At 42.0% G+C, this 71,026-nt stretch overlaps 2 protein-coding genes across 10 annotated transcripts in view; both read left to right on the top strand.

Moving 5' to 3' along the window:
* NLE1 (notchless homolog 1) overlaps positions 1-9,469 on the top strand; it is a 14,624-nt gene extending 5,155 nt beyond the window's left edge. For 4 of the 6 annotated variants that reach the window (XM_050928803.1, XM_050928804.1, XM_050928798.1 and 1 more), the window contains exons 6-14: positions 245-342; positions 1,633-1,825; positions 2,703-2,838; positions 3,221-3,267; positions 3,477-3,679; positions 3,999-4,158; positions 4,354-4,424; positions 5,336-6,418; positions 9,041-9,469. In XM_050928803.1, coding sequence (XP_050784760.1) covers positions 245-342; positions 1,633-1,825; positions 2,703-2,838; positions 3,221-3,267; positions 3,477-3,679; positions 3,999-4,158; positions 4,354-4,424; positions 5,336-5,348 — 921 coding nt within the window. In that variant the 3' untranslated portion in view covers positions 5,349-6,418; positions 9,041-9,469. Of the gene's footprint in view, positions 1-244; positions 343-1,632; positions 1,826-2,702; positions 2,839-3,220; positions 3,268-3,476; positions 3,680-3,998; positions 4,159-4,353; positions 4,425-5,335; positions 6,419-6,706; positions 6,963-8,433; positions 8,714-9,040 lie in introns of those variants that run through there. The other 2 variants (XM_050928800.1, XM_050928799.1) reach the window with 2 other exon arrangements.
* A 5,307-nt stretch (positions 9,470-14,776) lies between these two features.
* ULK2 (unc-51 like autophagy activating kinase 2) lies at positions 14,777-68,124 on the top strand. Of its 4 annotated transcripts, XM_050928777.1 has the most exons (29): positions 15,307-15,487; positions 16,447-16,539; positions 17,694-17,735; positions 18,510-18,660; positions 31,143-31,175; positions 31,607-31,643; positions 34,687-34,860; positions 36,045-36,118; positions 37,263-37,364; positions 37,756-37,814; positions 39,245-39,327; positions 42,955-43,005; positions 43,362-43,447; positions 44,238-44,409; positions 45,805-45,865; positions 46,342-46,434; positions 53,345-53,482; positions 54,668-54,813; positions 55,278-55,358; positions 58,033-58,319; positions 58,436-58,629; positions 59,167-59,276; positions 60,132-60,284; positions 61,078-61,286; positions 62,161-62,339; positions 63,369-63,487; positions 63,970-64,127; positions 65,167-65,302; positions 66,232-68,124. In XM_050928777.1, exons 5-29 carry the CDS (start codon positions 31,146-31,148, stop codon positions 66,297-66,299), a joined length of 3,000 nt encoding a protein of 999 aa, XP_050784734.1. In that variant the 5' UTR covers positions 15,307-15,487; positions 16,447-16,539; positions 17,694-17,735; positions 18,510-18,660; positions 31,143-31,145; the 3' UTR covers positions 66,300-68,124. The 4 variants fall into 4 exon arrangements, with proteins under 4 accessions (XP_050784732.1, XP_050784730.1, XP_050784734.1 ...); XM_050928773.1 differs by lacking the exons at positions 15,307-15,487; positions 18,510-18,660 and adding an exon at positions 14,778-15,025; XM_050928776.1 differs by lacking the exon at positions 18,510-18,660.
* Positions 68,125-71,026: the final 2,902 nt, after the last annotated feature.

Here is a 71,026-nt window from a genome sequence, read left to right as displayed (position 1 = left end):
GAAAAGAGCTGGATAATTTGATGGTTGGTGGTTTTGCAGCAGTGTGGGCTAAGATGGGGGTGAACAATATCTCCTGCCTCAGGGTGTCGCCTGGTGGCTGCCGAGATCAGGAAAGGAATCTATTCTTCATCCCCCTGCCCGTGCCAAAGCACTGGACTGGAAGGGCAAATGGAGCTGGACTTTCCCTGGGATGCACGTTGGGTAGTTTCTGTGATCTAGCTGCCTCGCTTGCTCTGTTGTACAGATATTTCTCTGGGACCCAGACACAGGGAATCAGATTGGCAGGGTACTCGTCGGACACTCCAGATGGATCACGTGGCTGTGTTGGGAACCACTCCACATGTAAGTGACCTTCTGGCCAGCCTCCTTGCTTTGCCAGCAAGGAGAGGCCTGCCCCTTGCCTTGGTGGGGGCAGAGTAAGTGTGTACAGAGTGAGACTGAGGGAATTGGGATCCAGGAGACCCAGGCTCTAGTCCCAGCTCTGCCCCCAACCTGTGATGCAACCTTGGGCTTGGCATGGCTCTCTTGTGCTTCAGTTTCCCCTGCTGTATAATGGGGATAGTGAAGCCAGCTCTCCTTTCTAATGAGCTTTGAGATGGATGGATAAAAGGCTAGGGTAAGTTTCAGTAGCCTTTGCTTTATGTTATCAAAGGACTGTGCAAATGTTACCCCAGCCTCCTGGGGGGTGAGGTTGTGCTACCTCCATCTTACACGGAGGAGAGTGCAGGGAGCTGGGAGTGGCTTACCCAGTGCTGCGCAGAGAGTTGTAGTTAGAGCTGGGATTAGCACCTGGGTGTTCCTGGCTCCGAGTCCTGTGTGCCAGTCACTAGCCCAGTGGAAGAGGCCCCTAGGGAAAGGTGGCTGAGGGGTGGCTAAGACTGCGAGCGTCTCCCTGTGTCGATTCCCCGGAGTGTAACAAGCAGCCAGATGTGCTGTTCCCCAGCACACCTCAGCAGGAGCGCAAAGGGGGAAAAGCTGCAGTCCGCACGGTGTCTGTGCCTCAGGCACCCAGCCCACGCTAACTGCTCTGCCTGCAGCCCCAGCCGCCTCTGCCATCTGGTTAATTTCTCCTGCAGGCTGATTAACTGCACAAGCTCTCCATCCCCTCCATCTGATAAAGCTCCACCTCAGAGAGAGGTCGGGGGGGAGCTGTAGACGATGATCCAAGAGGTTATCAACATTAAAAATAACTCCATGGAGCAGAGCCCTGCAAATTGAATTCCACAGTAGGAAATCCCAGTGATTTGGAAACAATTAACTGGATTAACAAAAACTGGTTATAAAGGGGGGGGGGATGGGGAGGAGGTCGAGGATCCTGCCTATGCTCTGAAGAACTCAGGATCTCTGTCTCCAGCCAGCCAGGCTCCTTGCCCCATTCCTGCAGAGAGGGATGAGCAGCATTTCCACTGCCTTGCACTCCAGGCTCTGCCAGTCCTCTCCTTGATTGGCGCATGCTTGGTGCCAGCTGTTAACCGGCCTGCCCCTTCTTAGCATGAGAGTGGAGGGTTGCCTTTCTGTAAGGGTGCCCTTAACTGATGCAAACTCGAGCTGATGCAGACTCGATCGATGCGTGGGAAGAGGCGGCCAGATTCGCTGTCCTGCGCCTTCACTGGCTTCCAATTTTCCTTCTAGAAATCCCGAGTGCCGCTACTTGGCCAGTGCCTCCAAGGACTGCAGCATCCGCATCTGGGACACCGTCACGGGCCGGTGCGATAAGATCCTCACCGGGCACACACAGTCAGTCACGTGCGTGAAGTGGGGCGGAGACGGCCTGCTCTTCTCCTCCTCCCAGGACAGAACCATCAAGGTCTGGAGAGGCCAGGATGTAAGTACGGCAGTCTGGCGTGGGTCAGCTTCGACGCCAGGGGCCTGGGCAGGGAGGTAGCGCAAATAAAATGATGCATCAAACCTTAATTCTTCCTAAATGCTGGAAATAACCATGTTGTCGCCCATCCTGGCCCTGCATTGTCTCGTGGCTTTAGCTGCATGTGCTTGCTTGCTTTCTGGGCAGAGGCAGCATGTGCTGCCCATGGCTCAGCAGCACCCCCCTCTGGCGGATTTAAGGAACTGTGATGATTGTTTCCAATTGGAATCTTGTCTGCTCCTGGGCCAAAGGAATTGGGTGGTTGTGTAGGGTGGAGATCCTCGGAGCTGCTGTAGAAATGGGAACTCCTCTGGATAAATGACAGCTTGGCAGCAATGGGTTTGGCACCGCTTGCTGGCAGGAGGGGGAGTGTGTTTTCCCCATGGGTTGTGGTGCTTGGTAACGTAAACTGGAGCCATCAGCAAGGAGAATGCAGAACTAGCCACTCTTGACTTCATGTCTTGGGCCCTGTCCGTCAGGAATGACGTTGAGAGGCAGCACGGCCTTGACTGAAGGTAGGGCTGAGAGCCAAGAGTTCCTTTGTTCTGATCTTGGTGCTACCCATGGCTGGCTGAAGGTGGGGCTGGGACATCCCATGGCCTGACCCCAGCACTACCCATAACTGATTGAAAGTGGGGCTGGGAGCTGGAACATCCCATGGTCTGACCCTCATGCTACCTGTAGATTGAAAGTGAAAGCTGGAATGTCCCATGGTCTGACACCGGCACCTCCCATAGCTGATTGAAGGTGTAGCCAGGAGGTCCTGTGGCCTAATCCTTGCACTGCTGCTATCTCCCTGTGAGTCCCTTTCTAAGCAGGTAGTTTTTTTTGCTTTCAGGGAATTCTCTGCCGTACCTTGCAGGGCCACGGGCACTGGGTGAACACCATGGCTCTGAGCACCGACTACGTTCTCCGCACAGGGGCCTTTGAACCCGCCGAAGCCTCTGTCAACCCACAAGACATGAGTGGCACTCGTAAGAGCATTAAGTACTTTGCAGGCTGGAGAGGAACCGGGGGAGGAGGTAGCATGGCCAGGTGGTTAGGGCACAGTGCTAAGAGTCAGAAGACCTGGCTTCTATTCTAAGGTCACATGGGGCAGCTGGGTTCCCCCCCGTTTCTCTTGTCTAGAAAATAAAACCATGATCGCAGATTGGGGATGCTATGCAAGCGCTGCATTTCATTGTTAAAAGTGTGATCCTCTGAAGAGGACGTGTTAAACCCCGCAAAATGTCCCTTTCAAAATCCTTCTTGAGTCACAAATCTGGAGGGAGAAGACGTCTTAGACCCTGGCTTTAGAGATGTTACACGTTTCCGTTAACCTGCCGATCGCTAATCTCCCTTCTCTCCTGCACACAGTGGCAGAACTTAAAGAGAAGGCGCAGCACAGGTACGACCAAGTCAGGGTAAGTCTCCGTGAAGAAATCCCTCCTCCCCACCCCAATGCCAGGCTTCCTATCATTGTTGCTGACAAAACAATGAATAAATAAATCTACGTGACTGGCTAAAGATTTCCTCCAGTTTATGTCTGCATCAGGTTTGTGTCTGAACTTTGAAAGGCTTGGTCTGTGTGAGCCAGGGCTCAGTGCTGGTACTGATTGATTGTTTATCGCAGGGGCAGGGACCGGAAAGGCTAGTGTCTGGATCGGATGACTTCACACTGTTCCTGTGGGCCCCAGCAGAGGACAAGAAGGCACTGGAGAGAATGACTGGCCACCAGGCATTGATCAACCAAGTGCTCTTCTCCCCAGACACGCGAATAATAGCCAGTGCTTCCTTTGACAAGTCCATCAAGCTCTGGGATGGCAGGACGGGAAAGTAGGTTCTCTCATTCTATTACAGATGCGAAGTCTGCAGTTCACTCCATGCAGTAACACAGAAGGAAATGCGCCTGTCTCACTGCCATGGCTGAGCCAGGACCTTCCCCTCTGCAGCCTTGCACACGCACACACAGTCATTAGCTTTTGCTTTTGAGGTTGTGCACCTAGTGATTAGACCAGGGCATTCGGACTCTGAGCTCCTGGTTCCCTGCTGTGCCACTGACTAACTGTGACCTTGGGCATGTCCCTTATATCTCTGATACAGAGCATGCATGTGTGTCTAATAGCCCATCTCCACCCCTTCCCCTCTCTGTCAGATACCTCACCTCCCTGAGAGGGCACGTCTCTGCAGTTTACCAGATTGCCTGGTCTGCGGACAGCCGCCTCCTGGTGAGCGGGAGCAGTGACAGCACGCTGAAGGTGTGGGACGCCAAGACGAGGAAGCTGGCCATTGATCTCCCCGGCCATGCAGACGAGGTAGGATGCCGTTCACCAAGGGGCTCACACTAACCTGCCTAGAGAGGGCAGAGGGCTCTCAAACGCTGTGGCCACCACCAGTGTCTCTGAACAGCTGGGGAGTGTCTTCTGCCAGGGGCCTGAGGTTCTTCCCTGCCACCGGGGCTGTGTGGCCCTAAAGGAGTTACAGGAGCACCTCTCTCTTTTTGTTGGTAGGTGTTTGCAGTGGATTGGAGCCCAGATGGACAGCGAGTAGCCAGCGGAGGGAAAGATAAGTGTTTAAGGATGTAAGTATCTCCTGGGGCCTGTCCCCCAAGAAGCAGAGCGTGGTGTCTGTGCACTCTGTGTATATTAACACAGCCTGCAAAGAAATGCACTGAGGGGCACATTCTGTATACAGAGCCACTGGGCCCACGGTCACCGTCTCACCTCACCCAACAAGTTAGGCTTTTGTTATGATTAGTCTTATAGGAGCACCCAGGAGCCTCAGCTGAGTTTGGGGCACCATCATGTGAGGTGCTGCACAAACCCAGTAACGGACAGCCTCTTCCCCAAGAGGCTCCAGTCTGAATACAGTCAGGTCTTCGGGTTCTCGGTTAATTCTGCACAGTGAAACCATTTGGTTCTGCTCCTGCCTTTTTGCTGAGCTTGCATTCCATTCAGCTCTGATACACCCGCTCGCTGGTGCCTGGGGGCCCTCACTTGCTGAGCCTTTCACGGCACAGGGAAAGCTGACCTGAGCAGAACACCTAGAACACCTTTTTCCCCCTTTGAAAGAGATTGTCCCTTGCAGAAACTGGGCTGCTGGGCCGTATTCCAGATTGATAGGCACCCTGTGCCTCACTACCCCAGTGAGAAGCCCTTTTGCACTCCCCAAGGGGGAGGTCTAGACATGCATGGAAGTCAATATGACGGCAGAATTTAGCCCCGTTCTCTGTACCAGCTGTCACTGTTGTGCTAGCAGTTGGCCAGCGTTGGGGAAGGGACACCAGAGCAATCAGTCTCGGATCGTCTCTTTCCAGCCTTATTCTCCCCCACAGACCTGTGCATACAGGGATTCTCCAGTGGCCAGTTAACTGCGCTCACCGTATGAATCTAGTGCAAAGTGCCTCGCTGTGTCGCTCTGCTGTCTGTGGTGGATGGTGTGAAAACGAGCTGGTGCTGTGCTGATGACGCCCAATGTCCCTTTCATTTACAGATGGAGACGATAGGAGTAGTGAAGAAAACCTGCCGGTTCTAACTGGCCCTGTCAGTATCGCCGGGCCTGGCAGCTAACCCGCTCAGCGTGGACTGTGGTGTTCTGCCTCTTAAGCACCGTACTAGCTCTCCCTAATTAATTTCTGTGATGGGAGATTAATTCAGATTTAATGCAAACCAAAGAACTTGCCCTTCTGCACCCAGATGACTTTGTCTGCAACCATCAGTACACTTGGACCTCTGCTAGCTCCGATTCAGCCTGGTTTCAGTAGAAACTACTGCAGCCTGTTCTCTCTGGAGGGGAGAGTGGAGAGGGGGCGGGGGTCCGGTCATGCTGTTTCCTTTCCTCCCAAATGGAGCCTGCAGGGGCTAAAGCTTTTAGTGGGGACGGAAAAGTACGTCCTTTCCTGACCCCCGGAGAGAGAATGGGGAAAACCATCACACTGTTACCTTGCAAAATTCTACTCACGCAGTTTGCCTGGGGCAAAGAACTGTTTAACGAGTAAGGAAGAGAGCCTTGGCCGCTTTCATTATTAGGGTGAGGGGAGCAAGGTGGCTTTGCCCCTGGGCTGGGAAACTCTCCACTTACGTATCGTTCACTCTGTTGGCAATAGCCCAACCGCCTTAGTCTAAGGAGCCCCCTTCTGCTTGGCTGTTTGTCCTGAACCAGGGCAGGAGGGAGCAGGCGTGAAATGAAAACTGGTGCAGACGCTGTGTCGAGTTTCCAGATCTCAGTTGTTCTCTGAATTGTGGAAAAGTGGGTGCGCGTGCCTGAGTGAATCCGTGATCCCTCCCTGTTCCATACACGTTGCCTAGCTCAGGTGCACTATGCACTGGGAAGGATGGCGTATGAGGCTGCTATTGTGTCTCTTGTATCCTGTTGGAGGTTGGCTGTAGGGTTGAGATTGTTTCTAAAGGCTGCTCCTGTGCCTTTGAAGTCAATGACAAAACTCCCCTTGACTTCCGTGGTGCAGAATTGGCCCTTACTGAGTTTATCTAGTGCCTTTCCTCTGTCAGATGGGTGCAGGGAGCTGTGTCACATGTCCTGTTTCGAAATCCAGTGTTGTTAATGTTTTAAGCCAACGTGTAGCGGGTTTTAAGTTAATGCAGCCCAACACTCTGGGAAGCAGGTCAGCCTGGATTTAACTTTCACTTCCAATGAGGTTTGAGAAGAGTGCAAGTCCAAATATGATTAATAAGGAACAGATAGAATAATGTCGAGTTCTCTGTCACAAGTGCAATAAATTTACATTAAAGACCAAAGCACTCGCTCTCTCTCTGGCGCGCCTTTGTTGTGGTTGGTGCTGGATGTTCAGCAAACAGTTGTTTGGGTTCGTTTGGTTTTTTTTTTTTTTTTTTTCAATCGCTGTAGTAAACTTTAGAGTTGTTCCTGGCATGGGGATTGGTGTGCAAGCCTAACACGGTGTGGAGAATGCCAACAACGGGCTTGGAAAGGAAGAGGAAGACAGTCCAGTGATTAGGGCTGTAGCCTCAGCCTTAGGAGACGTGAGTTCAAATCCCTGATCTGCCACAGGCTTTCCCTCTGATGTTGGGCAAGTCATTTAGGGCTTGTCTGCGCTGTCACTTATGGTGCTGAAACTTTCCTCACTCAGATGTGTGAACACCCCTCCCCCCGAACGATGCAAGTTTCAGCGCTGTAAAGTGGCAGTGTAGATAGTGCTACAGCGCTGGGAGCCGTGCTGGGAGCTATTCCCCTCACAGAGGTGGGTTTTTTACAGCTTTGAGAGAGCGCTGCTGCCTCTGCCCCCCCCTGCCCTCCGAAGCACAAATGCCAGAGGTGAGTTCCCCACCTCCCCAGGGGTAGTGGAGCTCAGACTCCCAGCCACAGAGCAGCGGGCTCTGGCCATGGGTTCTGGCCGCGTGGCGGCAGATTCCAGCCGCAGACTCTATCCCCCAGTCGCAGTCCCACACCATCCACCCTATCACCCCGGGCCTGTGCTGCCTCCCTACCCACTTCCCCATCCGACCAAGGCTTAATCTGGCTTGCCAGGCCTAAGTAAGTCTGCTGTGAAAAGTGATATTTGTATGTTTGTTAATATCACTTTTCACTGCCTCCCAGCTACCTAGCAAGTCTGCTGCTATGAAAAGTGTTAACAAACACACAAATATCATTTTTCACAGAAGCAGACTTACTAGCTGGCAAATCTTAAAAAACAAAAAACAAACAAAAAACAAAAAGGAAAAGAAACAACAAAAGACAAGAACATGCAAAGCATTTTATTTGTGTTTCTATTCTGTATAGGTCCAGTAAAGAATAGACACAACTTTCTGTGACTTGTATTATTGAATCTGCCAAAAAAAACAAAACAAAAAAACCCTACATACATAATAAATTACTGTGATTTGGACATGTGCATATTTATTTGTTTTTCCTAAAATAAATTAAGTATTTTAGGAACAATTGTCTGGTGGCCGCATGCTGAGGCCACCAAAAAATTTGTTGAGAGAACCCATGAAATAACCAACCTATATCTATAGGTAAAGGGGTAATAAGGCCAATATTGCTGAGCTGGGAAGGACTCTGCTGTAGTACATCAGGAGACCCAGAAACGGATGGATCCTGAGGCATTCTGTGACAGATGCCTGAACAACAGCTATTCCCTACACACCTTGTCCCCAGCCTCCATTCAATGCTGCCTTGCACCTACCTAGGTGAAATATCTACGTCCAAGGAGGCTTTTCTGTACAGGTTGTTTCCACCTGTCATAGCGTGTCTCTCATTGGTTACTGACAGAACCCAAGTCACCAGCGGTGTGGAGAGTGAAGATGCCACAAAGCTGGCTTAGCTAGAACCGTGGGGCTTCGTAATGGTGCTTATTGGTCCCGCTCAGACTCACGAAGTGTTGGCATTTGCTTCTCGTGGCTTGCTCCATCCCAGGGTGGTGGGCCTGCATTTGTGAACAGCAAGTCCAACGCAGAACATTCAGTCATTGCTTGTCATGAGTAGATTCTCTCATTGCCTATTTATTCTTTTACTGATGCCACTCAGAATGTTGTAGTTGTATAGACTCCCCGAGCAGGATACGTCTCATCCCTGCATGCTGCACTGTCAGAATGGTCTGGGTAATCTAATTTCAGCTGTAGAATGGAAGATAGAGACCAGGATTCATTGTTCCAGAAATTACACAGCCTGTCAGCTCTTCAGAAATGGTAAGCACAACACAAGGTTGGAACAGAAAGTTACTGCTCTCAAATCACTTCCTCTTTTAATGTCTCCCACTTTGCAAACCAGCTCATCTGGCACATCTTCACCAGATCTTTAGGTAAGAACGCAATATCGTGTACACACACTGCTTTATTAATACACTTCCTCTGCTTGCCTCTTCCTGAATTTTAAGGCTGTGCATCCATCTGCACAAGGGAAGCAACCCACACTTTGTTGATGTGAAGGTTGTGGTACAAGGCAGGACGGTTCTAAGTTGCAGCTAAGAATACTGTCCTTCAGTCGCTCTCCTTAGGAGAAAAACAGCACAAAGGTGAATGAAAAAGAAACTTCCACCAGGCGTATCTATAGCCTTTTAAGATAACTGCTCAGGATGGAGGAGGAAAAACCCAGAGACTTAGCTGTTGGTTAAGGCTTTGTGTGTTCAAAGAAGCTAATCCACCCTCCAATTTTTCCAAGGTAGGTTTGTCTCTGGAAAGTACTCAGACAGCCCGTCCTGACTGGCTAGCAGCTGTGTAATAGGGTTGCCAATTTTGCTTGGACGTATTCCTGGAGGTTTCATCGAATCACATAATCTGTAATTAAAGATTAATTCCTCGGGACTCCAAGACAATCCTGGAGGGTTGGCAACGCTACAGAACTGCATGTACTGAACTATTTAGGTTTTCAAAAGCCAGTGTTTGTGTAAATGTCAGTATATGTTCCTGTGTTTTCATTCCAGTTTCAGATGAATTCTTAATGAAATGTGCCACAAAGGTATGCCTATTGCACAGGTATTTGTGTTCCTTGTCTAACACAAGAATGCTTGTAAGTGTATCCAGCTAACACAGCCCTGCTATTACAAGGATCTCTCGTCACGCTTTCTGGTATGTAATTATATGCTGCCTCTGTTTACACCACCATTAAGCTCCTTACAACTCCCTCATTAAAGCAATGCCTTTTAGCACTGTCCCTGGTTCGTGAGGACTTTGTGATGGGGATGAGGAGGTGCGCCGCTCCTTGGAGGAAAGTTTTGGGGCTACAAGTGAAAGGTCAGGAGTAATTAAGAAGGGGGAAGTGATGTGCAATCACTTCTCCCAACCCTGACTCAAACAGAACCTGTACTGCGGGAATTCACAAGCCAGCTGTGTGATGACCTCATCATGACCCTTTAGATCACATTTAAATGACTCCCTGCTGACATACAGCATCAATGCTCTGGCCTCTTCTCACCAATGCAGAAGGCTCATTTAGTGGTTTATCCGTAATCTTTGCAAAACTGCAAAATCCCAATTCCAGGAGCTCAGCTTGTTGCTCATTTTTTCCCAGGTGGATAATTTGACTCCCCTGGGGCTGGGGGGATGTAGAAGTCTTTCAGTGGAGACATTAAAAGCCTAGTGTCTTACCTGCTCTGTGTGGAAGTTAAAGGTCTCCGGATGCTTTTTGTAACAGAGTTTGGGGGTCCTTGGCCCTCTGCTCTTTGTGTGGGGTACTGTTTGCAGGTTGGGTGGTGGCTGGGTGTCAGTGGCACTATAGGGACATGTTTGTAAAGTTCTCAGGTGTCCTTCAGAATGGGAAGTTGCTATGGAAACACAGTACTAACATCTTCATTCCAGGCAGATGGAAGCAGGATGAAATCGTGCCGTACAAACACCAAAGGGTACTAAAACCTCCCCCCCTCCGAAAGGTCCCGGAATTATTAGCCTCATATTACAGCTGGAGAATCTCTGAGGCAGAGAGAGGAACTGACTTGCCCAAGGACATGCACCATGCCCGTTGCAGAGCCAAGAATAAAACAGTTCTCCTCACTCCCAGTTGCCTTCTCTAACCCAGTAGATCACACTCCTTGACATGCTGCATGACTTCAGCACCCAGGGAATTTCTAGGAGCGCTGTATGTTTTTGGTGTTTCTCAGGTTACGTGGCTCAGGCCTGCAGAGATGTTTATTCCCTATGCCCTTCTGGTCCCTGCCCGTGCCATATGACTTATACCTGCTATCTTGGGAGTCCTGGCTGGGGAATGAGTGGATCCTCTTATTGTACATTTTCCTATTGCTTCCTGTCCTCCCTCCTGGGCTATGAATGGAGCTGGATTTCTCCCTTTTCTAAAGACCAATTTTCAAAATGTCACTTTGGTACAAAATGCCGTACCAAGCTAGAGATTGTACCCCTTTATTTATCTCCACTGTGTGGGGAGCAGTGGCGATAGCAGAAGTGTAGTCTGCCCTTTTGTACCTCTCCTTGTTTTCCTGGCAGTATGCCTCACCCCTGTGATCTGCAGGGCCCACCTCCTAAGGGTGAGAAGGGGAATACAGTTACTTATGCTTTGGTCTTGCTCTGCCAAGAGTACAAATAAAGGTGACACTTGTGGACACCTGGAACTGGACTGACACGCAGAAACTCATCTCAGAGAGGCCAGCCAAGACCCCAGTTCCAACTAGTGGCCTAGGCCTACTCCTCAAAGATATTTAGTCTCCAAATTTCAATGGGAGTTAGGAGCATAAATTCATTTGAGGGATCTGGACCGTAAAGCCAAACTCCAGTTCTTTCACTGAGCCACATTTCCATTTATTTTCTGACTTCATCACTAGAGTTCAAATCCTCTGTAGCCGGTTACAAATCCCCATGCAATGAGCAGTAAATGTTGTTACGCTGATCAAATTTCCCAAGTTCTCCCGGTCGGTGTTTCATTCTGGACCACCAACTTCCTGTACAGCTCTCTTCTGAAATTAACCCATTCCAAGGCCAGCAGCCAAGGAAAGCAAGACAAACAGCTAACAAAGCAGTGTGATCACTTGGTGCTGTCAAGGGAAATGAATATTTTTCGACCCAGGTGGGATAATTTCTGGCTTAGAAATTCCTAATGTGTCTGTCTCAACAAATACGACATATGGCCCATTTGTGTTGTCTTTCTTCAAAGCAGGCTGCGTGAAGTAGAGTTTTTGGGTGTAGGGAATATGCCAGCATGGAGAGACAGACTCATGCCGGAATGGGAGAACAGAGTCACTTTTCAAGAAAATGGGTTTCTGAATGTCTAGCTTGTTAAGACTGGTTTTGTTTTTCTCCTGGCTTGATTTTTAAATCAGTATTAAAACCCAAAGCCTTTGGGTTACTATCAACACCTTAGATTATGATGAAACTGGATTTTTTATCTCATTTATTTTTTAGCATTGATCTGTTTTGCTTTTGCTTTTACTCTGCTGACTCAATGAAATTAGTCTGATCAGTTTCATTCTGGTTCTTGTTTGTTAGCACAGGGATCATGTTTAAATTAAAAAATATATCCTTTAGTCCTGTCTGAGACAAAAGCATCCATACTTGTGTTCTGTAACACCCCCCCCCACACTCATCTGTAAAGCCAAAAGTTGTCCTACATAAGTCTAACAGTGTCCCTTTAAGTTATATTTATTGCTGCATGTCCTTTGTCTGCTCAGATCTTTGAAAAAGATTCTAACTTCCGTGGTTTTGACAGAGACGGAAAAAAACAAGGTAGTAAGTGTGGTGCATTAAGGTAAGATTATGGAGAGCAGCAAAAAAAAACAAAAACCCACAACAACCAAAATAGGGAGGTTAAGTCATGCTTCCCTGAGTGTCTTGGTGGGATACATGTGCCAGAATATCATACTGTTCAGTCACTGTTTGCAGATGCCAAAGTATCACATGAGAGAATGTGTACTGATCCGGTGCACTGACCCTAACTGGCAGTATCAACAGCTGTTTGCTATGAGCACCTTCTGATGTTTATAACTGCCTGAGTGCTGCCAAAAGCAAAAGGCAGCTGGTGCCTCCCATTCCAGGTATATCAGTGATTTGCTGGAACAAAGGCTGGCACTCCAAAGGTGTGCAGTGTTAAGGGAGTTAATCATTCATTGCAGATAACAGTGTACAGAGGGAGGACAGAGAGATCGGTGGAAGAAGTGGGCTTTAAGGACGGATTTGAGGTAAAGAGAAAGAACTTGGCAGAGGGGCATAGGAATGCTGGTCCAAGCACAGAAGGCGGGTGGAAAGATGAAGGGACAACGAGGAATGGGAGGAAATGGAAGTGGGGTGAAGGTTAAAAGCTTCATGTGACTTGCATGTTTCCTGATGTTTGGATTTGTTGACGTAACAGTCCTAAAGCTGATCTGCAAATGTCCAGGACATGGGCTGGAGGTGGAAGGGGCCCCTGCTCGTAGAGTTTGGCCATAGGTAATGTTAAAACATTGTCCGTGGTTTATTACATTTATACATACTAGCTGTGCTTGTGTGTATCCCCCATTGTTGCTCCATGCATTAAGTCCTCTGCTGGATTTGAGCTGCGGTGTGGTCTTACTAATGGAGCACCAAGTAAATTTCCTAGCACAGAAAAGCCTAAAGAGTTAATAACAGGAATGCAAAAAATTATAGTGCAGTGCAGACTCGTTTATCTGCAATGTGTTGGGTGATACCAGAAAATCTTGGTGGAGGTGTGTTGCAGGAGAGAGAGAATTCACATGGGAGTTAGGAAGTTGAAATTAATGTAGGACCACCTTGGGCCCCAATCCTGTAGTCAGATCCTTGTGCTTGAGGGGGAATCCCACTGACTTCAGTGGCACTTCATGCAGGAAGAAGGGTCTGCTGGCATGGGTTGGAGGATCACAGGAGCAAGGTTATGGAGAATATTTCAGATCATGGAGGGGCAGTGGAGTCATCTAAATTTTGGGTCTCAAACATAGATGTAAAAGCTTTTTTTCCTAAACCTGATCCCAGTGGAAATGTTCTAATTAAAATTCATATATTTTTGTCTTCAAACAAGTCAGATTTCCCCTCTAGCATTTGTGACCCAACCCTTCCAGCACTGATTGTTCAGGGGACTAAGTATGGGAGGTGAATATGAACAACTGACTTTGTAGGTGATTTACCATCCATGAGGAGAAATACAAAAAGTATCTGCATCTTATTTTCACTCTGCACTGAGAGGACATAACTGCATTTGTTACAAGGGTACTCTGAAGGAGAGGGAGCTGAGTAAATGTGGAGTGAGGGGAAATGTTAGATTTTAAATTCTATGGGGCAGGGGCAGGGTTTTGTTACATGTGCACAGGGGGCCTGACTGCTGACATGGGCTTTGCTGGGCACAAACAATTCCTGGATGAGACATTCACGCCTAGGGGAGTGGGGATAGATCTGAAAGTGGGGTAAAAGTGTATTTTGTATTAAACCCAATTGGACAGTCTGGGACCTGGATACTAAGTGGGGTTAACTGGGAATTTGGTGAGAGATGGATGTGACCTTGACAGTGTTTTGATTTGGACAAGGGCCCTGCCCAGGGATGGGACTATGTAGATAACAGGGACATTCAGGTCATTAGGGTCACTCTTCTCCCTTGGCAAGAGGGGTCTGTCCTTGGTGGAGCAGATGGGTAGGTGTTCTGACTCAGTGTGACTTCATGCTGATCTGAACGTGTGTGTTGGGCGGGGGGTGGGTGGGGGGAATAGGCCAATTCAGGTGAAGCCTGGGTGTGTGGTGGCTGGGGTTACCCCTGGTCTTTGAGGGGTTATGCAGAAAGTAGCCATGAGCTGAGGGAGGCAGGAGGGGAACCTCATTACCCCTGCCCTTCCTCCATGCCCATGACTAAGCTGGGTGTTGTTGGGGTACTGGGGGGTTGAGCTAGGCTGCATAATATGGGATGAGGGAGGTGGGGGGGTCAGATATCCCCAGTGGTAGGGGAGGGAGAGATGAAGGTGCTAGGCTATGGGAGGGATCAAGTAACCCTGCTGGGGGAGGTGGGGGTTCTGGGATATGGGGGTTCAGGTAACCCCCCGGAAGGGGAAAAAGGAAATGAGGGGGTGGTCAGGTAACCCCGAGGGGAGGGGGGGCTGCGCTGCCTGAGCGCGGGAACGGGAGCCGGCACGTGCCTAGCGGACTCCTTGGCCGGTGGCGGAGGGAGCCGAGCCCTGTGATTGGCGCGACGCGGCCTATAAATATCGTGAGGTGGCGCGGCGGCGCCGACAGCCGGAGCTGGCGGAGCGCGGAGCTCGCCGGGCCTGGGGGAGGAGGCAGTGGCGGCCTGAGACGACCCCCCCCGCCAGCGCCGGGGATCCGCGGCGACAGCCCGGGGGGCCGGGCCACCCCTTCCCCTGCAGGCTGCCGGGCTCGGGGCCGGGGGGCCGCGGTCTCGGCGGGCATGAGGAGCGGCCGCCGCAGGGAACAGTGACGTCCCCGGCGCTCTCCCCCTGAGGGGGCTGAGCCCCCCCCACGCCAGGAGGCCTCCCCTCCCCTCCCCTCCCCATGACAGGAAGCGCCCGTCGCCTTGGAGACGCCCGCCCGCAGCCCCCCGCCCGCCAGGCCCGGGGGGGTCTGCGCCGCCCCTAGCAGCATGACAGCAGCTGCCCCCGCCCCCGGGGGCAGCCAGGGGAGAGACCGCCTGCCGCCCCGCCGGGGGCTGCCGTGAGCGGAGCGCTCGCCCCGCGGGACGAGGATGGAGGTGGTGGGGGACTTTGAGTACAGCAAGAAGGACCTGATCGGGCACGGAGCCTTCGCCGTGGTCTTCAAAGGCCGCCACCGCAAGGTAACCGGAGCCGCTCCCTGGCCGGTTACACAACCGCTTCCCTGCCTGCCCCCCGGGAGCGGGCCGGGGTCCCGAGAGCCGCAGGCAGTGGGGGTAGAAGTAGCTGCCTGGGCTCCGCTTTCAGCTGCTCCGGGGGCTCTGTTGTGATGGGCTCCTGTCAGGCAGGTTGACTGGCCGTGGCTGGGAGACAGGCAGATCGGTGCCGCTTTGGCGGGGGGAGGGGGGTTGTCTGCCTTTATTGGATGTGTGTGACTACACTGCTTTTATAACCCCGTGCACCGAGTCCGTCCTTGGTCGGGGCTCAAACCTGCCTAAGAGCAGAGCTCCATCTGCTGACTGGTGCCTGCCTGGGAGATGGGCTTCCGTGTCAGCTGGGAATCCGGACTCCTGCACCACTACACTTCTAATCTCACAAAAAGCTGTAGGAACAAATAGCCAGCTTTGATTAAGATCAAAACCCAGGTAGTTTGCCCTTTCTTTTTACTGCTAGCTCCCAAATGCAGCTGCTGCTTGGGGGGTTCATCTGTACAGGAGACTGGTTTCTTTGTTTTGCAGCAGTCACCAGTGTTTATCTCATTTGATAACTGGAGACCTAATGGAAAATTGGCTCCTGGAGTGGCTGAAGATTTCTTAAATTGAAAGGTGTCTCCTTTCCCAGCATTGCTTCCCTATTACCCCAATAATATTAGTTGCATTACACCTTCTCACTTTTTATCATAAGATTTTAGCCTGTGTGTTGGGGACGGGGTGGAGAGAGATCCTGGCACAGTTCTAATTTCCAAGGAAATCTATGTGCTGTCAAGGAACACTTCAATCAGTTTTATTCTTCATGGACATTAGAGTGGCACTCTCAACTCGCAGTGGGCCCAATATTTAGATTTTTTCTAAAAACAAGTTGTTACAAAATCTAAGGTCAGTAGAAATGATTCCACAACATCATAAATATGCATAGCTTTTTTTTAAACAAATATTTCCCCAGGTTGCGTGCAATGCAGATTTGTAGCATTAAGAGCCTGGAAGTGAAAGTGTATAAACAGTGAAACTGACACTATTGATGTTAGCTATGGAAGATAAGAGGAAAACAAACAAACAAACAGCAACAGTAATGAAAAGCAAACTGGATTTATACAGTCCTTTTCGTTTTAGCAATCTAAGATGTTAATGTGATTTTTTTTTAAACTGGAATTTTGTCTCTCAAAACAGTTCACCATTGCAGCTTATAATGGTTTTGGTAGATGTGTAAGGTGTCACTGAATGAAAATAACACTAGAGGTTTTGGTGGCCTTATTTGAAAATCACAAAAATAATCACAAAAGGGACAAATTAGGAATCCTTTTGTTTTATTGGGCTAACTTTAGCCAGTCACTAATGAGGAAAGTAAACATCTTTTTTGTTTTTAAAAAGACTCTTTTCCTTTGCAGAAAACTGATTGGGAAGTAGCCATAAAAAGCATTAACAAAAAGAATTTGTCAAAGTCACAAATCCTGCTTGGGAAAGAAATAAAAATCTTAAAGGTATGTTAATTTGCAGTGATTTTTAAAGCCTTCTCACTATGCTTTATTTGAAAGGAAATGGGAATTTCAGTCCATTTCTTATGAGATGGACGGACATAGAAGAATCACCATAGTCCTAGTTTTCATAGCCTTGTTAGTTGCAGCAGAGGTCAAGAAATGAATGGGCCAAGAAAAGAGACTGAATTTTTGTTTTATCTCCAGAAAAGGTCGCAGAACAGGTGTAAGGTGGGGGGCACAGGGGGACGAGCTTCTGTTCTGTACTGGCTGTATGAGTAGAGGATTTTATACAGCAGGGCTGTTAATCTGGCACTTTCACTAGCACTACATTTACTGCAAATAGTAGGGGAGCGGAGGAGAGAACATGTTATCAGTTTTTTTTTTCTCTGTAAAGATTACTTGAATTCTTCCCCTTCTTTGCTCAAAGCCAGGGTGGTTACTTGAAAATTAGAATGTTTGTGCTGGGATTTGATTCTCAGGACAATCTGCATGCTCCTAAGTAAAATGTTAACTCAAAATTCACAGCATATGTTCTGTGGAGGAAACTTAACAGAAACCTAATTTATTTTGACAGTACTGAATTATGTGAAAACCCTCCATAAGTCTGTGCTCTTTAGCAGTGATCCTGTACCGCAACTCTGCAAGCTTCCCTATCTGTCATCTCTCCCGCTATTTGATAGTCATTATCTGCATTGCTTTATTCTGATATTTTCAAAATGTCATGACACATTATCTGGAAGCTCCAGTGTTAGGTACATTATTGTGGCTCTATTTAGTTCCTTTGGCATCCTCTTTCAAACCAGCTACAAAAGAAGTTTAACCACTTGAGTGTCCTAGGAGTTTTGTTTAGTATCATTTAACTTGTCTTCCAATCACTTTCGAAAGCATGAATCATTGAGGTGAGAATAGTTGAATCAATTTATTTTCCCCTAACCAAAATGTTGTGTGAGAGTACAAAGTAAATTCATTCAGGTTTTGATATAAATTCAAGTATTTTATGGTGCAATACTTAAAACAAAACATGGAAAATAAATTCTGGAAACAAACACTCAAAGAAATTTACCTATCCCATGAGTTCCTCCTAGCAGCGTAAGTCATTCTTTAGCTGTTCATTATGCCAGACTATATTTTCATGCTGTAATTATTTTGTTTTACAGGAACTTCAGCATGAGAATATTGTGGCACTCTATGATGTCCAGGTAAACAAACAATCTCCTTTTCTGCTGTAAAATGTGTATTAAGATATACTGTATGGGTATGTTGAAACTAATTTCTGTGCTTTTTTGAATGCTCAGATCATTCTGGTGAAATATTTAATCACTTTCTAAAAGGGTGTTTGCTGTTAAATACAAAGCTTGTACAAAGCAAAAACAAAATACAAAGCTTGTAAGGAGCACAGTGTACTTACTATAGGCTGCAGGGTTCCAAGAGCAAGTGGAAGCATGTGAATCTCTGCAGAGGTTGTTTGTGTAGTCTGGCCCAGAGGGAAAGCATCAGCTGGCACTTATAGGTAACTGGGTGAAGTTACATTAGTGGTAGCAGCTGTTCTTTCCTAATTAGAAGATAGGGCCAAGGAAAATGCTGCTAACTGGGAAGTGGCAGCTGGCAGAGAATGGGTGTGTTCACCAGTTAGGACATTTTTCTAACAGCTGTTGATTTGAAGGAATGATTTTCAGTTGTTCAGGTGGGCAGCATGAAGGAGTTAACATAATTTAGAATTCCAACTGTAGAAGAGGGTCAGCGGCTTTGAGATCCCTGTAGTGTGGAAATAGGCTGTTTAATCCTGTGTCAGTGGGGCAAAACTGAAACCAACTGAAGATATAGTGATATGACATTTATATGTTGCAGATGTAGCTAGTGGAACATAGATCTACAATGACATGTATAACACAGGTGTGTGACTGGAATGGGGAATGGGAAAACAATGTGTCAAACCACTTCGACCCTATTTTCCCCCTTTCTTATGTGTCTAGGAATCTGCCTGTAAATGGTTTAGTCCAGCATATTATGGGGAGTGCATGTCCATATGAATTCTCCTTAGAGAGAGATGCAGCATCTGGACTTGAATGACATCCTCAATCATTGCAAGAGAAATTCTGAATCCTGAGTTTTGGATATTGCGAAGTAAGGGGGGAGCTGACTTTAAAACCTGTTGCATAAAACTTATAACTTGGAACTTTTAAATCTACACATGTTCTGTTAATATATTAGTTTAAGATCACCAGCCTTTAGTTAAAAAATAAAATTAAAAAAAAGCTTTGCAGTTCACCTTTAAGGCACATTGTCTTAGTTTTCCATGTTTTGATGATCTAATTGTTGTTATCTTTCCATTATAAACTCCAGGGGGGTCTAATTCTCCTTCTGATTCATGCACAAAACTCATACTAGTGTGCAGTTAAGGGAGAATAGTACCCTACATTTGTTTATGGAAGCCATTTCTTTACATAAAGTTTATTTGGAAACATGAGTCTCATACTTTCCTAGTCTGTCAAGGTTGGAAAGATGCCAATATAGTAAATGTTCATCATGAGACTTCTTGTATGAGCAGGCCTATATTCTCAGTTTGAGATGGGGATGGTTCTGCTTGTCATTCAACCTTGTGCTTAATTAAAAGTCATGGTTATAAGTAGGAGAAGGGAAAACTGTATATTAGACCTTGGATATATTTCAGACACATATATAGCAAAATGTAAAACTTGGCATGCTGAGGTTGCTTCTATTGATGAAATATGTGCTAAAGAACATGACAGTCACACAAATAGGACTTTCAATTTCTGTATAGTGTTTTGTTTGTGAAATATTATACATCATTAATTTATGAGATTACATCAATTTATAGCCCAGAAAGAAAGGCACTATGCTAGGCATCACACATCTGGCAGTCATTGTACCTACTCATTTGCGTTAGTGTTTCATTTTCTAGCCTATATTGCACTTTTTGTTTCCCATAACATCAAATGTTTTGGGAATATAATACAGTAGATTAGACTTTTGGAAATCAAGCAGTTATCAAACCACAGAAATGACAGTCCTTGGCTCTGAATGTTGGAGCCAGTGAAGTCTGTATCACAGTAGAGAGTTCTCAGTGTGACTGGAAGTCTGCTTTTTATAGATCTATCAGTCTGTAGCTTTTGTTAACCTTAGGCAGTTTGAGACAGAAAATGCTCATGTTTTATACAGCACTGTTTGACAGACTAGTTTACTATGTAATCAAAGAACACTCATTTTGTTTTATTAGGTGTTCTGAATGAAAAGCTGGTGGGTTATAAGTAGCTAAAAAGCATGTGGGGGAAATATAAATGTATTTTAATGTAGAATAAATATTTTCAGTACCACTTAGTGGTAAGTGATCTATTTACGCAGTGCAGTTATAGCTGTACATTTGTTTACATTCTACTCTGGAATATCCCATTAATTCACAGACTTGATATAATAGATACTTGAAAAAAAGTGACTGAACTTCTGCTTTGTTTTGAAATAATTCTCATGTTTGATGCATTTCAGGTAAGATAGTTTCTATTACAGATTCCCTCTCCTCTTATCTCTGTCCAGATCCACTTTTCTTGGTATTGCATTGCCTATCAGCTGTCCCACAGTTGGTAGTGTAAAGCATACCCCGCTAAATCTTTTCATTAAATCTAAAGAGACCTTGATTGTGAACAATCCTGCTGTTAGCACATGGGCATTTGGAAGCATCATACATTTCTCTGGCTTCAACTCTCTCTCTGAATTCAGAGGTTTGATATACCACTTAGCATGTGTAGCCTTCACTCCATTATAATACTAAAAGTGCCCATTCATCTGGAAATGTTCCCAAATGAATTGGTGAGCCATTAATATGTATGCATTGCTTGGCATTAATATTGTGTTGTACTGATGCCAGCACAATAATTGCCATTGATTTCCATAAGGTGGCTACATGCAGTGTTGGCAGGTTTGAACTGTAGTTAAGCATTTCATATAAGCAGAGACATACTTGCTATTTATGCTGTATTGGGAGCCAAGATAACTGTAGCAAGCCATAGTATTAGTGAGTATGCAGAATAGTTTTTTAGTAGAGCTGATGTCTAGGGCAAATCAGTAGTGTGCACAGTAGTTCCTCAGAATCGTATTGGAATGCAATAATAAATCTATTTAAAACCGATAAGGCCGCAGATATCTGTCCCCATATCAGTCCATTAAGGACCAGTAGAGAAGGTTAAATGCCCAAAGCACCGGTTTAAGCTGGTGCTTCTTATTTTTATTACTGGAGACATTTTTTTAAACTATTTTTCTTTATCTGTGAATGAAGGATGAGTAGTTACTCAGTTGGAAGAGTGAGTTTGAGGTCCCAGGACTCCGAAAGGTTATTTTAATGGCAAACTTAAAACCTTAAAAAATAAACACAGAGCTAAATCAGTAATGAAATAGATGGGTAGTCTTTAACATGTGAAGACGGGTTGGTTATATGATAAAATATTTAAAAATAACCTCTTGTATTTGCCTTCTGAAGCGTGAGTCCAGTATTCTTTGCCTTACTGAAGAGTGAATTACTCCTAAACAGCATCTAAAATCCATCTCCTTTCCTTGTGGTAGGTGTCTGGGATGTTCACTTTTATAGGAGGAACAGAGAATCCTTGGTTCAGATCTTGACAGGTTAATTAAAAAAAACAAAAACAACTCCCACCCAACACTTTAACCCACCTTTTGTAAAGTGCATTGAGATCCTTGGATAAAAGATGCTACTTAATGAAAATATTGGTTATCTGTACACAAAAATGTGATGGGAAATAGCTATTTAGAATTAACTATATTTAGGCTGTGAATTTATCCTTTTTTTTTAAGTTGATGATCCCAACTGTGTGTGTTGAATGGAGATTATCCTTTATGTAGAGCCAGACTGCTCCAGTTTTAGCAAATAATTTATCATCCAGGAAGTTATTTAAAATATCAGACATCTGAATAAAAGTAGGACGTACATCTTGGAAGTAATGATATAATGGGGTGGGATGAATGTCTCCACCAAATGGAGATTGGAGTTTGCTGCTTGAATAGTAGATCAGAGATGACTGTTTTTTGATCTGTTAGAGAAACAGATTTTCTTTAAAGATATTACCTATGCAGGGTTCTCTTTTCCGGGGCTTACCTTATTGCTCGGCAGAATACCCTTAGTACTTCCTGTTATCCTTGAGGGCAGTGGTAGCAAGATAGAGCACAAGCCAGACAACCTGTTGGCCATTGTGCATCACCCCCTGCTTAAATATAAATGCTAACATTTGAACTTTTCATTCAGTTCCTTCTAGACCATGGTTAGGGAAGGAAGTCCCTGTTGGAGACTGCATTTCCGTATCACTCTGTTTTACCATCATTAGTTGTGTATCCTTGTTCGATTTAACCAAACATTCCATCAGTCTGGCTTGGCTACCTAAATTTTTTGAGGTGGTTGCTTCAGTCACTCTGGCATGTTCTTGTTCTTTGCTTGTCTGGGGCTTTGGTGCTTGCTCCATCACCTACTTCAATGTATCTGCCCTTTTTTTTTGATTTGGCAGTTCAGCACAGCATTCTTCTCGTATCACCAACATCTAAGTTAGGATGCTCCAGTGCCATATTTTTCTCAGGTTCTTGTCTAAGGCCTCTAAACTCAGCAACGTCTGTTCCTGCTCATTTGTCCCAGCACAGCCGTTCCATACATCCCCTTAAACATTGAAAACCGTTTCTGAGCTGGTCCACAAAACCACTGTCGTCCACTTTTTTTAAATCACTCCCAAAGTCCACTTACTCTCTTGTGTTCATTTCTCAACAAACAAGTTACTTTTGCCCCAGCATATTATGCACTCACCTCACTGAGCAACTGAATAATCTGTCATTCCTCACCTACATCTCATTACTCTCTTGTTCTGTGATATGTTGTGTTGTGTCCAGTACTAGTTGGTAAACTTCTTAGGGTAAAGATATTTTCTCTTCTATACTGGGAGACATTATCATGCTTTTAGGCATTGTTTAAATAGTTAATTTCTTACTTATTTAGTAGGATACTTATGGCGGATAGGCCCCAAATATTATACTACTTTGACTTCCCTATTGTTGGGAATGCATCTCTGTGGTAGAAAATACAATCAGCCTCTGAAATGAAGGCTGCAGAAGCCTAAAAATAATGTATTTTAAAAAATGATCAAAAGAAAATTCACTCAAGAATCTGAATTTCTAAATCACATAGCACTTGGTAGTAGCTGGAAGGTTGGCTGCCATAATGCTGGTTTTTGAAGAATGAGATAGAATTAGTGTGTAAAATTGGTGTATTATGAGAAGGAATTGAGGGATAGAAACAACCTTGTAAAATGTTTTGATCCTGTTGAAGCAAAGCTAAGATGTTGTCCTTAACTTAACACGATGTGCCTAGTTATTAGAGTTTGTGGGTCATGGCCCTATTTCAAGCACTTACAAGTGCGTAGGTGCAACAGAATAATTTGTGAAAGGCAGATGTTTGGTGTGACAGTAACAGAATTTTGTATTATGTAGCAGGCCATTCTAAGAGTGACTGTTTAATTTAATTCCTACCATAGCTGGTAGTTAAGTACAGCATTTCGCGTATCACAGAGTGACTGGCCTTGCTATTGTAGTGTATTTCCCATGGCTGATTGCTCTTTATATGACTAATTGGCAGCATGTAGGCTATTTGATCCTATAGTCAGATGTCAACTGACATTTCGTCTGAGACTTAACATTTAGGCAGGACTAGTCAAATGTTCAGTCCCGTGTGGAAGATTATTGCTGTGGTGTGCACACAGGAAAAACCTTAACCCATGACTGGAGTACAGTGAGAAATAGCTATAAATTATATTGAGCAAATTCCTATTAACTAAATCATTAGTGCTTTTGCCAAATATCTGTGTCCCAAAGAGGTGAGAAGCATGCTTGGCCAAGAAATTATAACTAATGTATGGCAAGTTAATTTTCAGATTGGTTAATCAGAAGACGATAGGTATATGAGCTGTCATGCTTACGTACCTATACTTGGGACTCAGGTCATAAATGTGTGTTTAAATGGAACTAATAGACATAGAGCAAGAGAGTTTGAATTGATAATCCATTTGAATTGCTGCCATTTCTAGGAGGCAGGGGGAGTGTTCACAGGGTCCTTATTGAAATTGTTCTTCCAGGGTGTTAAAATAATTGTCAACTCATTAAGATTATTCTCTGCAGATGTTAATTCATTACAGAGAACAATTTCATAAACCAAAAGAAATCTAGGCTATATAACTAGAGTTATAGATTATTGATGGCCGCAATTGTTAATCTTGGATATCTGAGTTGCGCTTTGCTTTTTAAAAAATGAATGTGTTCTAAATGGAAATATTTTGTTCTGTACCAGACCCTTGATTTGGGCTGGGACTTCATCCACATCCTCATCCTGAGACACCTCCTGAATATCAGGGGTTAAAACACAGTGAGTTTTGATGGACTTAATGCCTAATATTCCCTTCCTAAATGTATGTTTTTAGCTTTCAGAAGACCTGGAATGTTTTATTAGCATTTTCTATCTTCTACTAGTCCTTGCTGGGAAAACCCTGAATTAGTTGATTCAGAAGTATCACAGGCAAAAAGAGGGACTGGAGACTGAAATGCAAGGCATGCAAAGAAAAAAATGTTTGAATGGATGTTCATGTGACTCTAGCAGAATATATGGTAAATTTGTTTTGCATGTTGTTCCTCTAAAACGAGTAGAAGCATAGGCTGGAACAATTGCTCTGTAATGATTTTGTGATCTGTTTTAAAAATGTGAAAGCTTTTATAAATTTTAAAAATGAAGTTTTCAAAAACAGCTTTATTAGGTCAGTTTTATTCTTGAATGTTAGGTCTGTAACACATTGGGTCACTATACTTTTCGGTTTTGAATACTTTTATCTTATGCTCTGTTTAGCAGGTCAACCCAAAGACCACAAATTGAGGGAATGACGGAGGATGTGAATAGTTCTGCTCCTCAGCAAAATAATTCAAAAGGTTTCTTTATGTATCGCAACTTGGAGTTTATATTCTTCATGCTGTCCAAAAATATGGTTGATACCAGATGTATAGTAGAGAAATGTATTGTGAATTTAGATGGTGATGTGAGCTAATTCAGCTGTTCTGTATAGGGAACTTGTATTGGTGGAACATTGAAAGATGTTTGAGTTCGAGGTAAATTTAGTACTCTGTATGGTTGGTCAACCTAAAGCCAGCACTGTGCAAAGTGTTCCTTACAGGACACAAACTAGATATGACTTTTGACCAGATGGGAAAAATCTCCTTGTGAAACATTTAATCTACTCATCTGATTGGTGAAAAGGATTCATCAGTCCTAGATTAAGGCTACCAATCTAGGGTTAATAAAGTTAATCTGAAGTAATGATTCTTACTAGCTATCTTATTTGGCTGCCAAAACACCTCAAACACCCTTTTCTAGGAATAGTGGTTAAGGAAAAGCTACATAACTGCCTTGGTTTATGGAAGAAAGCTCTAGTTTAACTGTTTAAACAACCATAGGAAACAACACAGGTGTACCTGTAAAAGGAAAATCTTGGTGTATTTTTCCCATCTTAAATCTTACTGTTGTGTTTTAGCACCACATCCAAACTTGTATCTGCAGTAGGGATACAAATTATGAAGAAATTTGGAAGATAACTCATGTCACCAGTGTGAGCAAAAGTTGGTGCATATGGAGGATTAGAGCCTTAGTGTGGTGTCAAACAAACAGCAGTGTGTAAGGGCAAGATCCAAGTATTAGATTATGCTGAAATGGTTAGAGTTTAAATACACTGGGGAAAGCATAATTAAAGATGACTCTTGGTTGTTCTGTATTAATAAACAATATTGCCCCACAAAGATACAATGTACAAATAATATTGTGACCTAGGGACCCCTCAGCACCAACTGGGAGAGGGAATCTCCTTCCATAACTGACACAGTCACTGCCCCAACTTGCTGTTGTCATAACCTGAATCTGAAAGGTGTTGTGTAAGGTATCTGGTGCAAATTGGTAACATGCTAGTCGTTAATATTATTATGTGATGTATGTCTGGGCAGTGTTTAAAGAACTACAGAACTGTGCTGGAAATGCGTTCCTAAAATGTGTTGACAGATGGTGCCTAAGCCCAGTCTGTCACAGACAAAAGAAGGTGGTTTTGTGGGCTTGACTATCTCCAAAGTAAATTAAGCAAGGTGAGACCAAAGACAGTGAAAGCATGTTTACAAGTAAGGTAAACAAAGCCATCAGGTGAGCAAATCAGGGAATATGACCACTAATTTAAATAAAATAGATTCTCTCCAAATAAATTGTCTGAACTCTAGAGCACAGACAGGTTGAAGTTTCATTTAAGACTTGTTTCAGATATACAGTTTAAAAAATTTAAACATTATGGGAATTGATATTTAGGGATGAACTTAGACAAAATTGGGAAATTCAGCTAGGTGTTTAAACTTTTGGATAGGTGTTCTATGGAGTGAGGGGCTTGAGCTAAGGTTAACGGGTTGTTGGAGGGGAGAGGATTGGAAATACACCTCTACCCCTATATAATGCCACCCGATATAACACAAATTCGGATATAACGTGGTGAAGCAGTGCTCCGGGGGGGCTGCGCACTCCAGTGGATCAAAGCAAGTTTGATATAATGCAGTTTCACCTATAACACGGTAAGATTTCTTGGCTCCCAAGGACAGCGTTATATCGAGATAGAGGTGCATTACAGAGTTTGTAATCTTGATCCATTGCCACTTGCCACAGTTTCTCAGAAACAAGTAAATGAAATCCTTGGCCATACTGTATTAGTAACCACAAGGGACGTATGGGCTGCCTTCAGATTGGGCAGAAGACAAGAGTGGTCATGCAAACTGCAAAAAACAGCCCAGGTTTCTCAAGTTCCTATGTACAAAAAAATATGTACGTCTGATCCAACGCTCTCTGGCACCAGCCACCCTTCAGACAGTTGAGAAGGAGTGTCCAAATAACTGTGGCATTGCAGTGTTTACTTTGATTTTTAAGTGATATTAAACTAACCGCTTTTTAGATTCCTCTTGCTTATTTGGAGAAGGAACAGTCACTACCATGGGACAACTAAAGGGCTTCCTATTTCTGAAGGGAACAATTTCAGTTGAAAGGATATTGCTTCACAGGGAATTCTGGAATATTTGGTCTTTAGTTCTGTGATGAATAAATAACTAGCATTAGCTGCTTGTTGGATTCTGTCATGAGTTGCCATTTTTGTACAAAGAAAACTGCATAGTTTGAGTTGCTAATTCTGTGAAATTGTCAGTTTTAACTGTTCATATTTTTGCTCTATGGATGGAATATCATGCACCAACCATTCTGTTTGCCAGTGGAGAGTAGATATTGGAACTTGAGAAAACTTGCTATGTAACAGAGTGAGACAATTGAAATAGAATTTCAAGAGTTGAAGTGCAGTATGATCTGATGGTAGGCTCCTCGGTTGCCTAAACTGTCAACCTGATAACTGAAATATATAGTTGAGATCTTATGGAAAATCTGGTACATTACACTTCTGTTAAAGCACAAGAGAGGAATTACTGCCAGTGCCACAGCTTGTTATAACTTCCGCTTGTCTAGTGTCTTCCACCCAAAGAACACAAAGCATTTTACAAACAATGAATTCTCATCATGCCTCTGTGAAGTGACATTGATCCCATTTTATGGGTGGGGAAAAAAGATTTGATGAAGGTTGCAAAGCAGATATGTGAGGGCCAGGAATAGAACCTAGGTCTCCTGGCTCTCAGTACTCTTTCTGTAAGTACTTTCCCATTCTTCATCCGTCAGAATGATGGAAATTAATTGGAATGCACAAGTACTTTAATTAGCACACAGAGTTTGCAATATAAGTATTGTGCTCCAAATATTCTAAATGTTGTTTGGTGTAACTGGAAGAATTCTAGAAGAAATTATGACTGGTTTAGTTGGAAGACTTTATTAAGAAGACACACAGCAAGAACCACTATCAAAGAAAAAAGGCAGCTTGTATTGTCATGAAATATTTTCAGTCGTCTAAATAGAGAAAGAGAAAATATGTACGTTAGGATTGCCAACTTTCTAATCACACAAAACTGAGCATGCTTGTCCTGCCCCACCCGTTCCCTGAGGCCCTGCCCTGTCCTGCTCCTTCTTTGAGGCTGCCCCCCCATTCACTCCATCTCCCCTCACTCCCTCGCTCTCCCCTACCCTCACTCACTTTCACTGGGCTGGGGCAGGCGGATGGGATGCAGGAGGGGATGAGGGCTCTGGCTGAGGGTGCAGACTCTGGAGTAGGGCTGTGGATGAGGGGGTTGGAGTGCAGGAGGAGGCTTTGGGCTGGGGCCAAGGGGTTCAGCGTGTGGGAGGGAACTCAGGGTTGGGAGAGGGGATTGAGGTATGGGGTGCAGGAGGGGGCTCAGTGCTGGGACAGGGGGTTGGGATGCAGGATCTGGGAGGGATTTAGGATGTGGGAGAGATTTAAGGTGCGGGAGGGGGTTGGGGTGCGGGAGGGGGTTTGGGATGTGGGCTCCAGCTGGGTGGCTCTTACCTCAGGTGGCTTGTGGTCGGTGGCGCAGCGGGGCTAAGGCATGCTCCATGCGGCTCCCAGAAATGGCAGCATGTCCCCCCTTCGGCTCCTAGGTGGAAATGTGGCCACATAGCTCTGCATGCTGCCTGCAGGTGCCACCCCCACAGCTCCCATTGGCCAGGGTTCCCGGCCAATAGAAGCTACAAAGCCGGTGCTCGAGGCTAGGGCAGCACGCCAAGCCCCCGTGGCTGCCCCTGCGTCTAGGAGCAGGACATTCCCGCCACTTCCAGGAGCTGCGCAGAGCCACGGCAGGCAGGGAGCCTGCCTTAGCCCCGCTGCTCTGCCAACCTGACTTTTAGTGTCCTGGTCAGTGATGCCATAGCTGTCAGGGTCCCTTTTCAACTGGGCGTTCCTTTCGAAAACCAGATGCCTGGCAACCCTAATGTACATGTTTAGCTGACTTAGTGTATTGCCTTCCTGGAAAAAAACATTGTGGTTTGTAGAGGACACACATGCTCCAACACAACAAAACAAATGGGAATTTCCTGTAATTTAATCTGCTGCTTCAGTATTGGTTGGTTGTTGGTGGGAGTTAGCCCTTAGTTCCAACAGACTCGATTAACTTTCCAAGAAACTTGCTTCAAGATGCAAACATCTGTAATGCTTCTTTCAATGCTCTGAGCTGGAGAAAAAGCACCTTGATTGCCTTTATGCATAGCTAAAGGGGGTGACTAACATGAACACTTCCAAAAGGTTAATTGGCCTGCCTCTGTGTTGAACAAACATTAAAATACCTAGTGCATCTTAAATGTAACTTATTCTTGCAAGTGAATAGAAATTACGATCCTTTTAGAAAACAAACTCCAGGAATTAGAATACAAATACTACTTGACAATAATTTGATGTGTTAGCGCTCTTATGTAAGCTTTCGTTTTTCAGTCTTGTAATTCATGATACCAGCTGAAATGTCTGGGGTCTTTGAGGAATAGTTTTACTGTATTTTGTTCTCAAACACAGGAATACAAATTTTCAGCATTAAGCAATTCACCCTAAACTTGGTTTGGTTTTCAATGGTTAAAATGTGGTGTGTTTAGTATTTGGCAGTTTCAAACCAGCAATTATAAATTATTGTAATTAAAAAACATAAGTAGTTGAGTATCTTACTTTTTCTCATTTGTGTAATGCCTGTAGAATTTAGAAGTCTGAACCCATAAGAGGTTATGTACTGTGCTTTTTGATTGTCACACTTAAGCAAGTCAGGTCCCTTGCTCTGAGTCTGATCCAGTGCTCATTGAAGTCACTAGAAAGGCTTCCACCGACTGCACTGGGCTTTGACTCAGGCTTTGACATAGCACATCAAAGCACAATTTTTAAATGCCCTTTCTTGCTGAGAGTTCAGTGTACCATCAAACGTTTACTCGTCGTCTGTGAACACCTGACAAATCACTTCATAGTTTCATAGAAGTTCTTGACAGTATGCTCAGATTCAATATATGTGAAGATTTTAATATAAGCACAAAAAAGTGACTAATTTCACAGCTACTGTTTTGCTGTATAGTGCCCCTTCTGACTTCTTTTGTCACTAGTATACGTACAGGCAAACTGTGTATAAATCTGCTTCCGAATGTGCCTTATCCTGTATGGTATGCTACGTCCCTCTCCTACTTCAAACACCTCAAAAACCACCTCTTCCAACTAATTTTCAACTCCCTCCTCCCCACTCTTATGTTAACTTGAGTTCCATTATATAGGGATTGAATGTATTGTCCCCCTTAAGAAGAACCATAACTTTATTTTGTGTGTGCTTTTCTCCCTCTCACTTGTTACCTCCTCTTAGCTCCCCCTGACTCCTCATGCATTCTGTCTACTGTTACCCAGTTAGAATGCAAACTCTGAGACAAGGGCTGAGTTTTGACTGTATATAAATGCTATGGAACACATATGGCGCTATAGCCATATGTTAGAAAACTAAAAATGAATCAATATAGAAATCTGAGTGCTGCAGTACACTGTTACCAATGCATACAATTTGTGTAGGCTGTTGGTACAGATGAGCAGACTTTCTCTTAGGTTAAAAAAGAATCTTTGGTGCATAAAAAGTCCACGTTCTTATTTCCACACTTAAAAGCAGGAAAGATTGCAGTCAGGCTCGTGAAGGGTATGCACCGTTTACGGTTGGGGGTTAGCTAGCTAATCAGCCTTTGAATAACTCTTACCCTATATTCAGACTGGGAGTCCCAGTTCCAAATGAGTTGGAAGAGGTCAGAAGTTTGGAAACTCTCACTAGGGCTGCCATATCAAATTGCAGCCTTGAGGTGAGATGCTTAACTCCATGTCTGGAGCATGCCTCAGCCAATGACTCGTTGGGGAGATAATTTCCAGAAGTATACAAGGAGCCTGGATTAAGTACCCTGCAAGTACGATAGTACATTTGGGTATCCAGTTTATTCCAGGCATTTGGCAAACTGATGTGTGATTCTTGATTGACCTTCAGTTTTTCAAGTGGCAGGAGCAATGCTTGTTTGACCAAGGAGCAGGGAACCTTAGTTTGAAATCCCTCTTACAGGGGATTGGCTGGCTCTGGAAAATCTTAGGACACCTTTTGCCTTGTAACTAGATCAAATTTGACCTAGGATGTTAAAAAACAACAAATGCCATCTAATGGCTGATTGGTTGGACCATTGTCTAGTTGAAGAGGTAGCCAAATATGGGGTGGACACCTGATTGGTCCTTTGTTAATGTAGAGTTGGCTAAGGTACTGAATAGATATTAAGGCTATAGGGACAATGTGAATGACGGTCACACTGTTACTCTCTTTGCCATGCATTTTGTATGGCTAGAGATTCAGTCTTTGATTTGTCTGGCAATCTTCATGAGAACTTTTACAATTTTAAAAGTAAAATCTTTAATGCCTGTTGTATAAAGACTTAGGAACATCAGTTATTACACCAAAATGTAGTAATTTTGAGTAAGGTCATTTCAGTTAATTGAAAATCTAATACTACATTTGGTTAGTGTAAGGGTTTTTTGGTTGGTTGGTTTTGTTTTGAAGGCCCTATCTTGTCATTACCCTAAATGAGATTTATTGTGCTTTTCTTTCAGGAAATGTCCAACTCTGTCTTCTTGGTAATGGAGGTATGTGTTTGTGTATGTTTCTGTTTAACTGGATTTGAATTAGTCTTCATTTACAAAAGTGCTATAAAAATGGATTGACTAAGCAGATATAACTGCAATATAACCTTGGCTGGCTGAAATTTATAAATCTGAAAGCTGGATCATTAATTGCATATGCACTGTTAAAGACAACAGTAATTGTATGTGTTCTATAAATTATGCAGTGTTTCTGTTCACAATACCATAATTCTTAACAGAATGTTTCCATTACACACCAGAATTAATAACTATGAATAATTAACAAAAATAATATTCAAGTCAAACAGATGGAAAAGATTTTCTAGATTTTATTAGGAAAAAACATATAAGAAATAAAAATTAACATTTAATGAATGGAGTGAACATTCAGACATCTACATTTTGAATACCAGCCTTTCCTTTCTTTTCAACAGTATTGCAATGGTGGAGACTTGGCAGATTACTTACAAGGTATTTGATTACCATGTTTCTCTATTAGTTTACTGTCATGCTAAAAGTATTCTACAGTTGTAAAATCCATCAGTATTTCTTTTTTGCTTCTGATGTACATATTTTTGTGTATTTGTGTAATATCTCTAATGTAATTTCATAAATGTTGACACTGAACGTGGTCATTGAATGTCCTGCTTTTCAAATTTCACTGTTACAGTAAAGCAACTAATGTTGAATATCTGAGGTGATTTCTGTTTTAAACAAACTCTAGATATGTGGCACCCAGTTTGTTAATCAACTCAGTTTCCAAACGTAAGGAGGTGCTTGTGCCTCGAGGAGGATTTAATGAGGCTATGTTTTGGGGACTGACTTTCCTTTTTGGTTTATTGCTTAGCATTCAAGACTCCCCAGAACAGAAAGCAATGGGAAAAACTGTTACAATCCTGTATGTGAGGGCAATACAATTTACTGTTTCTGGTTAAGTAACAGGATATTTGAGTTTATTTTGTGATGCCCAAGCACATAGGAAATCAGAGATTTGAGCTCCTATATGGCTGAATTAGGAGAAAATGCTGTAAGATGGTGAAACTTACTATTAATGTTAGGTCAGGAAGTTATGGTTTTTTGGTTAGCAACATGGATCACTGTATGAACCCAATGAAATCCCATCAGTTGCTCCACTTTCTGATATAAAGTTACACTGCCACCATCTGTTTCTACTGAATAGTCTTTCCAGTGAAATTTCCCAATGAAATTAATAGTCAGCAAGTTTAAAACAAAAGGACCTATTTCTTCACACAACACACAGTCAACCTGTGGAACTCATTGCCAGAGGATGTTGTGATGGCCAAGACTATAACAGGGTTCAAAAAAGAATTAGATAAGTTCATGGAGGATAGGTCCATCAATGGCTATTAGCCATGATGGTCAGGGATGTCCCTAGTCTCTGTTTGCCAGAAGCTGGAAATGAGTGCCAGGGGATGGATCACATTCTGTTCATTCCCTCTGGGGCACCTGGCACTGGCCACTGTTGGAAGACAGGATACTGGCAAGACCGGCGCTAGGGTTTTGAGCGCCCTAGGCGGATGGCAATTTCACCGCCCCGCGCGCTGGTCCCACGGCTCCGGTGGAGCTGCCGCAGTGGTGCCTGCGGGTGGTCCAGTGCTCTGCGGCTCCGGTGGAGCTGCCGCAGTAGTGTCTACGGGAGGTCCACCGGAGCCACGTGAGCAGCCGACCGTTCGCAGGCACAACTGTGGCAGCTCCACGAGAGCTGCCTGCCGCCCCCTCCGGACACCCTGGGCTGCCGGCGGCCGCGGCGGCGCCCTGACCCAGGGGACACCCTGGGCCAGGGGACCCCCGCCCCTGGGCTGCCGGCTGCCGGGGCGGCGCCCTGACCCAGGGGGCCCCCGGCCCTGGGCTGCCAGCTGCTGCCGGCAGCTCAGACTCCCTCTCTGTCGCAACAGCAGCAGCTGCTCAACCATTTAAAAAAAATTTGGGGGCGTTTTTTGGTGCCCTCAAATCTCAGCGCCCTAGGCAACCGCCTAGTCCGCCTAAATGGTTGCACCGGACCTGGATACTGGGCTAGATGGACCATTGATCTTGACCCTGTATGGCTGTATTTATGTTTGGTAGCTGTTCTGAAATCTCATGGAAGAAGTATTCCAACTCCTATATTTGTTATGTTATAACACACACCTCCAAGTATTTGGAAACCAACTTCTTATTTCTCCTTGCAGCTTCAGGTTTTGCATTTGTATAAAAGTTGTCCTTTATCCATTATAAATGTTTCTTTTAATGCTAACTCTACCAAAAGCTAATAAAATAAGTGATCAATCTATAAGAGTTCTGTCCATGCCTTTTGTCCTTATCCTGAAACAGTTGAATTTAAAACATTCCATTATTTGTAGAGTTGAAAGAAGAAAAGTTCTACTCTAACACTTTGGTAACATGATGCACATTTTTGTCAGATTATATTCTAAATCTGAGTCTGTGGTGCCGCTGACCTTGTTTTGATTCTTCCCACTCCCTTTTCTAGGAATTGCATCTAGAAATTTGCTGAATTACTTGGATAATGAGGCTTTGTGGAAAAAAGGCACTTTTGTTTTAGTAGTGAGAGATTTCACCCTCCTGCATGCCTCTGCCCAGGGCAATGACACAAATTTCAAAATCATGACTTGAGTTCATTTTTGAACAAAGTCTTCTCTTTGGGGAGAAATAAATCATTCTTCCTGGAAAGTTTTTTTTTTTTTAAATCCTTGTCACATTCTTTATATCTTTTTGTGTGGAATGGATTTTTGTTTACTAACAGCTGCTGTTACTGCATCTGTGTATACTAAGGGCCTGATCTAGCTTCCATTGAAATGATTGGAAAAACTAAACTTATGGTCTGATCGAACTGCCCTTGAAGTCAATTGGTTTTTTTTTTTTAAAAAGCTACATATTTTCCCATACTGCACGGTATATTCCTGCACAAGTCATCTAACACCTTTCTAAGAGCTACACAAAAACATTGGTTTATTTTCTTTGAAGCACAGCTGTCATATAGGAATGTTATTTCCAGCATAATTTAGCTGCTTGTATGGAATGTAACTTAATGAAAAGAGAGAACAGATTTAGGGTTTACTATTGACAGCATGGTCTTGCACATCTCTTATACTTGTGCAATTCTAAGTAAATGTTTAGTAAACTGTTTTCCTGTTGCTTGCCTCCTGTAGTTCTGTAGTTTTTAGATGGCTCAGAACAGCATTCTGCAGTGACGATGACAAGCTTTACAATCAAAATGCCACAAAGCTGAGTAGACTATTGTAAATACACATAACTCAAAAATATCACTAGTACTAAAGCTGTGGAAATGCATATTGAATGTGTAATTGGGGATTATGCATTTATAGAAAAGCTTTAAAATACCATTGTTATTAATTGAATGCAGGAATGTTACCTGTTTGGCTTTCTTTCAGACTTTCAGTGCAGCTCAGTGGTGTTAGATTTATTCCAGTTTGCTCAAGATAAATACAGGTGGTATTTACTTTCTCATGTGTTTTTTAAATATATGTATTTTCAGCTAAAGGAACACTTAGTGAAGACACCATCCGAGTTTTCCTCCAGCAGATTGCAGCTGCTATGCGTATCCTACATAGTAAGGGAATAATTCATAGGGATCTTAAACCGCAGAACATCTTGTTGTCTTACGCAAGTCGTAGGAAGTCAAGCGTCAGTGGCATACGAATCAAAATAGGTAAATTCTTTTTTTCCTTAAAAGGTAAACTTCAAATACAGTGAAATCCACTCAGTTGCGACTTTATAGTGCAGTAGAACGAAAGGTTCTGCTTTAGGAGTTTATGTTCATTACATTGCTGCAAATCACACACAAACCTGGAGAATAGAAATCTATGCTAGAAGATGGGTCCCTAGTATTAAGAAAATTAAATTATAATGAACTTTTTGGTTAAATTTTATCAAACAGGTATCTTGAAGAAACAGTTATAAAATGCTGATTAATGGTTCTAATATTAAACTATTTTAATTGAGAGACCATAAATCTTTGGTTTGCTGTAGTTTTAAAAACTTGCTTAATTTTTAGCCCATTTCAGAATGTGTGAGAATCAGCAGTTTGTTCATAATTCAGAGTGTGCTTGTGGTGTGAGGACTCCTAAGACTTCTTTTTAAAAAGGTTCTAGATGTAGTTTTTGGTGTATTTTTGGTAGGAAGGGGTTTGGCATTGTAATTGACATGGGATATGAACTGTTTCGACCTTACCCTGACTGAATTTCTGAAAAAGTTCTATCTCAAGGAATTAGGGCAGTGAGTTTCCATTGAAACAGACATTTTGTATTTAATTTGTTTCTTTTATGATGCATTCTGTTGTTGAAAATGAGGTATCTGATGTATATGTCCCATTCCAATAAATTCATTCCTGTCTTCTAATCAGTACAGAAAAGGCAAAATTACTCCCTTTGCCACCATATTTGACAATTCTCCAACCTTCTTGTTTGTGCAGAAAGGTTCAGGCATCTGAAATTTAAATTTCCAAACTTTTACCTGAGTGATTTTAATTAAGCAGACTGTGTATTCATCACTCTTAATGAACCATTTATATTTAGCTACTGTCTTTAATCCTTTCCTGCTGATGCCAAAAGGGTAGTCTGCAGCTGGAGAGTTGGCTGAGTAGCAATTTGTACAAATGCTGCTGCTATTTCTTGGCTTGCTGTTAGGGAGGCTGGTGCATTGCTCCTGTTTGCTTCTCTTTGAGTTTATACGCAGCCTTCTGCTACTCCACTAAGCTGGCATTTTATGACAATGCTGCACGCACTTTTCACTCTTAACTTGTGATTACAGTAGATAACGAAAGATAAATCCATTATAGACTGCATAGGTTTAAGCATTATTTTTCTTTTCAATGACGTGTGTTTCTTTAAACAGCTGATTTTGGTTTTGCTCGTTACCTGCATAGTAACATGATGGCTGCCACTTTGTGTGGGTCCCCTATGTATATGGTGAGTGACAGTATTTTAAACTACATTCTGTATTTGATACATTGCTATCAAAGAAATAGGATTTGGAGACAGGCGAGTGCATGCTATTTAACGAGGATGATGTTAAGGGGAGCATACAGTTTACCTTTCTACTATCTCTTCAGCATTTGCTGTTTTGAGGCCCGGAGGTCATGATTGTTAAAATGAGGGGAAAACTGAACATTTCTTTAGCAGTGCAGTGAAGAAATATTCTGGTAAATTAAAACTGGCCATGGTATCTGTGTTGATATTATGGGTTATGAGACATGTTGGTTCTTGCATACTTCTTGATGCACTAGAAACTAATCTGTAAGCTTACATACTCGTTGCCTTTATACTTGTTGGCATTATCTTCTGAAGTAGGGCATTGCCTGATTCCCAGTTTCTGTGGAATAAGAACGGTCATGGAGTGGGAGAAAGGGAAAATGGCTAGAATGCAAACATTGGAAGAAGACTTGGAGTAAACAAACAATTATTTCAGTAGTTGGAATGAAAATGTCATTTATGTATTTTCCCTTCATACTCATAACTCCAGATAGCAATTTCACTTTAATTGCCTTTTGTCTTTCTGAGGCAGTGTGGCTTAGTGGATAAAATACTGGACTGTGACTCAGGAGACCTGAATTCTGTTTTTGGCCGTCCCACTAGCCTGTGGGGTAACCTTGGAGAAGTCATTCCACCTATAGGTTCCTCAGTTTCCCCATCTGTACAGTGGTAGTGATGATACTTACTGCTTTCTTTGTAAAGCACTTGAGATATTCTGATAAAAAAGCACTGTATAAGAATGAGGTATTAATCATTTGGCATGCCTCCATGCATACAAATTGCCTCCTTTTCCTATATTAATACCACCAAGATTTACTTTTTTTCTCTCCAAGAATGCAGGTGTTCAGAGTTTAAAAAGTAAACAGTCTGGTGTCTGAAATCATACAGTGGTACAGGCTAAAATGTTAATTTTTATCTTATCAAAATATTGACCTTGTTGCAGTAAACTGGACATTCTATTACTGCAGTTTGATTTGTGGGCTGATCCTGCTGCAGTGAGGTAAATATTAACGATTTGATTTGTAACATTGTGGCTGCCGGTTTTTCACAATCCCTTCTGTAACTTTCCTGTATTTTCCAGGCTCCTGAGGTTATTATGTCGCAACACTACGATGCTAAGGCAGACCTGTGGAGTATAGGAACTGTGATTTATCAGTGTCTTGTTGGGAAGCCACCTTTTCAGGTAAGACTTACTTTCCCTGCCTCTCATTTGATTGGTTATTTTCATCTGACAGAAGCAAATGAATCCACGTGGCTGTGGAACTGCCAGCCAGCCATGAGGATTAGGATTCATAATGTCATCTTAGTCTGTTTTTGTTATTGCTCCAAGGAAGGGTGGCTCATGCTCAGTCCTTTTGAGATCTGAATGTGTAGTCTGGGATGCATGTGCCTAAGAATGCTCAGTAAAGTTAGTTCTGAGCTCATATCTCCCTTATGATACTGTAAGCCTCTTTACGCATATGCACTTGAATTGGCCAAGTCTCCTTTTTTGTGCGCATGTGCATAAACACGTGGGAAGGCTATTCTCACTGCTGAAGTGAGTTTTTAAACAAAGTCACATTTTTATTTGACAGGCCAATAGTCCTCAAGACTTGAGAATGTTTTATGAAAAAAACAGGAATCTGATTCCTAGGTATGTATATTTTGTATAGTAATTTTATATCTATAGAAATCAAGTGATTTGATGGTTACATCTTTTTTAAAAATACAGTTACAATTTCCCAAAGTGACTATATAAAGAAGGAACCACCTCACCCAAAACATCTGCTGTATGTGTCTGTCAAATCATATCTGCTGACTTCAGTTACAAATATATTTTTACTACTCCTGTTAGTTCTGCATAGCCAGTACAACTTCTGGTTGTAGTCTGGTTGTAGCAAGCCAGCCCGGGCTGGGGTGAGTGGGAACAGCAGAATTGTTAATTAAGTTCCATTTTCAGAGTGTTTTACTGATGAACAAACCAGAAAGAGCACCCAGCTTGACTCTCAGATCTCCGCTTCAGTTTGCAGGGCTGACAGACAACAGTTGGGTTTTTTTGGTTTGTTTTTTTTTTAAAGCAGGTTTGGTGTATAAATCATGGAGACAAACAGGGACTATGTGCTGCTTTGGGAACTGTTTCAGAGCATAACACATTGTGAAGTTCTTCATCTTGGCTTTATTTTGTTTTTCATTTGTTTTTGTAGTCTGAACTGTGACATCAAAATGCCAAATCAAAGGGTGTCTCCCCACTTCTACTAACCTACAATAAGGCACTTACTAGCTACTGGTGTATATTTGACACCCTTCCAGAGATCAAGGCAAAGAGTTTCAAAAGTAACTAGTGATTTTTGGGTGCCTCAGTTTTTGGGTGCCCAACTGAAGACATATTAAAGGGGCCTGTTTTTCTAAAAGTTTGGAGCACTACTCCCTTTCAAGTGCCTCAAGTTGAGCTGTCAAGGTGAGGTGTCCTAAATCACTAGTCATTTCTGAAAAACATGGCCCAACTGTATAGTTCTCATCCAAAGACTTTTAAAGGCAGAGCCTTTCCCAAATCTATATTTGCAGGAGGAGTCTCTTCACAAGTCTGGTTGTGGAGTTGAAATCTCCACTCAGAAATCTGAATAATCAGGAGAATACTGGGGAGAGGGGAATGGGTTTACCTTGATAAATTGAAATTAGAAGTCTTAGTTGGTTTACTCCAGGCTTATCAAGTATGAATTCCCCTTATGCCTGGCTTTAATTGCTGACCAGCTGAGTTCTTACAACCTTTGATTTGGGGCCACTGTTTCCCTCTTGACAATTGTATGAGTTAGCCACCCCACTTTCCTTTCCTTTGTGATGCCTTGACCTAGTAGGAATTGACATTTAATGTTGCTGTGTTGACTTGGGAGTAATGTAATGCCTGTGGCACATATTGTACCATCCTTTCACTGCCCATGCTGAGTCCAAATGTGTGTCCTGTGTAGGACAGTCAAGCATTTGTTGTGAAGATGCAGTATTGTTCCAGGATGTTCGTTTCCTGGGTAGGAATGTAATATTAATAGAAATTAATGCATATTTGATTCTCTTTCTCCTTGTATACAGTATTCCTAGGGAAACATCAGCATATCTGGCTGACCTGCTGTTGGCTTTACTTCAGAGAAACCAAAAAGATAGAATGGACTTCGGTATGTAATTTTTTCATAAACATTTCCAGGGGCCTTTTACTTTCTCTATTAACCCTGTTGTTTATGTACAGGTTCAGTATAATTTTCCAGTCATCTGATTTAATTGGGTGTAGACACAAGTGAAATTTTTTTCCCCTCACTCATCTCGGTGGACACAGGATACTCATCCACTAATCGTTAGATAATTAACATCACAGTCACCTAGCAGAAATGTCTTCATGTCTATATGAAAACAAATCAAATAAATCTATATCTATGACTTTGATTGGGTTGTTTTTAAAACCAATTATTAAATGTAGATTGGTGTCACTGATCACTTTCAACTGTGGTCTTTTTCTTCAGTGTTAATTTGTTGCAGTCAAGGGAAAACAAACATCTGAGAGTGGGCAACTTCTATTTTTAAATTGCTTCTTGCTGCTTGCTTCAGTGTTGGGTTCGTGCCCAAGAACAGTTGGTGTGGAGCAGCCAGTCATATTTTATTAGGTGGTAAACAACTACTTATGCTCTGCTTACGTAATCCATGATTATTTCTAAGAAATGGAATTTCATAAATAATCACTCTAAACATGAACAAACCTTATGCAACCTGTAAGCACTTAAATGTTGTTAATTAAAAAAGCAAAGCATTGAAATAGTAAGCTGGTGTACTATTTATAGCATTTCTTTTCTAATGCCTAGTTGTCCTCTGTAATTGTTGGGGAATGTTTCCAACTAAACCCTTGTTCTGCCAGGCCAGATTTATCTCTTGCTGACCAGCTGTCACATGGTAGCTGTGTGCAGAGGAGCTGTACTTTTCTGACTGGTTTGGTTTGCATACTGTTTTTGAATGGATACAGCTGCCTTCATTGTGCGATACCTTAAATTTAATTAAAAAAACAGGAGTACTTGTGGCACCTTAGAGACTAACACATTTATTTGAGCTTATGCTTATGCTCAAATAAATTTGTTAGTCTCTAAGGTGCCACAAGTACTCCTGTTCTTTTTGCGGATACAGACTAACACGGCTGCTACTCTTAAATTTCATGTTACAGTGATTTATAATTTGTTTTTAAAGTGCTCTTTTGTCTTTAGATTTGCTGAAAACATTTTCCATACCACTTTGATTAGAGAAATACAGCTTCCACGAAATGAGGATTCTCCCTTTGCTTTCCCATATAAAACACATACATGATGCTCTGTGTCAACACATCTGTTTTAACAGTGGTATATAGATCATGTCTGGTTTGAGCTCACACCTATATGATCTGTGTGTATATGTAGAAGGGGCATGAAGGACTGATGTAACACTAGCTTTGTTTGTGTTCGGCAGAGAATGAGTTCCCAAGTATCTATTACGCCTGGGATGATTTGTTTACAGATTTCTATATTTTTCTTATGATCAGAATTAGTGCTAGTAGAGAATTACCAAAGACTGTTAAAGCATAGGAGGAGCAGAAAATAATCCAGTCGGAAATGTAATAGACATGGCTGTGAGCTTATAAAATCTGAATGCTTTATGTGCTGCTTGTTCCCTACACAATAAATACAACTTTGTGGATTCTGCTTGTGGAACTATGCCATCACAACTTAACTGCACAAGCAAGCCTAGGTATTATATATCATTTATGCAAATACAGAAATTGAATCACAATTTGGCCTGTGTCATTCCTGTGTATGTGCAATGAGGAGGCCAGGGAGAATATTCACAATAGGCTTTTTAATTCTTCACTACATTCTTAAGGCTTTCTTCATATAAAAATATTTTTAATTCTTGCTGTGTTCTCCTAGTGGAGTTCTCGCAGGATATCTCAAAAAAACAAAAATACATTTTACCTAATTCAGACCAAAAAATCAATAACAGAATAGCTAAATTCCTGGTTCTGCAGTTTTTTACTACAGTGGTTAGTCTTGTTGAAATCAGTAACAGTATTCAGAGTAAGTGCTGCACCTAGTAGGAAGTTTTTCAGAATCTGGCCCTTAGCAGAATCTGGATAAAATACCACATACTGTATTGACTGTTTCAGAAGAAGTTGATTTGTAAATTTACATGGATTAAGAGAGAAGTCAACACATCACAAATGCTGATTTTTATGATACCAGTAAGTAACAATGCACAACTAATCTACAGCACAAAGTTATAAATCTTCTTCCTGATCAGATATTCTAATACAGATGAATTATTGAATTGATTAATGAAATGCAAACAGTACTAACCAAAGTGAGCATATAACTTAGCTGTCACCTAACGCCTTACTTTTGATTTGGGTTTTTTGGGGGCCACCTGAAATCCGATAGGGAAGCCCTGTTGTAGTGGGTGTTTCACTTGACTTTTCAGCACTGCCATCTGGGAATAGTGGCTGACAGTGGTTGCTGAAACACATTTGGGGGACCTGCAATAATGAGCTGTTCCCCCTGGTGCTGTTAAAGGAGCATTGGACTGTTTGTGGTGAGAATCCCATGTCTCCCTTTGCTGCAGGGGTGGGGTCTTTCTCAGCTCACTGACAGCCAAAAAAGGACTTTAAAGGGGGGTACATTAAATATGGTAAGAATGATTAATAAATGAATGAAGAGTGATCATTTGAATTGCTTGTGTTTTGCTAAAATATAAATAGCATTTGAAATCCTGCCTATCACAGCAGAACAGATTGGAACAGCAGGTGCTGTACCCAACCTCAAGAACACCTCATCCTCAGATAAAGTTAATCATTAGATTGCCAGTATTGAGCAACTATGCTCACTTCTTTGTATTGGGCTTTTGAAGAAAGTGCTGTTGCAGAAAGAGAGACTTGCTTAAGTCTAGTGAGCAGCATTGTTGTGTTTTTCCTTCTTAATTGTTCTAAGCAAATTGTAAGCTCACAAAGATCTAGAACTGTCTTGCTTAATTGATTCATTTTCCCTGTCTAATTAGCTGACGGTCTCTTCTGGAACTATAAAGTGCTATCAAACTGGATGTACTAAAGCAATTAAACATATCTTGGGGTACCCAGTTACTAATGACACATTCAGATGTTTCTGTTGTTGAAGCAATAACCAATGAATTGCTCCAGTTCATTGCACAAATTGTTGAGAAAAATTAAGTTAATTCCACTTTAAACTGTGAAACCAGCTACAGAGGCAGCGTGCTCTGCTCCTTGGGGAGTGGAACAGAGAATGCCTCATGCTGCTGTGGAGTAGCACTGATGAGTTCCAAATTAATTTGATTCAGTCGCTGGCCACAACATGAGGGTTTGCAAAAGGGGGAGTACTTAGTGGTAACAAAGGTAAGGGAGCTTCCCATCCTGATAAGCAACACAGAACTGAATTACTGTAGGGTTACTGAACCCCATCTGTTAGTGACTATGCAAACATTGCCCATTTGTACATATCGGTTATTTACTACCCTGACATTGAGTCATAAAATGTCCCTTAAACATCCAGTCTGATTCTCAGTGCAAGCCACTTCTTTAAAGCTATTGACTGTATTTCCTTTCCAAGTGTAATAGCAACAAATAGCCTGGAAGACTTTAATCTTTTATAAGCTTTTCAGCCTCTGGATGTGAAGTATTGATTCTGTGGAAGGGTAACCACTTATTTCCTTGTATGCTATAATGCAGATTCTAATATGATTTGTAAGTTGACGCACATTTGTTCTCACCTTTTGTTTTGCAGAAGCATTCTTCAACCACCCTTTCCTTGATCAGGTTTCAACAGTCAAAAAGTGTAAGTAGTTGCATTTTTCTACTTATTCTCATCAGTGAGGCATATTAGAAAAAAATATACTATTGAGTAGCATATTCTTTCTGAAACCTCTTCCACAGATCAGCAGTCATGCTCCAGTGAAATCTTTGAGTGTCATGTTTGGTTGAAATGTAGTTGCCATTTACGCATTTCGTAGGCATTTCAGCTAGTCTTAAGTAGCATTGTGTGAATGCATTTTGCAAGGACATGCTGTGTACTTACGAGCTCTGGAAGTGTTTATAAATTAAATCCAGCAGTGAGGAAATCATTGCATTTGTGTCAGTTAATTTGTTTGAAAATTCATCTAATCGAATCTCAATCCTCCCTTCCTCCTCCAGCTTGTCCTGTGCCAGTGCCCACATATGCAGGCTCAATATCTGGCAGTTCCTGTGGTAGTTCTCCTTGTCGTTTTGCTTCTCCTCCCGTAAGTTCTCTGTTTTGCTTCCAGAATAACCCTTATCAAAAACATATTCCTCAATTTGCTATTATGTGCGGGCTGAAATTGTCAAATCTTCTCTAACGTGTTTTAATTTCAGCTCTGATAGCCTAAACAGTTACCTTAAAAACAGGCAGAACAAGCAGTACTGCTGTCTTTTAGTGCAGCAGTTTTGTAAAGATTTTCAATCCTTTCCCATTCTTCATGCTTTTTTATAAAAGACTGTGCCAGATCATTATTTGTGCTGGTGTGAAATCCAACACAGTGAATGAGCTTCCCAGGTAATCCTTGGATAGCCTCTTTCTGGGCTCCTCCTAGGGTCCTTACGCTGGCAGAGACTGATGGCCATCAGTTCTCTAGCCCTTTTTGGAGTAAGTGCCACTGTCTCTTCCTGGGCCAATGAAGAATGGCGATCAAATGAATAACTTCAGGGTCAGTATCCATTACCTATCTGAATATGAAATTGTTCGTCTGAAATGGCACCTAAGCTGGCTTCAATATACGTTTCAAAAAAAGTTTTCTTTACAGACATATTTAGTAATAAGGTTCCTTGCCATATGAAAAGGGTCTCACAATTCAAATTAGTATTTTAAAAAGACTTTGGAGAATTTTTATAATTTAAATGCATATATTTTTCACCTTTACTTTTTTTCCCTATATTCTTTCCAGCTAGCTATGCGCAGGGTAGCATTCACCCTATTGTATTGTAAGCCTGCCCCCTAAAAGGAGATCCTGCATCGTGAACCATTTGGACTTATGATTCTCACTTTTTCTTCAGTCCTTGCCAGACATGCAGCATATTCAAGACGAAAACTTGTCTTCCCCACCATTGGGTCCTCCTAACTATCTTCAGGTATCCAAAGATTCTGCCAGCACCAGTAGCAAGAACTCTTCTTGTGACACAGATGATTTTGTTATGGTTCCACACAACATCTCTTCAGATCACTCATGTAAGAATCTTCTTTATTTTGATGCTTAAGAACACTTCCCACACTTGTTTTAAAAATATTTTTGTATCCTTTTGTTGGTTGCTCTTATTTTCTCCAAACCTATCTTAATTTATATTGGGAGCTTGTTTCTTGATATTTCATTGTGCTTTCTTTCCAACGAATACCCTTCTGTTTATTGCAGAATGTATTTCAACATTTGTAAAAGAGTGAGGATTGGGGGTGCACCAGAAGTAGAAGGGTTAGTTTCTGTGCACATAACCCAGCATCCTAGCTTTTATTCTGTGCTGCTTATCAGAGTGCTTAAGGGCAGTGATGGCACATGGTTGAAATTAGAGTCCTTTAATTTACAGAGAATTCTGATTTATTAACACTGGGGAAAAAAAGCCCATTGTGAATAAGAGATGCATAGAATCATTAGGTGTCCTAGCAGTTGAGGGTGAACATGCTGTAGCATGTGACTCGTAGACCAGCTAAATATTGCCAGTCAAGGTTATAAGGTTCAGTTTCTTGCCTTTCTTCCATCTACAGCAACTTACTGTCTCAAGCTAAGAAACAATGAAAGAGCAGACTTCACAACCATACAGTTTCACAGAAGGCTTATACTCAAGTATCAGAGGGGTAGCAGTGTTCGTCTGGATCTGTAAAAAGCAACAAAGAGTCCTATGTTACCTTATAGACTAACAGACGTATTGGAGCATAAGCTTTTGTGGGTGAATACCCACTTCGTCAGACGCGTGTGTCTGACGAAGTGGGTATTCACCCACGAAAGCTTATGCTCCAATACATCTATTAGTCTATAAGGTGCCACAGAACTCTTTAAGGCTTATACTGTACGCTGTGTTTCGTGGTACTCAGTGTTTTCATTTTGTTAAACTTGCATAATGGCAACATAAGCCATGGATGTTTAGTGTTTTGTTTTAATCACCTGCTTTCCCCATGCCACTGCAAAATGTCTCCATTTTTTAAAAATGTTGTGCAGTATCTTTGGTTCAGTTAAGTTGTTTTGTGTTCCAAGGAGTTTCTGGGGATCAGTGGTGTAGGTTTTGCAGTGCTAATATACTGTACTGTAACTAGTTACACTTTTCCTTAAATATTAGGATAATTTGGGAATAAAATCTTTCTGATATTACTTTTCAAAAACAGTCTGTTACAGAACCACTTTCTCTGTAACAGCTTAAGTTTGGGTTAGATTTGGGATATCTTTTGTGAAATTATCTGTGAAGCAGTTCATATTATTTCTTGCTGCTAATATGGCGATAGAGTATCTTCGTTTGCATGTATGTAAAGTGTAATAGACATTAAAAGGATTTCATATAAGAAAGAATATAGAAGATACATTTTCAGGACTTGACTAAATTATGGTGGTTTCAATTTATTCTCTGCCTTTTTCTGTAGATGATATGCCATTGGGAGCAGCTGGCAGACGGGCTTCGAGCGACTTCATGATGTGTGGAGGGTATATGTGCTGGGTTTTATCGAACTAAGTTTCATAGTCTAAAACTGATATTTTAGCACAACTTTACAGTTGTTGGATTTTGGCAGTGACTGGTTTAATTTTATATTGCTAAGTGTGGACTGTCCACTGGAAGATGAATATGCCCAGTAGGATATATTTAACTATTTAAATACACCTCTACCCCAATATAATGCTGTCCTCGGGAGCCAAAAAATCTTACCGCGTTATAGGTAAAACCGCGTTATATTGAACTTGCTTTGATCTGCCGGAGCACGCAGCTCCTCCCGCCCCCTGCCTCCCTGAGAGTGCTCCTTTACCGTGTTATGTCCGAATTCGTGTTATATTGGGTTGTGTTATATCGGGGTAGAGGTGTAGCTCGAGATCAGCAAGTTCTACAGAGAGCTAAATGTTTTTTTTCTTTTTACAGATAGTCCTTCATATTCTGTGACAATGTTTGTGGCTTCTTGTTTTAACAGGCAGTCACCATTAACCATTTCTGGAAGCTCAGGAACCTTACAGAAACCATCCTCAAGCTCCACCCGAAGTAGTTCTTCTGGTTCAGCTAACAGGTATGTTACTGAGTTGCTCTCACATCTTTTTAATGATTTCTCTGTTGCTGTAGGGTTTGGGTTTTTTTACTGCTGTTGCCTACTGGAAACTCATTTAGGATAGTGCTACTATCTAAGATATTTCTTTAGTATTTGCTATTAACTGTGTTTTAGCAGTAGAAGGTTGCTCAATTAACTTCTGGCTCAGATGCACCCAGTTAAGTTCCGTGAGAAAAGACAGAATTGGTGTTTGGCTTTTCGATTAATTCTAAATGTCACTAGCAGCATTAGGTATCCAGGCACAGCCCTCCAGAGAATGGATCTACATGTCTGATTAGCATTATGTAATAAACCATACCGACCTCCAGTTAGGGATTCAGGACATTAAAAGCAGCTATTGAGCTATAAAAAGGGAGGCTGTTGCAGTTAAATGTTGATAAACTGGTACACTGATGTGTGCAGTATTGGTCCCAGGATATGAGAGAGACAAAGTGGGAGAGGTAATACCTTTTATTGGACCAATTTCTGGTGATGAAAGGGACAACCTTTTGAGCTACACAGACATAGACTTATAGAGTCTAGGACTGGAAGGGACCTCGAGAGGTCATCGAGTCCAGTCCCCTGCCCTCATGGCAGGACCAAATACTGTCTAGACCATCCCTGATAGACATTTATCTAACCTACTCTTAAATATCTCCAGAGATGGAGATTCCACAACTTCCTAGGCAATCTATTCCAGTGTTTAACTACCCTGACAGTTAGGAACTTTTTCCTAATGTCCAACCTAAATCTCCCTTGCTGCAGTTTAAGCCCATTGCTTCTTGTTCTATCATTGGAGGCTAAGGTGAACAAGTTTTCTCCCTCCTCCTGATGACACCCTTTTAGATACCTGAAAACTGCTATCATGTCCCCTCTCAGTCTTCTCTTTTCCAAACTAAACAATCCCAATTGTTTCAGCCTTCCTTCATAGGTCATGTTCTCAAGACCTTTAATCATTCTTGTTGCTCTTCTCTGGACCCTCTCCAGTTTCTCCACATCTTTCTTGAAATGTGGTGCCCAGAACTGGACACAATACTCCAGTTGAGGCCTAACCAGCGCAGAGTAAAGCGGAAGAATGACTTCTCGTGTCTTGTTTACAACACACCTGTTAATGCATCCAGAATCATGTTTGCTTTTTTTGCAACAGTATCACACTGTTGACTCATATTAAGCTTGTGGTCCACTATGACCCCTAGATCTCTTTCTGCCATACTCCTTCCTAGACAGTCTCTTCCCATTCTGTATGTGTGAAACTGATTGTTCCTTCCTAAGTGGAGCACTTTGCATTTATCTTTATTGAACTTCATCCTGTTTACCTCAGACCATTTCTCCAACTTGTCCAGATCATTTTGAATTTTGACCCTGTCCTCCAAAGCAGTTGCAATCCCTCCCAGTTTGGTATCGTCCGCAAACTTAATAAGCGTACTTTCTATGCCAACATCTAAATCGTTGATGAAGATATTGAACAGAACCGGTCCCAAAACAGATCCCTGTGGAACCCCACTTGTTATACCTTTCCAGCAGGATTGGGAGCCATTAACAACTACTCTCTGAGTACGGTTATCCAGCCAGTTATGCACCCACCTTATAGTAGCCCCATCTAAATTGTACTTTCCTAGCTTATCTATAAGAATATCATGAGAGACTGTATCAAATGCCTTACTAAAGTCTAGGTATATCACATCCACCGCTTCTCCCTTTTCCACAAGGCTTGTTATCCTATCAAAGAACGCTATCAGATTAGTTTGACATGATTTGTTCTTTACAAATCCATGTTGGCTATTCCCTATCACCTTACCACCTTCCAAGTGTTTGCAGATGATTTCTTTGATTACCTGCTCCATTATCTTCCCTGGCACAGAAGTTAAACTAACTGGCCTGTAGTTTCCTGGGTTGTTTTTATTTCCCTTTTTATAGATGGGCACTATATTTGCCCCCTTCCAGTCTTCTGGAATCTCCCCCGTCTCCCATGATTTCCCAAAGATAATAGCTAGAGGCTCAGATACCTCTTCCATTAACTCCTTGAGTATTCTAGGATGCATTTCATCAGGCCCTGGTGACTTGCTGGCATCTAACTTTTCTAAGTGATTTTTTACTTGCTCTTTCCTTATTTTCTCTTCTAAACCTACCCTCTTCCCGTAAGCATTCACTATACTAGACATGAGAGGAAGAACTCTGTAACTTGAAAGCTTGTCTCTTTCACCGACAGAAGTTGGTCCAATAAAAGGTATTACCTCATCCACCTTGTCTCTCTGGTACGCTGATAGCACATTGGCTTTTCAGACATACTAGCGTACATTAGAGTTTTTAATTGTTAGTAATCTACCAACATCCTTCAATACCTTGGAAATCTGTGTGTTGATTAGCTATCTGTAAGGAGATGATGGTTCACAATCCCTTTTTCTGTATGTGGAATTCGGCTTTGCAGTATACCTGACTTAAATGTTCAAAACACTTTTTCCTCCGACTGTAACTGAAGACAAAGTTCTCGGTACAGCTTGTCAGATGATGATGATGACAAATGGCAATTCATTATTTTTTGACTTGGTGACATTTGGAAAATGTCATGTATACCCATGCTTCTATTAGTACTAAACAGGAGAATTTAATTTGTCATTTGATGTAATAATTCATTTCATAATCCTATTTTTGATACAAGGGAAAAAGGGGATGATTATCCAAATAGTGACTGCAGATATTGACTGTTTCCTTGGCTTATGCTAATGTTACAGGAAGATGATGATACTGCTTTTTTTTTTAAGAAATGCTTGTCATAAGAAGAGAAGTTTATCACTTTTTGTTGATCACAAAGCAGTTTGCAAAATTTACTAACATATGGGCTGTTAAATATGAAAGGTGGAGCTTATACCTATTAAGGGCAGAGAAACAGAATAGCTGATTTTTTTAATGACTTTTAGGTGTGAGTTGCTTTATATGCAAAATATTGTAAGTATATTCTAAAAGATTCTTTATGCTCTAAAGGGAGGGATAGCTCAGTGGTTTGAGCATTGGCCTGCTAAACCCAGGGTTCAATCCTTGAGGGGGCCACCTAGGGATCTGGGGCAAAATCAGTACTTGGTCCTGCTAGTGAAGGCAGGGGGCTGGACTCCCTGACCTTTCAGGGTCCCTTCCAGTTCTATGAGATACAGCTATATCTCCATATATTTAATGTTAATTGAAGTTATGAAATGTTATGAAATGTATTTTAGGTGCATTTCCACATATGTAATGTCAAAGAGCCACTTATTTGTGCTGGCTCGGAACAGGTGTTTGGTATTCCAACTACAGGTGTTTTAATTACTGCTTGATCAAATTTTGAATGACTAGGTCTGATTATAGGTGACCTGGTATCAGGTGATCTAACAGCCAAACTGGTTAAGAATATTGAGCTGCTTTGGATGTGGTTTGTTGAAAAAGTAGTGTGTCTCTTTTACAGGTGGTTATGATATTTTGGTTTTATACAGTTCAAACTACAAGGTGATTTTGTTTTTCAAGCTGGGAAATATTCATTTAAAGTTTTTAATTAATTAATTTTTCACCAAGTATAATTAAGCCCTATGGAGAAATTATTTTTTTTTCTGATTGACTGGTTAAATTAATTTAAATTAAACTTTGGGTGTAGGCTTCCACTGTCCTCCCAAGAATAGCTGTATGTTTCTTCAATAAAACAACAAGCAGGGAAATAGATCACAATGTTACCTTTAAATGACTTTGTCATTAATATTCAGGAGATGGGAAAGGGGCAACTCACTTTTTTTTAGGGCGAAATGAAGAACTCGCTGTACAAAGCGAAGTAAATGAACTTTGCATATAACTAAGAGGGAGTGAGGTCAGGTGGGGAGAGAACTTCACCCAACCCAGCAGCATGACCTGAACTGTCTGCAAAGCCACCACCCTTGCTACTGCTACAGATATAGTAACTGCTGCTCCCCCTGCGCTTGGAATTTAGATGTGGGGCATCCGGTTCTTGGCATTCCCCCATCATGCTACTGGAGGCCTTTGTATAGATTCTGTGTACAGCCTGCCCTCTGTGCACGAAAGCTTTAGGCCCTTACATTCAGCATGTGGCCTTTAAAGCTGTGGTTTCATTACTGTCTTTTGGCAGATTCACCACTGCAGTAGATGAGGTGCAGAATATCTTAATTGTTGTAAAGCTGGGAAACTTCTTTAAATATGAGCTGGAGTTCTGCAGCCTGATCATCCTGCCAGAAAACTGTTGACAGAGTATTATCTGCTCAAATGTGCTCACAACAACTCCTGAATTAACAACGGTTTCTAGTCACTGAACAGCAGCAAGAAGAGGCACTGCTCTCTATCATTAAGGAAGCACCATCCCCAGGGGAGCTGTAGATCATGTTATGTTAGGAGGTATTTTCACAACAGTTTTAGCCATTTGTTTTGCCTCACTGTGTTAGAGTAAAGCAAGTCATGAGATCTTTTTAAAACGTTTAGTTAATGGGAAATCAGTGCTGTATAAGGAAGCAGTATTTCATGTAATGGAATGGCAAAGTAATGAATGCAGCTGTTTCAAAATAATATCAAGAATCCAGATTTCAATAGAACCAAAGCCAGGCAGTGGTTGTGGTGACTGGTCATTTCCTTCAGCTTTAGCAAGGTGGGTAGGCAAAATAGTTGCTTTTTGTCAACTTCTGTCTGCCATTTCCTTCCCCTGAGAGAGTGAATTTCTTTCTGAATAAAAGATGACTTGGCACTTCTGCCTGCTTGCAGCTCTCAGCTTTCTGTTATGCTGACTGCCTGCTCCTCTGCTCCATCAATGAGTCTCTCTTCCAGCGGTTTTCTGCAGCTCCTTGAAGGAGCATCTCATTAGACCAGAACATGCGTGGTGGAATAGCTCAAATCTAACTCTGGAAGGAGGGACAGAAGGCTAATCTGGAAGACTAAAAGTTCTAAATTCTCTTGAAATTGACTACTTCAGGAGGACCCTTGCTGTCTGATTAGAGTTAGCTTCCACACAGGAGTGCACGGATGTCCTTTCCTCCTTCCAGTTTGCCTTCTCTTTTGTTCCTCTGTTGGCTACTTCCCCCTTCCTTATGCTTCACACTGTTGCGTTCTTTCCCTTCTCACTACCTTCTCTAAAGTTCCTTTGTGGGCCCAACTATGCCCTGTTGCTCCCACCGCGGCTCACAGGCTAGATTCCCAGCAAGGGTTCTCTTCTGCCTCTGTAGGGGTGAGGTAGGCTGAGGCTGATTTTTGGGCACATCATCATGAAGGTTAAGACCAGGGTTAGAAAAGTTGGTCCTTGTAGTCTGCTTTTTTACGATTACACTGAGGTGGTCCTTTCTCCCAATCTTCAGTATCTGTGTGGAGTTTGTCATTCAGTCATCTGTAGGTGGCTTCTGGAAAGAAATGTTATGAGCTGTATGGGACGCAGGACTAGTACCAGTATGTGAGGTAATCTGCTAGATTTTCAGTTTCTTGGTATATAAAACTTGCTGAGAGATTTCAGTTTATAAAGGTGAGAAACCAATATTGGAAAAGAATAGGAGCATTGCTTTGGCAATAGGTTAGCCAAAGGAAGTACGTTCTAGAAAAATACTGTTATGTTTGGCATATATGTATCAATTTCCCCACCAGCTGAATAACCATATGTTTTTCTCCTGTACTGTGGTTTGGTTTGCTGTTAGTAAAATTCAGTAAAGTCGTTAGTCTAGAATCACCAGTGCTTCCTTCATCAGTGTGAAAGCATTGGGGGTTTTTTGGGAATGGAGGACTTCAAGATGTTACATAAAATTTGGTGCATTTAGGTAGTTTGTCTTCATCTGCCAACGCAGAATATCTAATGCAGGCTGGCATGTTTTACACACTAGTTATCCAAGTGGAAGCACGAGAGAGCCATGGGGGACAGGAGGGAGACAGCATCTAAGACAGAAAAAAACCCTTAAAGAGGACATAAATTAAAATTTTATTTTAAAAAGACAAAACAAACTTGAACAGGTTTTATATTGTGTATTCACAAGTTACTTTTGTCCTGGATAGAAGAAAAGCTAGGAATCAATTTTTAATGTAAACTAATGCATTATAAATTAGAAAATGATTGAAATTAAATATCAGTCACACACTGCTTGTAAAAATGGTTTGATTGCAATTCTTACGATAATTTTTCTCTCTCTGAGGTTGGTAGTTTGTATGAGGACCAGTTAGGATATCTTGTTTTCCTGGGAGGAATCCATTAACTGGAAACTGCTTGTTATATTTTTACTTGAAAGTGGTGATAACTGGTTAAATTCTTATCATGGAGAAAGTTGATCCACTTATCAAAACTAACTTTGAGAGATAAGTCACTGACACTTATTGGCTGAAGTACATAAAACTCATCTGCAGCTTGATTAAATGGTTTAGTGCTCAGGTGTGGTGTTTTGGTCAGTTTGTGCACCTAGGAGTTGATTACATAACATGTTTTCTTTTTATGAATTCACAATGTCTCTTGGGAAATCTCTGATTGTGCCTTAGTAGCTTTTGTAAACATTCCAGTCAATTTTGCTCTTGAACTTCCTGTTCTTTACGCAGTGGGTTTTCCTAGAACCACTTTGTTTTGAAAGGTCGTGAACAGAGGAGTTTGACTGGGAGGATGGAGTTCTGCTGATCTGCAGACTGTGCTGCATGATTGATTCTACCAGTTAGTGTTGCAGTTCTCTGCACTCAGAAGGCCAGTATAAGAGAAGCACATTAATGGCAAACTGGTCTTGATCTTGCTGTGGAAGTGACTGAGCCAAACTTGGATAAACTGCAGTCTGTGCTGTCTACATGCTCTGCAAAACTGGAGTTTATTTGCCTATTTCTGGGATTTTCATTAAATATGGACAATGGTACAAATTAGCAAAAGACCCACTTACCAGCAGTCATTTCCTCTCTCAATACCTTCCAACTTCAGACAGTGTCAGCCTTCAGTGTCCCCACGCAGCGAAACGGCACCTATTCCGGTTCCCACTCAGTTGCGGAATTATCAGCGTATAGAGCAGAATCTCACATCTACTGCCAGCCCTGTTTCAAACCCCCATGGATCACCGAGGTGAGTTATTCCTTTTTCTCTTGGCCTTCCTTTGTGTTTATACACTAAAAGATGGCCTGCTTTCTTGCATAGTAAATTACTACCAGAGTTACATTTGTGTAAGCTGAATTATATGAAGAGTTCAATTGTTTTGCACAGAATAATTCAAAACAGACTTTAGAATGACTACAATGTATTAGTTCATCACAATCTGCAGTTATATGGCTAGCAATGTAGTGAGTTTTTCAGTAAAAGAGAAGTAGAGAAATCCTAGAATATACTTGGTTTTTCAACTCTAAAATGTTGCCCAAGTAAGTAAAAGGATGAACTCTTGCTTTCTTGTCCTTCTTTGTATGTTCTATAGCATTATGACATGCACTGAAATGTCAGTAATAAGTTCTTCTGTTCTTATTTCACGTTAATGATAGGATGAATGCATGCGTTGTTTTATTAGAACATCAAGGGACAGATTATGGTGTGTGAGTTGTTAATTGGCGCTTCGTAATAATAAAGAGCTCTTCTTGCAAACTAGACTTGCTGCTTCCTGGTTCACTCCCAGACTTTTCACTCTTTATCCAGCCCATTTATTTTATTTTGGTACCCACTGGAGCCAGAACATTAGGTTCAAGAGACAGATAACTTGCAACCTAGTTTTCTTTTTACAGTTATCTGGATTTTTCATTATTTCTAATTTTGAGGCTATACTGCTGCAGTTTGGCAGGGGCCTTACTTTGTTTTTAATAACTTGTTTCCAACAACTGATCCGCATACCAGGTCCAGTACTTCAAACTCTTCTGATGGGTATATTCTAAGCTCCCTTTTCCTGCCTTAATGATCAGTATTTGTGTTGGAGTCTGTTGCTGTTGCCAGCTTTCCCACTCAATTGTGCATGCAGCAATGGGAGTTCACAGGGATCCATGCTCTATTGTGGGCTTAATTGCACAGGCTATTACAACTAGTATCTGAACTGGTAAAACGAGTTGTCTAAAGGTTGGGAACATTTGTGGTAAATGTCTTCTAATTTGTAATAAATTACAGCCGCGTCAAAAGTTGTGATTCCACTTTGTGACCAAAGGATATAAAATGCTGCTTATGTTTGGTGTGGAGAGTTGAGTTTAAGGCTCATTAAAATCATATTTGGATAAGCATCAATTTCATATGCTTCCCTAAAACGTCAAGAGTTTGTTTTGCGTTTGATCTTTTTAGATCTGCAGTGGTGAGACGGTCTAATACCAGCCCCATGGGCTTTCTGAAGATGGGCTCCTGTTCACCAGTACCAGCAGATACTGCGCAAGGTGTTGGACGCAGACTGTCAACAGGGTCTTCGAGACCGTATTCTCCTTCGCCTTTAGGTAAGCTCACAAATCAGTAGATAATGAGGGGAAGTATATCAGGAATAATAACTTTTGACATAGAATCATAGACTATCAGGGTTGGAAGGGACCTCAGGAGGTATCTAGTCCAACCCCCCCTCAAAGCAGGACCAACACCCAACTAAATCATCCCAGCTAGGGCTTTGTCAAGCCTGACCTTAAAAACCTCTAAGGAAGGAGATTTCACCACCTTCCTAAGTAACCCATTCCAGTGCTTCACTCTCTGAGTGAAAAAGTTTTTCCTAATATCCTAACATGAGAGTATCTGGTAAATTCAGATCTTGTCCATTTAGATTTCATTTGCAAGAGTGGCTCATGTTAAGTGATTGTTTGAAGAAAGAACGTTTAAAAGAAGCCTGCAGTCTGTTGTTGTTATACTGCTGTCCTTCCCTCATCAGTAAGGTAGAAATGTAAACTTATATTCTTGCTTTTAATGTGCTTAGTTGGAACCATACCTGAGCAGCTTGGGCACTGTTGCTGTGGTCAGCCTCAAGGGCATGAATCAAGGAGTAGAAACGCCTCAGGTGAGTGGCATTAGGTCAAGTTCCATTTCACTGTAAACCTGAATGCACTGGATGAAGTTAGGTTTTAGTCTCGCTTTATGTGCCCCATTACCCCCAAGTGGCTTACCGAAGGTTACATGGTAAGTTTCTAGAATTTAGAAAAGTACCTAGGTCACCAATCTCCATCCCTGTGGTCAGTCCGCAAGACCATAAGAAATTGACTCGTCTCTGTAGTTCACAATATTAAAGAACAGCTCTATATTCTGGTCCCCTGCAGGTTATTAACCAAGGATGGAAATGAACTTGGAATATAATCTGTAACAGTGAAGTTCTTCTCGAAATGTGGTTGTGATGGATCAGCATGTCATGAGAAATGGCAGCAAGAAATATTAGTGTCTGTGTTCAACATTCCCATCCTCATTCCCTCAGGGAACTGACTAGTGTCTGACATTAGTGTTGCTAGGCATGCAATAAACTTAGTTCATCATAAATCATTAGGGCATGTAGGCAGCAAACTGAGGAAGAAGATCGGGATTCATGATGCTTTATTTGATACTATTTAAGATGGGGCCTATGGAAGGACTACTCAAAAGAGATACAGGAGAATTGCTCAGAAGAACACACTACATCATTTCTAACTGAAGTTTAAATAGTGACTTTGCCACCAGTGTTGGTCCATTTCTCTCCTGCTCAAGGGGCACTTATGTCTGAACTATCTAAAATGTTAGGTATCTTATTTTGAAATAATACCATAGGATTAGAAAGGACTGCAAGGGTTATCTAGTCCAGTGGATCTCAATCAGGAGTCCGTGGCCCCCTTGGGGGCCGCGAGCAGGTTTCAGAGGGTCTGCCAAGCAGGACCAGTGTTAGACTTGCTGGGGCCCAGGGCAGAGAGCCAAAGCCTCACCGCATAGGGCTGAAGCCTGTGGCCTGGAGCCCTGCCACCTGGGGCTGAAGCTGAATCCAGAGCAACGTAGCTTTGTGTAGGCCCCTGTGGCCCCAGGCAATTGCCCTGACTTTTATATGCAGAAAACTGAGAATTCAGGGGGAGAATCTGACATGAGCACTCTGGAATTGTGGGCAAGCAGGTTATTTCCAAAACAGTCATTGCTTAATGGAATGGAATCAAATCAAGGTGAGGTAGGTCACAGTCACTTTAACTATAGTGAATGTAGGCCTCATAAGGTAATTAAAAGAATTGGCTAAATAGTTACAGACACTTAATTGAATGAACTTGGAAGAAGGTTTAAGATGAGTGGTTTTGGATGCACCAGTTTATGAAACAGAACCTGAATTCAAAAAACTGTTGATTTGGCTGCCTCTTAAGAAACAGATATATTGCCACGTTACTATACAGTATAGCATGAAAAACAAGCAAAGAAGTTAACCACTGTGGTGTATTTTCAAAGTTCTTCAACTTGACTTAAAGATAAGTAAAAGTGTTAGCACTTCATTGTCAGAGTTGTTTAAGATTGTGAAGAGGTATGTGTTATCATCAAGGCTGTGACCATGAGACGTCAGTATTATGTACAATCCTCACTTGGTGCAATACCTCATCTGAAGTAGAAGAGGATGCCATCAAATTTCAATCAATATAACCGATGGCATTGATAACTGGCCATTTTGCGTTTGAAGCTTGATATTAACAAACTAGTTGCATTCCCATTAGGAACACAGAACTTACAGCATCACATTTTAATGCTCCATCTGGAACATCAGCTGCACAGACAGAAAATAGTTCCTTTAGGAAGGGCACTTGTTTTTGGGTGCAACTTTTGAGATAATACTCCTTACTCAAAGCTCATTATTTAACCAAATGGGTCCTAAAGTTACTTTGTCTAGGTTTGCACAAGAAAAACCTGACGTTCGTGCCAAGGAGTGGACTTGTTTTGGGCACGGAGGGTTTTTACGAAATTTTCCCTTTGGTGTAAGGTAGAACACAAATAATTGAAGTAATAGCTCTTTGCATTACCTTGTTCTGTTAGTATCTGCATTCTTTGCAGAAGCCATGAGATGAGTTGCCTTTTATGATTGGAGACTGTTTAATTAAACTTAAAAAATAAATAAATAAATAAAAATTGTGACTTATTATCAAAAGATTATCAGAATAGGAAAAAGTCAGAAGGGTGGGTTCCCTTCCTCACTTCCTGTGCTTTTTTTTGTTACCCATTTCCACCTTTAGTTAATGTTATGTTTGAAAAGCTTTCCTTTAGTAATTACTGTCATTGTTTAAAGTAACTTCTCAGTGATACTGTCCTAAAAAATGTTCCCTTCAGATACTATAAACAGTAGTGTAATTCCATTACTCTTTCTTTTATCTGGGCTCTTGGCTGCTTTAATTGAGAGTTAAGCACGTGGTGTGCTGTACCTGTTCGAGCTGACCCTTTCATTTATTATGGCTCAACTCTCCAGAGGTCCTGAAGCAGCCAGTACAGCTGTCATCTTGAAATCCTGTCCCTTTGGACGACTGACCATGTTGTGTATCACTCCTCACTGTACGTCTAGCCTTTAGTTCGGGCAGTTGGCATTCTGAATCCACTCCTCCTGCCAGCTGATGAACAGACATATCTCACAATGATATAAAACCCTGTCCTTTCAGATTAACTTCAGAGTCGCTTAATGTTTCATATTTTGTAGGACTGTTTTGAAGCCACTGCTAGCAGAATCACACTTTCTTCTTGGTGCCTCTCCCCAGGTTCTCCAGTACCACAGTCTCAGTCACCACAGTCCCTCTTGATGGGAGCCAGGCTGCAGAGTGCCCCGACTCTAACAGATATCTACCAGAACAAACAGAAACTTCGAAAGCAACATTCAGACCCTGTATGCCCATCATATGCAGGGTATGGGTATTGCTACTCTCCACAGCCAAGTAGGCCAGTCAGCCTGGGAACATCACCTACAAAACATATGGGATCATCACCTAGGAGCTCAGACTGGCTGTTTAAAACTCCATTACCAACAATTATTGGCTCTCCCACTAAGGTTTGTTAAACTTAATTCTGTCTGAAAAAAATTGTTACGATATAGTACTTACCTACAGCTATCTCAGTATCTGAGAGTACTCACTTGTATGCTAACCAGATTCAATGCTTGTTTAGGCAACTGCTCCTTTCAAGATACCTAAGACTCAAGCATCCTCAAACTTGCTGGCCTTGGTTAGTCGTCAGGGTTCGGCGGATGTCCCATTGCAGTCTAAAGATGTGACTGACCCAAGGGACTTCACGCACTTCCACTCGACACAAGGAAGTGAAAAACAGGCAGTAGAACAGCACAGCAAGGCTCCATTTGGCAGGTAGAAATCATATCTATTTACAAACTGCAGACATTGTGTAGGCATAACTTGTCTATAGAATTGCCATGCTGTTTTGAAACCGGAGTGCTGTTGCGTGCAATTTATAGCCTCTGGTTTGTTTTGAGATATTTCTTGCTATGGGAGACATTGGAGGTTAGTGTGTACCACAGAAACCTCACATGCAGTGTAAAAAAAATAGAGTTGACATCCTGGACTGCTTCACCATATTGTTGTTAAGTTCCCTTTTATTTGTTTTGATCATCTAAATTTGGAGTTCTAGTCTCCACTGTTAGCCTCCTTCCAGCTTTTACTTCAGAATTCTGATAAACTTAATATGGCTAAACTTGAAATACCATCTTAACCTTTGGGGTCTTTGCACGATTGTAGTCAGTTTTATTTCAGTAAGTCCAGTGTTGATACTACAGAGAATTCTTGAAATCAGATGTGTAACATCTACCAGAAAGCCACAGTCAGTTATGAGGTGCAGAGGAGGCTACGTTGAGAATTTTTTTCATTTTCATTTGCTTTTCTGTGTAGATCTGTCAGTACTGGGAAGTTGTCAGATCAGCAAGCGAAGACTATCCTTGGTGGCCAGTTATATGAGGGCAGCACAGACAGCCTCAATACTGAGCGACCAATGGATACAGGTAAAGAACAGATTAATTCAGATATTGTAGTTTAAAGCATACAGCCAAATTATCATTCCATCGGTATTAGGAGTTTTTATGGACATGCTCACTGGTCACGAACACTAATGTTGGTTCTAATAATACTTTGACACAAACATAAACTCTTCAGAAGATTTCTGCATGTCTATGCTGAATATCTTTATAAAGCACCATATATAGTTGGGCACTGTCTGTAAATAGTAGCGTCCCAGAACTGCCCTAATTATAAAAAATATCAGAGCTGTGTACGCTCATTTGGGGTTTTTTTCACTACCTCGGTTACAACTCCATCTTCTTATTCCAGCTTGTTTTCTCATGAAGGTTAGCTTCCATCATGCTGGCTTGTTTTATCTTCTAAGGCTAGTGATTGTGCCTTCCATAAACCAGCCAACAGAGGATGCTGTACCAACCTTATGGCTAGAATTACCAACAGTTTTTTTGAAACCAGGGTGCTATCCATGGAGGCCTGATTTTTTTTTTCAGCCTCCTTCCTGCCTGTCTTATTTTCTATAGCATCTATTTCCAGAGAGTCTAAGCACTGTCTCCAGGTTTTCAAAAGTCATCTCCAGTTCTCTTCCCGAAGAGAAGAGTTTAAGAGCAAATTTAGTTTCAAGTGGAACTTGGAAGGAGATGTGAAAAGCTAAGGGTGCATCTTAGTTCTGTTTGTGTTCAGCCAAGTGGCCCAGCACTACTTGTGGCATGTGTATTATATGCTGTCAGACTTTGAAGATGCTCTCATTTTTGCCCAGTCTAGTCCAAAGTCTGGCTCTGTTTCAGAAAGTGCTGTGTATTGTATCATAAGGACTAACATACCATGTAAACCTTTTATTTCAGCTCCAGCAGGGGCCTGTGGAATTGCAATGGCACCTCCTTCCATGGGAACTGGAACAAGTTCTAGGGCAGTAATGTTTACTGTGGGTTCCCCTCCAAACAGTGCTACTCCTCCTACTTGCACCCACATGGTCCTCAGAACTAGAACAACTTCAGGTAAGACACTCCTTAAAACAATGTCTCTTTGGCAAATGTAATGCCTACATTTGTAAGCTCTTTGGAACTGGGACCTGATTCTTCTCCTGTGTTTGTAAGGTGCATGGCACAGAAAGGCCACAGGACAATGCTGTAGCAGGTGTCAAACAATAGTCAGGACTAGAGAGGAATGTCAGTCTAGGTCTTCTGAGTTTCTCTCCTCAAGAGAGGGGTGGGGTTGCTAATTGAACATTCTACTGTGTACGTTTGTGACAGTCTGCGCCATGTCTGCGATGGGATCGAACACTGCTCCGTGGCATACCCAGTTGTTTGTTCCAAAATATAAAAAAGTAGATTTTTAAACCCGTCTCTGCCCTTTGGTCATACACAGTATGCAAGGAATAATGCATAAGGTTTGCAAGTGTACTGGATTCCAGCACGCCTTAGTGTGTGCTTTGAAATATAGAAGCCAACAGGCTAAATGCCTTCTTCCATATGAAGTGTGGATGTCCAGCAGATCTGCATAAGGGTGTTTTTGTGAACTTGATTCTGTCTGTTGATTTTGACCGGGTACCTGCAGTCAGAATCCTTGTCAGCCAATCACTTTTTTTCTTCTCACAAAGCCCATTTCATAAGTCTTCACTGTCCAATAAGAAATGCTGCTCAGGTGCTGGACCGACGATATAAAGCATAACGAGAAACTCCCCCAGGTGAATTTGTGGTGGCTTCTGCTTTATCTTTTATTATTAACTTTAGCCCAGAGCTGCCAGATGGACCAAGCTGTTGGATTGAATGTGTTTTATTTTTCTTATAGTTGGATCAAACAGTTCTGGAGGGTCTCTCTGCTCTACTAGTGGCCGTGTATATATGGGCTCCCCTCCCGGTATTTATATGGGTTCTTCTCCTCCTGGAGCAGAGGCAGCTCCAAGTCTGAAGTACATGTCGTATGGTACTTCACCTCCCAGCTTAGAGGGTTTTATCACTTTTGAAGCTCCTGAACTGCCTGAGGAAACATTAATGGAGGTACAGAAAAAATAATGTTTTGTCATGTTTGATGCCAATAAATGATTACTTAGAAATGATGGAAATATGGCTGAGCATCTGCCTGAATTGTGCTTTTAATAGTTTCCTTTTTACTGGACAATATTCCTTTGTAAAGCTTGAAAAAAGTTCCCTATCTGTTTGTCCTTTTCTAGCTGACAGTTATTCATTGTATCTCCTGTATTTTCATAGGGGACAAAATGAGCATGTCTACTTTGGTTTAACAAAGCTTTCCACTGATAGGACACTATTTCAGTGCCAAATCAATGTTACATGTGTGCTGACAGTGACAGTGCACACCCTGCCATAGCTTACTGCTTGTCCAAAGCCAGCAAAAAGGGAATTGTGCCAGCACTTTAATCAATGAACCTAATGATTGTAGAGCTGAATTTAAATTGGAGTAAAGCAGATGTTAAATACTGAAGCTTTAGATCAACTCTGTTGTTAGATACCAAATATGTTATACAATAAAAGCTGAACACTTCTTTTGGTTTCTCCTATACAAGGGTCTAGCATCCTTGTGGTTGCTGATAAAATAATAAATACATGCCGCTTGTGAGTTCTTTAGTCACTCTGCAGATTGGTTTCAACAAACTTAGAGCTCAGTGTCCTGACTCTTTGGGCCTTTGTTACAAGGTTTTAGCATATATCTGCAATACGTTTAGATTTGTTTTAAAAGCAAGATAATTCATCTCGATACTCTTTGAGCTAGTGAGTCCTTGAGCTCCTGCTATTAGTATTAATCCTGTGTGCGTTGCACAGTGTTGCCAAGATGCTGACCATTCCCCAGATAGGCCATATGGCAAATACATGGCAGCTATTGTGATTAAATTGTCTTCTCTTTTCCTTCTGACAGAGAGAGCATACAGATACACTGCGTCATCTGAACATGATGCTGACATTTATAGAATGTGTACTGGACCTGACAGCCGTACGGGGAGGAAACCCAGAACTGTGCACCTCTGCAGTGTCATTGTATCAGATTCAGGAGAGTGTGGTTGTTGATCAGATAAGCCAGCTAAGCAAAGAATGGGGGTAGGTATTTGACTAAGTAGTTGTTATAGAATTAGTGAATTTCAGATGAATTCATATGTCTGCTCATGACAATCCTCGTTCTGACTTTGTCAGAAGTGACCTTTCTGCTTTAGGGAACGTTTGGTGGTAGTATGAACATTTTTTAACAACTGAAAAGCAAAAAGGCCCATAGAGTGGCAGATGAAGAACTAGGAATCCTGGAAAAGGGAAAGTGTTTTTGGGGGGGTGTTGGTTTTTTTCCCTCTGAGCTGTCAAGATGAGTGGAGGGCAAGGTTGGTGGCTGCTGCCTGGAGCAGTGTTACGCTTTGTCATGCCTGGGAATCTGAGCTCCAGTCTTCACACCCTCAGTTATGGGGAAAAGGGTGCTCTTTGCATGACTCCGTCAGTAACCATCTCTGGCTGACCAAGAGCAGCAATACTGAGTTCCAAAAGGAGTCACATCTAAGCCTCTGTTGGAGAAGCAGCTCAGTCCTGATGTGAAACCTTTAGAAGTGAGGAGAAATAAGGTGAACATGCTGGTGATGGGAGTGGAAATCTCAGTCATTTCTCCCTTCCTGCAGGGGAAAAAAAAAAAAAAACCCTAATGTGTGTGATGGTCCTAAATGTTGTAATTCTGAAAGTAACCCCTGGGCGGGAGGTGGAGGGGTGGTTGTAAGGACACTCAAGAGAAAAGTGCAAGCAGGAGCTTTCTGGAAGGACATTGGCCTCATGTAATTAACCTACAAACAACAAATTGGGTTTCTTCTGTTTTGCACATGAAAGCAAAGTTTATATGTGCACTCTCTCCTGGCCAGAGAGATGGGATCTCTCACAACCAGTGCTGCACAGAGGACTTGGGGTGCTTTGTCATTTTTGTACACCTGTTTCCTCACTCCCTGACAGTTACTTCCTGCCAGCACATAGTGTGGGGAGCAGAGCCATTGGGAGGGTGTCTGGTTAATATCTGAGCGTCTGGCTGTGGGTTGAATATCTTTATTTAACAAAGAAGAAAATCTGTAAAAAATCAATGCTAAAAATTTTTTTTTCTAGACAAGTAGAGCAGCTGGTGTTATATATGAAAGCAGCACAGCTACTAGCATCTTCTCTGCATCTGGCCAAAGCACAGATCAAATCGGGAAAACTGAATCCATCCACTGCTGTTAAACAAGGTATATGCAGCCATTGCTTTTGGACACTGATAGTTTCATTTCCTTTCCTTGTGAATTATTGACATTTCTTTGGCCCATCAGTGAAAAGAATTAAGTTGAAACATTCAGGATCTCACTGTGGCCAAACACCATACTCCTTTCTTGCTCTACTAGTGACTAAGGAAACTTCGACTCAATCAGCTGGGCAAAGAGGTATCTTAGCACTTTCCAGAACTGACCATGCTTACTTGCACTTCTGGAGAGAGAGAACTGCAGACACAGAATTGCTTAATTACTATGACAAAAAGATGTTGTTAGTGGTTAGGGTATGGGTAATTATTAATATGAAGTGAAAATTATTTGATAATACTCTCCCGACAGCAAAAATGACACAGTAGATGGTAAAATAAAACTACAAAGATAAACACTCACTTGATTAGAAAGCTACCTTGTAAAGTTCAATTTAAATGTTTTAACCTTTTCTTAACACTGACTTTCTCCAGTTGTCAAAACTCTGAATGAACAATACAAATTCTGCATCACCATGTGTAAGAAGCTGACAGAAAAGCTGAATCGTTTCTTCTCTGACAAACAAAGATTTGTAGATGAAATCAACAGTGTAACCGCAGAGAAACTCATCTACAACTGTGCTGTGGAAATGGTAAATCATTCCTTTCACCTGCATTTAGGGTATTGAGATCAGTAAAAATAGTAACACTTTGTGATGGGCACAACCTCCTCTCACACATCTCTCTAATCTAACGAGATAGCACTGCATGTTTGGCCTTAATCCCGTTCGTGCCAGGGCTGATGTAATCTTCCCCCAGATCATTTCTGAAGTGCCTCGCTGATACAGTTGCTCTGAGGTTTTCCCACACATCAGCAGGTTTTGTATAGAGATACTACAAAATGCAGTGCTAAGCTGTACAGTCTATGATGGGCTTCTGTCCGCCTGAGTATCACACAATAAAGCTTACTGGTGCATAGAAATAGAACACGCACAGCTTCCCAATCAGCTGGTTTTAGTTTAGGGAGTTGTTTAGAGTTGGGGGACTCCTAGGTTGGACAAGTGTGTCAGCAGGTCTATAGAAAATAAAAATGTTAATAAAGAAACATGGGGAAAAGGTATCTGTGTATCTGACAAGTTTTGAGTACACAGATATTTGGGTAAACCCGGGAAAAAGGTGCAACGACTGTATCACTTTAGGAGACTGACTTACTTTCAGATAAGGGGAAGTTCTGGTGAAATGGAAATGGATAAATAGTGGGGTTAGACATAAGATCTTGGCAAGTATCCACTGTATTTTACCTCCATGACTCGGTAGCCACATACGAATTAGCTTGTCTCCCTCACAAATAAGATAAGCTTGATAACAGGTGTGTATATGTGAGTAGTTACAATTTGAAATGTACGTATATACGGTACCGTGCTTAATAGTGAAGGGTCATAAAGCATTTCACAGTCTCTACATGCAGGACTCTGTTCACCTAATGGCACACAGAAACTTACTCTCCTGTAACATCTCCATAAGATTATATTAAAAATTGTAAAACCAGACCAGCATATTTAAGGTACAGAAGCACTGTTAATTAGCATCCACAGAGTGATGCTCATTAATCAGTCAGTTCTCTGAGACAACTTTTTATAATAGTATTTGCTTAGAACAATTCATATAGCTAATACTAATGAATGCTTCCAGGTTCAGTCAGCAGCACTAGATGAGATGTTTCAGCAGACAGAAGATATTACATATCGATACCACAAAGCAGCCATGCTGCTGGAAGGACTAACTAAGATACTGCAGGACCCTGCAGATATAGAAAACGTTCACAAATGTAAGTTATTTGGAGAGTGTATTTTGTGTACCTTGGTAGTAACTGGAAATTCTGGAGAGCGAAAAAAACTTGATCATCTACTTCTCTTCAAAATGCATAAAGTGCTTCTTTATTATAAAAATAGCAACATCTGGCTATGGAGAACAGAATAAACGGGTCTAACATTTTGGGAGAAATCCTGGCCCAGTTGAAGTCAATGGGAGTTATGCCATTGACTTCAGGAGAGCTAGGATTTCACCTCTAGTATTGTTTGCCGATCCATGGCAATCCATGCAAAGCCTCTTCACAAGGCAAATGCTGCAGCATGTCAAGGCACAAAGCCTTTTGCAGTATTGCACTTGTAGCGGAAGCTATTACTGATGACTAAGACAAGAGTTTTTAAAATGTAAGAACTCAGAGGAACAAATCTATGTTCCAAAAGTGGAAAACTGGACGAATGAAGGGTAAAAGTAGATTTGTAATAAATTCAATTTAAAAAGTAAATCCAAAGGATAAATGCTGAACTTCTGAAACAAGACTAAACACAAACAGTGGGTAGAAATCCCTGTGCTGAGCTCTCTGTTTAACTTTTTTAATAAAATCCTCTGAATGCAACTGAACTTCCTTTGGCTGATATTTATTATCTGCCTTGTATATTTAACTCATGGGGAGGCACCTAGAGTGTAAGATGGGCACTTATATTTGTGTATGTATTAAATATATGTAAATCTGTAATTTCATGGTTAGGCGTAGCCTATAAAAGCAGCAAGCACGAGAGGAGCAGCTAGTTTGGATGGTTTCAAGCGTTCGTCCTTAGCTGATGGTGCTATATAACCTGAAGAGTCATGTCCGTTTTGATGCAATCATTTTATTCTTTCTGCACTGAAATGAATTTACGCTTGATGTGTTCAGAACTTGACTGTACTTTAACATTTGTGGGTTTTTTTCAGATAAATCTAGTATTGAGCGACGGCTCTCTGCACTTTGCTATAGTACAGTGGCTGTATATGAACAGTAGCAGTATCCCAAGGACCAGGTGGTGTGAACAGAAGGGACCACTCAGTGACATTGTACCTTTTTTTTTTTTTTTTTTGCTACTTTTTGTTGTCATTGTCCCACTGCCCTGTGGAAGACAGTTTTTAAAGTTCTATGGTGACTACCAAAGAAACAGCAGTAAATTCAAAGAGGAAAAAATCCAAAAGTACAACGTTTATAGAAAATCTGCCTTACTGATAAAGTCACTCGTCCCTTTTTCCTCTTAGCAGCAGAATTTAAAAGAAATAGGTTTTCACGTTTCTAACTGAACTTGGTACGTGTACTTTTAACTACAACGATCAGTTTTATTTTCCTTATAAAGGACTATTCAGAATGGATCCTTCTTCACAAAGTATACAAAGCTTTCATAGGGAGATTCCACTCAAAGGTTTGTGGAGGACTGTTTTTTAATTGCCAGTATCAGACTGTTGAATGAGGGTATGAAATTCCAAATGTATAAACCTGCAGTTTGAAGCTTTTGTGGCTAAGCTTGTCTGGATCCAAGCTTACATCTTGTAAATATAGCTCATCAGTGAATAGAGGAAAGGTGGGAAGTAAGTAACTTTTAAAGAATGGGAGGAAGAGGTCAATGGAAGAAATTTTGCTCCATCTCTTCAAAATACTCAAACAATTTTATCAGCTGATATAGAAACAACTAGATGTTCTTCTTCCAAAACAGTTTGTATTGCACTAATTTACTAAAGCAACTGTACATTCATTTTTGAAGAACTGTTAATTTAATTTAAAAAAAACAAGAGAAAAGGCACAATGGACTTAGCTGAAAAAGTTTTATTTCAGTGTATATAAAATCCTTTCAGAATTCCAAATGTAGCTTGTCGAAGACTTTCAGACAAACTGTAAAAACTTGTATTCCTGTGAACCTTTCCATTTTATACCTATTTATCTAATACTTGAGTAACTACTGCTACAGACTTTCTCAGTAATGGAAATGTTTTGAGTTGCTGGCTGTTTGCTTTCTATATAGGTTTGGTTGCATCTTTGCTTGTGCATGCAGTATGTGCATTATTGCCTGCAGTCTCTGTAAGTATAACAACAGCTGTCTGTATCCTGTTTCTTGGACAGTATTAGAACAAATACTGTAAATTGAGAGGCTCTGTTAAGAGCCATGTGAGACTAGAAATAAGGTTTGGAATTGGGATGCTGATTTAGTGATGTGGGATTTCTACATACAGTGCGTGAAAAATCAGGGTATTTGTGTGTGCAGTGCATTTTTAGGGAGAGGTGCGAAGCGTCCCATAGCCTCATAGGCATTTATCATTTCAAGCATCCCTTTAGATCATCAGAACAGCAATTCACAAAGTATTTAGGCAGATCATCTTCTCTGGAAATGGTTCCTATATTGTACTTTTGGAAGGTTTTTTGCCTTTTTTTTGGGAGGGGGGAGGGGGGAATTCAACTGCTTGAATACTTGAATAAACCATTCTCCAGGACAAAATCACTTTAATCCTCTCTTAGATACCGTGGTCTGAACTATTTTACAAAGTTGTACAGTTCTCATACATCAATATTGTTTTAGTGTACTGATAACCATGTGTTTCCTTTACTTTGACAAAGTAATGTACTTTTACCCTTATTTATCTGTATGAAATTCCAACAGTTAATTTGAAAGTGTTTATTTATATAATGTTTGTATTTTTAGGTCTTTAATACAGTGTTTCTACCTCTCCTTTGTAACTGCATGCATTATTATTGAAACTAGGTAATAACTCACTGAACTGTTGCATAATAGCCTTTTTATTATGGTCTGTATAAATGTATATTCAGGTAAAATAAAGACTGACACCAGATGTGTTTCTGTGGTACAACCTTAGTTTGTATCTTGCACTATAATTGGGGACCTTATATTCAGAAAACACTGCAATATTGGCTAGTGTTTAAATCAAGGACTGAACAGGCCCTGGAGATTAAAATTGCTTCACAGGCTGCATCTGGCAGCAATCAGCTGAGGCATGTTGGCAGAGCAGCGTGGTGGAGCTTGCATTGCTGCTTGTGCTCAACCTCTTTGGAGACAGAATGGTCTCCAGCACGACATGTACTGGAGCTACCTTTCCTTAAAGCAAAACCCGTTAACCTTGATTTGTTTAAAAAATGTCATGGATTTGAAAAACAAGATGCTAAACAGATTTTTGGCTAAGAGCTGGAAATCTTTCAGTGAAATGCCTGTTAGTTGCCTTTAGCAAAGAGGCTCAGTGTTTGAGTTGCTAGAAACACATGTAATTACATACACCTGATAGATGGGCTGGTTCTGAATGACATTTCTGCCTGCTAAAAATTGCAAAATTTAGTCCTTTCCATTGTGCTGCTGAAGCTGCTTCCCCAGTGGAGTGTGGCAGAGTAGCTGAGAAAGGGCTGTTTTTTCTTTGCTATACTATCAAGATTTTCCAGCATTTGCCAGAAAAAGAGAGAAGCTGCTCGGAACCGGACCCTAATTATAAAAAAATGGAAAGGGAGGAGCACGGTGTGCTGCTGGAATAGCTGAACATGCATCTGGCCCTAATACAAAGGTCTGGGAGATAGGCAGCTTTTCCCAAGAACTCATTGTTGTCTGTCTTTCACAGAATTCAGGCTCTCTCTCTCTCTCCCCTCTGCTCCTGCCAACAGTCTACAGCTGCACAAACAGGAGGGAGAAGAAAGGGCCATTCTTGTTTGCTGGTTTCCAGGAGGAGGAGGCAGCCAGCGTTGAACATGGCCTGTCTTTCTGTGTAAACGTTCGACACAGAGTCTCTGAAGTTGTCCCCTAGCTCCAGTTCTCTCCATTGAACAGCAAGTGTCTGATTCTACCAGAAGCTTTTCTCACCCTTTAAAAAAAACGAAAATCAAGGGGAAACACCTCACCCCTTCAGTACTGTATTTCTAATTCAGATGCAGTGGTCTTTATCTTCCCTTAAGAGGATCATGGTTAGTACTACCTACATTTTTTTCTGCTCTCCATAGTGCATAATGTCCACTGAGCATCTTGAAAACCCGTTTATGTTCTGACTTTGCTATTTTTTACTTGGGAAAGCTGAATTCCCTTCTTTCCCTCTGGTGCAGACAATGAATTCTGGTTAAATTCATTGTGTAGATCACATCAAAACAGAGTATTTTAACCCACCAGTGAGATCTCAAAATATTCTCTTTTCTATTAATATTTCCCCTCCTGTACTGCATTTTAAGTTAGGTCAAATCTGAGGCACTAATTATTGAGTCAATTGATACTTTGAAAAGTATCTTCGTTCTTTGACTTGCATTTCAGAGAGGAGGGGAGATTGAGGAAGAGTAAAGACAAGACTCTATTTGCCCAGCAGGACAGAAAAGGGGGGAGACAGCTTTTCTCCTTCCCTAGTACAAAGAAAGTTGGATGCTGCTGTTTTCAGAACCTGCTGATGCTTTGAACATCAGACAGCCAGGCTGCCAGGAGACCTCATTCCTTTGTAGCTTGATCTCCACTTTTCCCTCCTTCACTCTTAATTTCCTCTCCTTTGAAATCTGCTTGACACTATCTTCTCAAATGGCCAAAATTTCCTTGGCAGTTTTTAAAGTCTCCTTTTATCCTAAACTACATCCTCTCTAATGCCTCAACCTTTACTTGACCTAATCAATGCAGAGGGCATATGCTTAGCTACTCTGCACCCTAGAGCAGCAAGGCATATCTGAGTATCCCCTTTAGGAACATCTCTTATTCAGTAGGAGCCCAGTCTAGCTAAACGTTGGTGCTGCCTTTTGTAGGCAGCAGACTCTCCCTGTCTTCAGCTGAAAGCTAACTCAATGCAAGCATTGCTGCTGAGTCTTATTCAAATCTTTGCACCAATTGCTTTTCTTTTCTTGCGTTCACATTTTCCATTGCTCCAGCTGTCTACAATGCCTACAGATCGTTGCTTTGTACGACTGTATGTTGCTCTCACAAACGAGGTCAGCCACTGCCCCCAAAACAAGTGACACCAGAAAATGAACTGAGCTGCTTTTATTCATTTAGGCTCTTCAAAGCCTTTTTCTTTTTACAGGAATTTCAGAAGCTATTTCTGACTCTCCTTTATCTCCATGTGTATGCTGGCCAGCTTCCTGGATTTGTACCTTCTGTGACTACATCTCTTCCATCTTGTGCCTCTCTGGCCTGGTTTTGTGACTCTTTTAATGCACCCAGACAATTCTGTAGATACAATGGATGCCAAGGGTAGGTCTGTGCAGCAAAAGCTAGGCACCGGCTAGTCAACCCAAGCTAGCTTGAATCCAGCTGCATGGGTAACAAGGATAGTGAAGACAGCACGGGCTTCCACACAAGCCCAGCACAGACTTGGGTACATACTTGGCCCCCCAGTCTTCACTCCTATTCTTGCCCACACTAGCTAGATACAAGTTAGCTTGGGCAGGCAGCCAACATGTAGTTCTTGCATTGTGGATGCACCCTTATAAATAGGGCCCTACCAAATTCATGGTCCATTTTGGTCAATTTCATGATCATGGAATTTTAAAAATTGTAAATTTCATTATTTCAGTGATTTAAATCTGAAATGTCATGGTATTGTAATTGTAGGGATCCTGACCCAAAAAAGAGATGGGGGGTGGGATGTCACGAGGTTATTGTAGGGGGGGTTGCAGTACAGCTAACCTTACTGCTGGTGGTGATGCCTTCAGAGCTGGGTGGCCAGAGAGCAGCGGCTGCTCGTCGGGAGCCCAGCTCTGAAGGCAGAACTGCAGCCAGCAGCAGCG

This window comes from Gopherus flavomarginatus, chromosome 19 (genome assembly GCF_025201925.1).
Source record: "Gopherus flavomarginatus isolate rGopFla2 chromosome 19, rGopFla2.mat.asm, whole genome shotgun sequence".
NCBI classification, from domain to species: domain Eukaryota; kingdom Metazoa; phylum Chordata; order Testudines; family Testudinidae; genus Gopherus; species Gopherus flavomarginatus.
This window is presented reverse-complemented; position numbering and strand designations above follow the sequence as displayed.

Bases quoted from the DNA above. Each gene is read 5' to 3' on its own strand.
- ULK2 (XM_050928773.1), top strand. From the start codon at position 14,936: ATGGAGGTGGTGGGGGACTTTGAGTACAGCAAGAAGGACCTGATCGGG. The intron at 37,815-39,244 runs GTATGTATATTT...CCTTGTATACAG, and splicing joins AACAGGAATCTGATTCCTAG to TATTCCTAGGGAAACATCAG. The intron at 63,488-63,969 runs GTATATGCAGCC...GACTTTCTCCAG, and splicing joins ATCCACTGCTGTTAAACAAG to TTGTCAAAACTCTGAATGAA.